Source organism: Mercenaria mercenaria, chromosome 16, assembly GCF_021730395.1.
Source record: "Mercenaria mercenaria strain notata chromosome 16, MADL_Memer_1, whole genome shotgun sequence".
Classification (NCBI taxonomy): Eukaryota; Metazoa; Mollusca; class Bivalvia; order Venerida; family Veneridae; genus Mercenaria; species Mercenaria mercenaria.
This window is the reverse complement of record NC_069376.1, coordinates 60,930,789-61,002,877: the sequence shown is the minus strand read 5'-3', so window position 1 is coordinate 61,002,877 and position 72,089 is coordinate 60,930,789. Positions and strand designations below refer to the sequence as shown.

At 34.5% G+C, this 72,089-nt stretch overlaps 4 protein-coding genes across 5 annotated transcripts; 2 read left to right on the top strand and 2 right to left on the bottom strand.

Moving 5' to 3' along the window:
• Positions 1 to 10,091: 10,091 nt before the first annotated feature.
• On the bottom strand, positions 10,092 to 20,202 carry LOC123541506 (heat shock 70 kDa protein 12A-like). Its single transcript, XM_053525978.1, has 7 exons — positions 20,089 to 20,202; positions 16,303 to 16,479; positions 15,091 to 15,266; positions 14,586 to 14,804; positions 14,118 to 14,171; positions 13,661 to 13,667; positions 10,092 to 12,577 (listed from the first exon to the last, which is right to left on the bottom strand). Exons 2-7 carry the CDS (start codon positions 16,448 to 16,450, stop codon positions 11,535 to 11,537), a joined length of 1,647 nt encoding a protein of 548 aa, XP_053381953.1. The 5' UTR covers positions 16,451 to 16,479; positions 20,089 to 20,202; the 3' UTR covers positions 10,092 to 11,534.
• Positions 20,203 to 25,433: 5,231 nt separating this feature from the next.
• On the top strand, positions 25,434 to 29,369 carry LOC128549361 (uncharacterized protein K02A2.6-like). Its single transcript, XM_053525977.1, has one exon. It carries the CDS (start codon positions 25,434 to 25,436, stop codon positions 29,367 to 29,369), a length of 3,936 nt encoding a protein of 1,311 aa, XP_053381952.1.
• Positions 29,370 to 39,715: 10,346 nt separating this feature from the next.
• On the top strand, positions 39,716 to 45,545 carry LOC123541123 (C-type lectin domain family 2 member L-like). The gene is made up of 4 exons (XM_045326528.2): positions 39,716 to 40,039; positions 40,291 to 40,370; positions 42,753 to 42,843; positions 44,586 to 45,545. The coding sequence occupies exons 1-4, from the start codon at positions 39,730 to 39,732 to the stop codon at positions 44,702 to 44,704; spliced, it is 600 nt and encodes a 199-aa protein (XP_045182463.2). The 5' UTR covers positions 39,716 to 39,729; the 3' UTR covers positions 44,705 to 45,545.
• Positions 45,546 to 59,878: 14,333 nt separating this feature from the next.
• On the bottom strand, positions 59,879 to 71,485 carry LOC123540807 (galectin-4-like). 2 transcript variants are annotated; one of them, XM_045326104.2, is made up of 5 exons: positions 71,358 to 71,485; positions 62,054 to 62,152; positions 61,416 to 61,501; positions 60,635 to 60,830; positions 59,879 to 60,219 (listed from the first exon to the last, which is right to left on the bottom strand). In XM_045326104.2, exons 1-5 carry the CDS (start codon positions 71,379 to 71,381, stop codon positions 60,109 to 60,111), a joined length of 516 nt encoding a protein of 171 aa, XP_045182039.2. In that variant the 5' UTR covers positions 71,382 to 71,485; the 3' UTR covers positions 59,879 to 60,108. The 2 variants fall into 2 exon arrangements, with proteins under 2 accessions (XP_045182039.2, XP_045182042.1); XM_045326107.2 differs by having other exon boundaries at positions 62,093 to 62,152; positions 71,358 to 71,472.
• Between the last annotated feature and the right edge of the window lie 604 nt (positions 71,486 to 72,089).

Genomic DNA, 72,089 nt, shown 5'->3' with positions numbered 1-72,089 from the left:
AGAATTAAGCATTTTCATTTTTTTAGTGTCAAAGACTGAAACACTGATACTTAACAATTTTTACAATAAAGTGTTCAATGTTTACCAGGCCCCAGTAGTTCAAAACTTTAACCGGCTGTTAAACTAACGGTCGGTTAAATTTTGATTAAAAATATGTCTTTGCGGGAAACACTAATATGATGTTTTGATTTAACTGAAAAGAGTTTTAAGTGGTCAACATTCTTACCTCCGCAATTTGTTTTAACTAAGATTTTTAAAATGTTGAAATATAACCCTAAAAGTTAATCGACCGTTAGCTTAATCACCTGTTAAACATTCGAACATTTTCATTACTAATTTTTCCGTTTTAAACAAAAACGTTTAGAACAACACCATGTAACAACACCATGTAACTGAATATCATATTTGAAACATTTTATTTCAAAATCTGCACACGTTAACACCAATTCTACATATAAATCATATAATCATAGGAACAAAGTCATATGGAAGTGTTTAGACATTAATGTCAAACATGTACATTATGTACATCACCATACAATTTACATTGGAAAAGCATTGTTTACAAACTGCAATGATATTGACATGTCGGTAGAAATTTTCTCTCATTTATTGTTACCCTCTGTACTGAATAAATGAACTTGTTTCTGTCCATCAGGGTTGTCAAACAGGCGCTATGAAACTGAAGAAAATACGAGGCGTTCAATATGTAATGTTACTCTGTATGTAGTTCCGTAACCGCGTGTTATTTTTAGATGCGATTTCAGCACATTATAGAGCAATTTATTGGGAACACAATGCTATAAAAATTATAAAAATCGATAGATTCAAAGTAAAAATACAATCATTTGAGTGAGGTGTATTCGGGTATACTGGACAATTTTATGTCCAAAATGTTGAGATTGTAATATTCAATTCCTTGATTCTGCTATTCAACAACTAGAACTATAGTTCAATTTTCAGTTTCAACAGATAAAACGAATCATGATCTTCACAAAAACATTTGAAAACTAAAATAAAAAAGTTTATAACGGTTTTAAATTGAGTGTGTATATTTTTACTCGAAAAATGATAAGTTGAGTACAATAAGCCTCTGCAATTTTGTCAGGCGCGATAATCATCATTTGAAAAATTCGTGTATCTTAAATTGATACTAGTATCTTAATTCTCGATTGCGAAACTAGTTCTTACAGGTTTGATTAATTGCTCTCAACACCCATTCCAGATGGAATCAACCTCGAATTTAGAATTTTTAGTTGTGTTGTAAAATTAAAAGCGTAATAAATAGTTTAAAACAAACGCAAACTCATCAGAAATTGCGTTACCTCGTAGAAAAATGATAGAATTTTGTGATTTTACAAGTTATTCTATTTTTCTGAGACTGTGGATGCCTAAGACAAACCTAAATTATGATAATGGTCCAGTATACCTGAGTGCATCTCACTTAAATGATTATAGTTTTACTTTGAACCTGTCGATTTTCATAATATATATAGCATTGTGTTCCCAATAAATTGCTCTATAATGTAGAGATGGTACCTACCCAAGTAAATCTAAGGGGAACAACTCTGAATTGACCAATGAACTGAACCAACATAAAACATTGGTCAAAAGTGAAAGAAAAATCAGATAGATCCTTTTTCCAACAACTGACCAAGCAGAAAAAATATGACGTACACTTGTTTAAATCCCTTTGTATTCAATATACAAAATGCACACTTTTCTCATGGCTTACACACTGAGGTATTTTGTAAGTTGTAGTGAGGCCCTGATAGAAAGTTTAGTAGTGCATGAAGATTATGTAAAATAATGCATAAATTCCTTTAAAGAAAATTTTACCGCATTAAGAAAGGTTATTAAGTTTTGATCTTTTAGTCAAAGTTATTTATTGTTCGCAATGGTGATACATTGGTCTACACAAAATTTATATATTAAAATGTAAAATTTATATATCCAACAACGAGAAATTACAAAAAAGTTAAATTGGTAAAACGTTCGTGCAACAAAGTAGCTGGATTGCGTATATTTATCACTTCAATGAATCAATTTGAAAGTGTTTCTTATGCTTTAGTCATTTTAATAATTTCTCTTACTATTCAGGAGTACTTTGCTTCAAATAATGTGACACAAAAATTCATTGTCATCAAATATAATTTAAGTTGTTTAACGAAGTGGTTGTAATTACAATATTTTAAGGTACCTTATAGGTAATGACTCTATGTAAAGTATTTTAAGCAATTCAATATTCTCTGGATGGAAATATCACAACTCAAAAAATAAATGAATGCTGAAAAAGCATATGGAGGTTACTTTGTTTGATGATTTTCGTTACAGGTCAACTACATTAAAAAGCTATAAGGTGTTTTATTTATTGTTGTATACAAAGTAAGCGGATAACTTCAGATATCAACATTAATTTACAACTTAAACTGTTTACACAACTTTAGAAAAGTGTTTTTGTTGGGGCCTCCCATTTACAACTATACCAACAATTATCACCCGATTTGAGTGCATTCATGAGTGGAAAATATTGATGGTAAAATGGTGTAGGGGTTTGTTTACATTATAAAATCTTTAATAACTTCTTTCAGGTAAATGTTTGGTATGGTTTTGGTAAGCTTATACTACAGAGCATGTCATTCTCTTTCAGTCAGAATAATTTCGAGCGTTTTAGACTCTTGGCTAGTCTTGGAATTTGACTTTATTAAAAGATAAAAGGAAGTTCAGTATAGGCTCTTTCAAAGTATTTAAAGTAGACTAAACTTACACTATACTCTATTGAATTTATTTAGCTGTGGAAACTTTTAATATAGACTATAATTGGGGAAATCCTATTATCATTGAAAAACGGTCAATACAAGAGTTTTGATATCTGTCTTCTGGCCTATTTCGTCGGGCCCTTAAGGGTGTTTCTCTTGTTGCTCTGTCTTCTGAAAAGGCATTGAGTACATGCGTTTTTGGTTCTAAAGGTTTGCTTTTTATATATTTATACACGAGCATTTTTGTGTTTTACATGCCATGCCTTTTTGTTTCCATTACGTGTGTTAGAGATTCACCTGGAGGGGATTACTTTTATTTACACTGTCCCGTGTCTTTGGGACATGGTGGGGGTAAGTGTGAGGTTGGGTGCGCACCATAAACCGGTTTAAGCGCCCCAGTGGTGTTTTTGCCACTGACCGCTCCAAGGCGGTGCCCCACTGTGTTCCTTTATTTGTTCGTTTTGTCCTGGTGTGTTGGCTTTGTGTGTGTGCGGGTGTGTGTGTATGTGTGTGTGTTTGTGGTGTGTGCGTCTGCGTGCTGTGGGTTTCGTTTTGGGGAGGCTGCGTTTTTGGTACGTGGCGTTCCCTGTTTGATATTTGTCTTTGTTTTTTTTGTCCATTTTGCTTAAGATATTTTGAGAAAGTCATTTTTTAAATATCAAATATTTATATTTTTACATGGAGAAGAGGAAAACCAAAAATATATCTAGTAAATTGGTGCACTTAGCTATCATTTTACTCTGAAAAAATCTGTAAAGATAAAATTGAACTTTTTAGGTACCATCTCTATATAATGTGCCAAAAACCGCATCTAAAAGTAACAAGCGGTTACGGAACTACATACGGAGTAACATTACATATTGAACGCCCCTCGTAGCTCAAACTTTCAGAAAACAATGGAAGTTAGAAATATTAGCACCGCAAATATATGGCGCAAACAGATTCAAGTAAAAGTAGTAAAATGCAATAGGAACCGGCAACCTTTTAGTTGTAATTCATATTTGAATTTTTGCCGTGCACTTTATATTAATAAAAAATAACCGTGCACTTTATCAAACTATCTCTATTGTCAAAAAGTCAGTAAATTCAACATCAAAATGCCGAAGAACTTGAGGACATGTAAAAACATAAACTGCATGTTTCCTTTCTTTTGTAATTTAAACTGATGTTGAATGTAAGTGTCATGTGATGGGCGAAAATAGTAAAAGGCCGTGCACTTTATTGCAATTGTTTTCCTTCGACAGAATCAGTTGGGCAAAGATTTTTAAAAATCAATAAGATTTCTGACAAAGTGACTCAACGTCGAGGAAAGTGCTTTCTTTCCCGGGGTTTATGCGCCTAATTTGAAGAAAATCTGCTCAGTAGTAAAAATGTTACAAGCAAAAAACCTACCTGAATCGAGTGACCTAGTTACTATATTTAGTAATATTTAGCCGTCGACTGTACCTACAAATCACATGGGTTTCCCACCGTGTAAAAGCATTGTCCATAATGACATAAAAATCTATAAGAAGATCCTTTGTAAGCTAACAATGCAACCAAGCATAATAGTAGCTCAGTCTGTTTATGACAGTGGAAAGTTCTACACCCCTCATCCCCACCCCAAGCTCCGGCTTAAGCGGAATTCTATTATATAAATGGACTCCATGATCCCAAAGGACAAGAAAATATAACAACACTGAACAAAATTTCATCAAATTTTCAGATTTAAAAGGTAAAATAATTTTCTTCATGATTATTTTGTTATCTCAATTTCAACTTTTTGTGTCACATATATATGACCCAAGCGAAGCTCTAACCCACACCGTTTAGGGGCAAGCGATCTGAAGTCGGCGACTTTAACCATTTGTCTACGGAGGCCCCACAGGAAAGCGCTTTCAGTGAAAATTAAAAGTTTAAAATAAATGATGTTTACTGTTGTTATTTCCTTGCGGTTGAATTTGATGATAATAATATGGACACATTAAGGAAGAACTAATCTTGTAAGTTTTTAACAATAATTTTTAGGTTGTAAAATTTAGATTTAGACTGGCTCGTAAATACGGTTTGTGAAAAATGTCACCAGTAACTTTGTTCAAAGTTTTCGTTTATACATCATAAGTATCAAATAAACTCATACCAGCGAAAGAATGGCTTGGGAAACAATTATTTGCATTTTGTCCTGTTTAGAAAACTTTAACATGGTAAAGGTTTGATTTGACCATTCGTTAATTATACAATGTATATCAAGTTAGCGTAGTTCCTAATGCAATCTATATACTTCATCATTTATATGAACTTTGCATGTTGTTAGTCTTATCGTCTCCTGCATATAAAAATTTAGTGACAGAAACGGAAGAAAAGACTTTCTGAAAAAAAAGTGCATAATGAACTAAAGTCTGTTCCACCTATTACGTTTACCTCGTTTCTGAATTATCAGTATCGGTAAAATCGTCCAAAAAAACATATTTATATCTCATACATCAATATCTCTAGACCTTTTTTTCATTTTTTAATAAAGTATATATTAAAGACATAATCTTGGATTTTTCTTTTTTCCCCATAGACCGTAATGCTATATGACGTTACATCGACTTTCCAATATGGCGGCACCCGTAGCGCAATAAACTAGGGGTTAACTCAAAATTAAAATGCCCGAGTTAATATTTGAAAAGACTGTGTTTGTTATTGTATTATGTTAATTCTTGGGGGAATTCGTGACAGGCCACCTCAAAATGAATGAATAAAATAAATAAATAAGAAAATAGAAAGAAACAAACACAAAAAACAAGGTGACTTCTAAAAAAAAAAACAAATGTGCGTGCGAACGTCTCGTTATTTTGAGAACACATGGGCATTATTCTTATATTAATTTTTCTGTCACTGAAACTCGAATGAAAAATATTATAAATACAGACATTTCAGAGTCTGTCATGGACGTACAGGCACAATATAAAAATTCGAGCTCGAAAGCATGCATTTTCATTTTGTTGTAGTGCATTTTGTTTACAATTACATGAAAGTTTCAACATAGTACTTAACGTTTCTGGTGACGCGAAAATATAACGCCAACACGTAATTTTCCATAAGCACACGGTCATTTCCGAAGGAGCATCATGGAAGGCAATGCAGTTTTCCCGCCAAAATACGAAGAAGAAACGTCTGCTTCCGGTTCTATGGAGAAATTCATTATGTTGTATACGATGGCCAGATATTTACGTATATTTAAGCTGGATTTTCATTATGTTACTATTCCCGTTTCCATCTTAACGTTGTGTTCAACATCTGCCGAACAATGTACGAAAATGTATATATCGATCTAGTACAGGTTCTACAGAAATATGGTTTCGGAAGAATCGTGTTGAGTCATTAAAACTAGTATCATTCCCTGACGCCGACAAGGCTTGTAATTTCTTTGGACATGATTTATGGAAATTTGTTTTTGTTTGTTTGGCTTTGGGTTTAACGTCGTTTTTCAAAAGTATTTCAGTCATGTAACGGCGGGCAGTTAGCTTAACCAGTGTTCCTGGATTCTGTACCAGTACTTGTTCTCCGCAAGTAACTGCCAACTTCCCCACATTAATTATCAGAGGTGGAGGACGAGTGATTTCAGACACAATGTTTTTTATCAAATCGTCACGGAGAACATACGCCCCGTCCGAGGATCCCGCGATCCGTAGACCAACGCTCTTCCTACTGAGCTAAGCCGGCGGGTTAAGGAAATTTAGACCGTTTTCAAAATAATTGCACGCAGTATATGTTTTACTAAATTTGTTTTAAAAGCACTGATCCCCAGAAAGTATGACAACAACAAAAAAATAGATATCAGAAAATTGTAAAAGTTTTAATAGTTAATGACAGATTATGTTACAGAAACACATAAGAATATCAAAATAACGGGATACTGGAGGTAAACTGCCTTAATCATAAAGCTTTATATTTATTTAAATATTCCTCCGTGGTGTATTAGTCACGACCCCAGGGAAATTTTTATCGCGGCGGCGGCCCGGGTTCGATTCCCGACTCGAGCATGTTTTTATCTCTTAATTTGGCATTCTGAAACAGATTAGCAACACAACCTCGTGTTCATATATTCAAAATCTGGCCAAACTTTAAGCAAAAATCTGGATGTCAGTGCCTTTAAATGGCTAAACGCTAAAGTAACAACTTGTGATTTTTTTGGCCACATACTGTTTAACTATGAAAGAAATAGTAAAGACAGGTAATGTTTCGGAAAAGATATGAAATATTTCGCACGTCAATTTTTTTTTACTTCAACGTAAAATAAGTTTTAAAAAGGTTTTCTTTTTACGATGCTGGCTTTTAGAAAGAAGAAATTGATGTTCGCGATTTGCATAAGCGATTAAACCGAACAATTCGAAAGAAAAATAGACAAACTGCGTGTGCAACAGTTTAAATAGTTCAGATACATGTTAGACCATGTATTAGTAAAGAAAAACATTTCAAATATGATTGTGTGCGACATTAGTGATTTCCCATAATTAATTATAGACGTGAATGAATATTGATGTGGGTTTTCTTAGCGACATAGCATTTTTTGTAAACAAATCCGAATCGGCTAGTGCTTCACAAATATATTGAAATACCTGTGTCAGGTATGTCCTTAATATAGATGATGACGATATGATATTTACGTCGGCAGCGGATAATGAAATCGGTACTATTTACTAACATACGATTTTGTGTGGAATTGCGCGTGGATTCTGTACGCCTGTTTTAAGTATCTATGCGTGCATGGAAAAATCGACTAATTTTGGGAACAGTGATCTTCATACTAAGATTTTTACTCAATTCACGCATGTTTTCCTTTCGGCCTGCCTCGATTTCATTTCTGAAACTATGTCAGTGGCATAACAAAAAAATATTTATACGCGTCACGTGCCAGACAGAATACACGAGTGTGAATGAAAGGCGGGAAAACTGAGGTATCAGTCAGTCTCCACGGATTTTATTGACTTCTGCACAAGTGCGAGTTACAGTACATAATCGGTGACATGATTCTATTACGTCAGGAAATGTTGACTGACATACTTTCAGCGATTAATTAAGGACGCTAAAAGCATGACCAAGACTTCAAATTCAAAGGGAACGAGACAGAAAAAGAAAAGAAATGCTTAATGAACAGAAATTTATCAAAAAAGATAATATTTCTTAGATCGGTAATGTCAAAATTGCGTTCATTAAAGTAGCAACTTATAGTTAAAAAGAAAGGAAAACGTCCGTAATTAATTAAAAGAGGTGATCAAACACCCAACCACCCATATTTTATACATTTTTACAATTAACTCATCACCCATAAAGACGGTTTTTGTGAGGACCACCACCATAATTATGATTTTTGGATGGACCCCACCACCCATAATTATGATTTTCCGATGGAACCCACCACCCGTCATTAAAAGATTCGGTTGCCGTCCGACACCGCCCCTCCCCCCATAAATTTAACTCTGGAATCGCCATTATAAATAACTTCAAATTCCGAGTAGGCTCTATGACTGCTCTCTGGATCGTTCATACAAGTTATTTAAGTCAAATATAAATCTGGCATAATAATAATGATAGATATGATAAAAATAAATAGAGAGAATGGGCTCGCGGTCCGATTTCGCTTTAAAAGAAATCTAAATTAGCAGCCCTCGGATCAAGAGTAAGTCACGAGCTTAAAAGAAAAAGGAGATGCTTCCATATAAACAGCAAAATTTAAAAAAGAAATGAAATAAAATAGATAGGTTGATAAAACGATAAACAATTAAGCATACCTGTCAAGTTTCCAAAATATGAAAGAGTGAGATTTGTGCGAGTCGCAGCGAGCGACAAATGGAGGTGGGTACAGGAGGGGTCTTTCCCTCCCTCTGGGGGGGGGGGGGGGGGGGGTTGGGGATCCCCCCACCCCACAAGAATTTTTTTTTAAAAGTATATATGAAAATATGCATTCTGGTGCTTTCTGAGATCATTAATATGAATTCCATGTCCACTCTTTTTTGCCTTGCTTTAACACAGTCTATATGGAAAACACATGTGACCTGATTTTTATTTTTTTTTATTTCATGATAGATCTACAAGAAACTTTATTTTTCTAAAAAACAAATAAAATTAATAATGCAAATTTTATAACTGATTTTGTCAGCAAAACTGTTTTGAGTTTTTATTACAGCCGTGATATTGATGGACCTAAATGTTTAATACAAACAAACGTCTCGCTGATCTACATATTCTACTTTCGATTTGAAATGTACTTTCGGTTTGAACCTGCACCGGAAAAACGGTTGTGCATACAATTTTCTTCCTGCATAGCTTGCAGAAAGCAAAACTAGGTCCATTGTTTGCTTTTCTAAGCCAAGGAAATTCCAGTTCCCGCGCGTTGGTTTATTTTGAAGTATAATTCTTTTTTTTTTTCTTTTTGGCATCGTCATGTTTTTTTAGTGTCGGTCAAGGTCAAGTGCGCGAATCATGGTTCTAATACTTTTCCGACAATGCAACGTCAACGAATAGCATAAATAGTAATCAGTCAGTCAATATCGATGATTTACGTAATTGGCTCGTAGTCATACGGAAATTAACGCATCAATTTGATTGGTACAATCTTTCTCGGGAAGCTTCGGTTAAAGCAAAAACTGGCCAGAACCAGTTTCGGCAGGTCTGTTACGTAATCAGTACATTGAAAACGACACTTGACCTGTGTTTTCTGTTTATTGTTGATGTATCTTATTGTTGTCTCATCCTGTCTTAAAATAACGATGCCAGATGGCAAATTAGAGAAAATAACTGGTCCACAATTTTTTTATCTGATTTTTTTTAGAAAGCGTGAGAAAATGCTCCAATTTCGTTAAATCGTGATCAAACCTTGAATTCGTTAGAATCACGATATAAGCGTCAGACTTGACAGGTATGAATTAAGCATTGTTTAAATATATATTTCAAGAAGTAGAGTATAATTCTAGCGTGACATAGATACGTCAAGATTTCTATCTTCTATCAGCTAATTGTGATTTTAAACCTAGAGGTAATATTTCCCTTGTGCGCCTCGTATAAATCTGCATATGGCCACAGCAAGATTACGTCATTTGTCTAATACGTCACAAGTTTTTTTCGGAGAAAAAGAATTATCTTGCATACACAGCCGGTGAATATTGTTTATCGAAGTTCAAAACTGACCATTGTGAAAGAAATTGGATATGTGGTGGACTGTAAATACTTCAGTAAGGATGCTAAAATACAGGTTATCTTTGAACCATGCGTTTGGAAATGATGTTATTTTGAACAAGTCATCGTTTCAAGGGCATGGTGCGATTGATGCCTGAATTTCACTGATGTTTAAAAGAGCTTAGTCAGTGTACCCGGTTTCGCACACATTTCCTAAGAATACTTTCCTATTTAGCGAAAAATGATTAAATTTGAATTTACCTCTACATGCTTTAATAAATACACTTATTTTGGTTTAAAACACGCTTACTTTCCTTTCCCACTTCAATGACGTCATACCTCTTGATGAACTTGATTCGGATAACATATTTTGACCAGTTTTTGCATTTAAGTGTACCCGGTTTCGCACACCATGCTATTTATAGAATTCAGTGATAGTAATGCATTTACCCATAAGAAAAATTTCAATTAACTTTTTAAGTATTTATTCTATTCAATTTAAACATGTATTTTCCAATAAAACATCTGAAAGTGAAATTAAAAAGCAGTTATGAAAGTGAAATATAGGAACCAAACCCTGTTTTTTCTGCTTAAAGCAGAAAAGGCTGAAACAGCTGAATACATGAAACAAAAATAAACAATAGAAGCTGCTGAATCACAAAAGATCCCAACAAGTCTTGTCATTCGATTAAGTTCTCTGTTTTAGTAAAAACGTAAAGCAAACAATCAAGTTGAAGTCATTTTGCAGGTTGGGAGAACTTCAATATCTGTTGAAATATTTTTCATTTCGGTAAAGTAATAGGTAAATATCTACATGTATGAAGGAAAAGTGATTTTTCAATTTATTTTACACCTTGTTGTTGTTTGCTTAGTCATTATTTTCATAAAATTTAATATTTTTCAGCTGACCTACTGGCATCCATTAGTATTGTTATTGTTTTCGTCTGCACTTACCAGAACGAGGCTCAAGCGGGGATGGACCCCTTGTGTCAATTTATGTAGGGAATAACTCAATTTTGTGAAATAATAACAAAGAATTGTTGAATTTTCTGCTTTATTCTCACAAAGCACATGAATTTGCTGGGTGTGCGAAACCGCGTACAGTGCGAAACCGGGTACACTGACTCTACAATTTACTCATCGAGGATTGGACAGAGCTACTGAAGACTTGGAAGAATTTTGGAGTGTATATAACTTTGTAAAAAGTGAGTCAATTTACATTTTTGTTAGATCTAAATAATGTGTTCATTGTATAGTTTTTTTAAATAGACTACAACATTTCATTTCACTCATGCATTCATAAACGAAATGAGTCTTGAATCGCTCCCGATAAAATTCACGTGAATTTTCCCGTAATACTCCAAATTTAGAGAGCAAACTCCAATGGCGACAAGAAATTACAATGGGAGACTGCCGTTGAAAATATAAATTTGTCATTTATTTGGATATTTGGCAAAGCAGAAAAAAATCGTTAAATTTCTCGAGGGTGACTTTTTTTAGTTTATCAAACCATGTTTACTTTGCCGGTAAGTGTCGTAGTTTTGTCATGTGACACCAAAGTTGGGGTAAACCTTTGGAATGGAACAGACTTTAAATCATTTGACAAATATATTATAGTTAGTTACAGCTTGCTTATTGCAAGCAGTCTATAATTGTTTTGAATTCTTTGCCTGTTTTGGTAACTCTAGCCTTAACTCTCAGCTCAGTGTCGCCAAATGCTACTGTAATTGTTGTACTTTTATCTTTCAGTGTGTCTCCCTCAGGATGGTCAACTATGATACTGCCAAGTTCTACACAACCAGGGTCTGTTGTAAATCTGGGATCATGATCGGCTGTACGGAAAATATGCGCAATCGAACATTTTGCGTTCCTTGGAATGCCAACAATTTTTACTTCGTGGTCAACCTTTAATGTTTCACCAGCACTCACTAATTTCTTGAAAACTGGAAGAGCTACGACGTCTTCTCCGTTAATGGTCAATCTGAGAGATTCAGAGTATTTTGTTTCGTCGAAATCTTTTACCATGTCAACACCATACGTATAATTCATAACTCTAGTTGATATAATAGTTGGTTCATGTCCAAACCTAACAGCTCCTTTGAGAACTGTTAGGCCTGGGTCATTTGGTATAATAAATCGCTTATAGTTAATAGCATGTATTACTTTCTCTTGAACATATTTACTTTCGGCAAACCCACCAACTAGTAAAATAGTGTTTACACTTCCCATACTGGGTTCAGACAGGATTCCTTTAATATGCCTAATTATATTATCAACCGGTCCGTCAAACCATTGTCTCACAACGGCTTGATCAATTTTCATCTTGTCTCTTTTGACGACAACATCTTTTCCAGCTAATCTTGCAGACAAGGTATCGCCCTTTTCTTCCTCCGATATTTCCTTTAATGTTGCCGAAATTCTAAAGATAAGAGGTTGCATAGCATCAAACCTTACAGATCTTTTATTGGTTTCGAGTTCTCTAAGTAGGTCAAAAAAACTTGCCATATCCTCTGCTTGAAAACGTTCAACTGCCCTTTGTCCAAATATTTTAGAGAGCCACGCAATGTAGTTATTGTCAACGTTGGTACCACCCCAAGGACCACCACTTGCTTTATGCAGCTGTTTCAGTGAACCGTCCGGATTCATTCCATGGACAGACACATCCGCTGTACCACCTAATTTTAGACAATAAAAAGAATGTATTTTATATTCAGAAATTATGATTGACATCAAGGACTATAACCACACAAGGCAATCTAGTTAAGTCCCGTTTGTTCATAGTCATAGATATTCAAAAAGTTTTAAATGAAAGGAAATACATAACCCTGAAAAGTTTATAATTATATTTTCATCCCTGGTTATTTATGCAATATCTTTATCAATTTGTAAACTATAACGTTTGTAAATAAATTTGTGCAATAAACAATAAGGGTGAAACAAGTCAAACAAAACAGGAAATAACTACAAATGTGTCTTAAGGACACGGATGCCCCTGCTACCGATGTTAGGACACAGCTGCGTGTGTACTTTGATTAATGTCACTTTGGCAATAGAACATTTACACAGAACCATTAGTAAAAACTTGACCTTTGAGCGTCGGGTCGTCTTGTTACAGTAAATTTTGACCGGACAAGAAAGTTCTTAAATATTTGACCTTTATATGTAGCCTATGTATTGTGCGTGATACATCGTCCTATTATACCGAATGTTTGTACATTTGTACGTTTGACCTGTAAGTGTGACATTGACTTTTGAACTAGAGGTCGGTGTCTTCTATTTGACACATTGTCTTATGGTGAATGTTTGTTCTAAGTAATTTGAATATCCATCCACGAACACAAAAGATATTCGAAGAGAAAAGAAAGAAGTGAAATCTCTGATCTCTACGTGTGGCTTTGACCTTTGAACTAACAACGACATTTCGCGAATGTGTATGCGGAGCACTTTGAATATTCATCCTTTCCATAACACGTTAAGCGGTCAAGAAAAAATACCTTAACCTTTTGACATTTAAGTGTGCCCTTGTCCTTTTAGCTAGAGGCCTTGATCTTGCAGGCAACACATTGTCTTGTTATGGTGAAGTGGTGTTACCAATGTATTTGAATATTCACCCGTGTATAAAAGTTATAGAGCAGACACGTTTTTGAACACAAACAAATATATACACGGACAGGCGCAAACACTGACAAGGGTAAAAATGAATGCTCCCAATTATAAATGGAGGCGGCATGACAAAGTGATCCCGGTGGGGTTTGAACTTATGGCCTGAAATAAATGAAAAAGAGCTTCAGCCCAGAGCTTTATAAATTGGGCTACAGAGTCAGCTGAAGAAAATTTGAAACGGAGGTTTTCAACAATGCATTTTTCTTAGGTTTTAAGTCACATATGGTAGGGGAGGAAGACCCCAGGTGCCTCATCGAGAAATATTTTAGACACGAGCTGGTACAAAACCACCGACCTACCATAAACAAGCTTGGTGGTTTCATTCCATTCAAGAACACTACAATCTAAGTGAGCTTCCGAACTCATGGCGGTGAGGGGCAAGTGATTCGAAATCAGTGGCAATAACCAGTCGGTCAAGTGAAGTATGTTAGGCCCTTGTCCTAAGTGAAGCATAATTTAATTATACGAACCTCCAAGGTCGACCACCATATACTGTGTTCCATATTCTGTAACAGCGGCCACATCACCATCTTTCAAGGTTTAAAACCAGACTGAAGCTGCCTCAGGCTCTAGTGCTAATCTCAAACGTGTTGTATCAATTCCTGCCTTTTGATCATATAATGAAAGTGGTGCTTTTAAAACACTTAAATTGTAGAACATAAACCGAATCTATTTGTCAAACAAGCAGTTGTGCTTTAGACTCACTGATTTTTAAGTTTCAATACTTGCGAAATAGGTACCTTTCTTCAGCTGTACATGGTAAACGTCCAAATTGAAAATGAAAGCGTATAAGTTTGAGACTTAACGGTGAAACTATAGATATAAAAGAACGGCAATGCATTCCTTTCATGAAGGTATTAGATGTATAAATTGTTTGTTCGATTAATTAAAAGACATATTCGTTCTTACGACTGCAAACTTATTCATTATTTTCAGATTGTTTGACTTGTTTATCTCGACGTATTCGGCTATTTTTGTTGAATGAAACATTGTTGATAAGTTCAAATATAACGTTGTTACCTCTACTGCAGCTTCTCGCATAAACTGCTTAGCACGATCATCCCAGATTGCCGGTACTGTTAGTACATATTGAATATCTGTCTCTTGCACACCTGTAACTTGTTTGTCTAGCTGTGACAGAAAATGCTCCTTTAAATAGCGGATCGACATGGCAAATATTGTCATAGCTGGCATAGGATTTCCATTTATGTCGTCTATTTGCGCTTCCCTTGTAAGTTTCTGAAAACGATTAGTCATCTTGAGCTTTTAATCAATAGCAGTTTAAAATTATGTCATGTGTGTTCAACAAAAAATAAATATATCACATTTTTCTACTGATCCACTATTAACACCATATGTATTGAGCTCAACGGCAAATTATTTCCACGTTGGTGTTTAAAGAAAAGAACAATGCATAAATGCCCTTCTGTTGAACTCAACAATGGTATCTGATTTTGACCTACACATATGATCATGATCACATTCAGTAAATGCTGTAATACCTTGTTTAATTTTATCGATATACCTTTTGTTCATACAGCAACATTTTAAACCGTCTGAACAGCAACCAGCCGGCATGATTTTCGTCAAAGGCAAGCTCAGAGTACTTATTCTCGGCTTCATATCCAAAAGAATCGAACTGTTTGTTTGGACTCAACAGCACACAGGTTGGTGTCTTTAGTGAGACAAGCTTCTCTGAACCTGTAGACCACAAAAGTATAATTATTTTCATTTATAGGAACACATGCATTCAGATTATCATAGCGCGCCCACTACACTCTGTATTGTCATTTTGTTGAAGCATATCTCGATTTTGCTGGTTCAGATCTGTGCTTATAAACAATATCTTCAAAATACATAAAACATACGTTATCATGACTATACTGATCAAAAAAGGTAAACCGTCATTGCAATATATGCATTATTTTTACCGAAAATGAGACATATTATACAGGAATGTGACAGATAGTATCGTACATCGTCTGGGAAAGTTTAGGTCCGAACATTTTAGTGCAGTTACGCAAAATAATGTCAGTATGACTTATTGGATCTCATTTTACTTGAATTCCCACAAAATGTTTAACAATTTTGGAATGACTAGTTCACAATCTGATATAAGTACACATTCTAAATGTGCGCAGCATTTTAAGATTTGATATTAATCAGATTGAACTAGTTCAGAAATCTTGATTAACATAAATGGATTTAAATGCAACAAAGATTTAAAACGATGGCTCCATCGCATGAGACGCATCAATGTTCGGAAGTGTTCAGTTTTCTACAAAATAAACAAGCCTTGTACTGAAAACTTTAAATGAGTAAGATGTAATCTGCTTATGTAATCAACGTGATGGTTGCGACATGAAACATACATTACCTCAACCTTACATACAATATAAACTATAAATGTATAGAAATATATTTCTTATACACTTAATGTGAAATGCGTATAAAAAAGGAAACAAGAACAGTCTTCATCATCTGAAATTTAACCTCCTCTGCAGAACTGCTTTATTAAATGTTTTGCATTCTGTTCCAAAATGCGAGTATATAAAATGAATACTTGCAGTTAATTTGTGTTTACAGCACAAATCCATCACTTAAAACCGTAAATGTGTACTAACGCTTTTGAGACAATAACTTTCATCTACTAACACCAATAACCATCTAATAACGAGGCGCACAACGTTATATAACACGCACTGGTTTGAGTGAGAGTTTTAATATAACCTGTTACCTGCGATCCAGTTCTGGTTTGTTTGTACTTTTAATGGCTCATTTCGGAAGGAAAACGCATAGCCACTGTAGGTAGTTCCAAAGTCAAAGGCAACAACAAGTAGATGCGGAGAAGTGGTGGAATGTCTGTACGCATCTGCCTTTTCCATTTTCTATGCTCTTTAAATACTACAACAAACTGCAATCAATCTAAAGGTATAGGGGATATTTGTTTGTTTTAGTGTAAGATCGAAATATATTTCACCGAGTGAACATTATAGTGCAATAATTTCACGAGTGGCGCAGTGGGTGTTCACGAGTGAAATATATTTCGATCTTACACTGAAACAAAGAAGTTTCCTTTTATTCTATTTATTTTCAATGGTTTTAAGCAAATATTATCCAGATTACTCGCGTAACGTCACGTGCATCACACCATGACGTCATAATGTCGTGGCGTCATGATATCTATATAGAAAAATTGTCAAATGACGTTTCATGATTTCATTTACATTTTATTACGATGGAATCTATATTTCAATAATCCTGTAAGTATTTTTATAAATCTATATCTTTACTGAAGTATGTTTTGCAAGGAATTTTCGATAATTTATAATTCATATTCTATCGCATGCAAGTGTAGTTCCGTACCAGTGAAAAATAAAAATGATATTTTCACTGTTTGAAACAGAGGAAATATCAATTTTAATTCGCTTATAAATTTCTGTATTTCATTGAAGAGCATAAAATTAATAAAAATAATATCTAGTGGAACGAACTGCCTATAAACAACATTACAGCCAGTGTTTGCATTTGTTTCAGAAATCTGGAGTAACTGAATATGGTAAAGTTTTTTTAGAATCATGTGTGTTCCTTTGTTGCAAGTTGAGACAGTACACATTACATCAGATTGTACAAAGTTCATTTAATGACAGATTCGCGACTATCTATAATATTAACCTAGATATCTCATTTATGATAGTTTTATTTGTCTAGTATAACACTAAAGAAAACTTTTTGAATACCAGATTACATATACCCCTTTTGAAACGCATGCACCTTATTGATATTAAAATGATTGTAGTAAAAAAACTGTCATGAGTGGGACGGTGTTTGCTAAAGTGCATTGTTATACAATTACAACTTCAGATAGATAATCATTCATTTTAGTCCAGTGGCTCAAAAGACACTAATTAAGGCACACGACAGCCTAAGCATAATCAGTGCACTTAGTCGCTACTTTGTTCGTAGATGAATATCATAAATAATCAAGGCATCGTGCTATAGATCTTATAGGGCCCGCCCGGCTTGGTCAAGATCTCAAATGCAACGAGCGTAGCCAATGCGTAAGTTTGCATGTTGGCTGACTGTAGAACATTTTATACAGTGACAAGTCCTTCTACTGTGGTTCATATGATGAAGTTGTTGATTCCTTTTAAATATTATGTAAAGACAACTAATAAATGAAGGCAAACTTGCAAGGCTAATTTAATTTAAATACCTTTTTTCAACTTTCTTGAATATCATTAAACCATTATTATTTATTATGCAAGATTTATATAGAACCCTTGTCACGATAAACACGTTCATATAAGCTAAACAAACAAAGGCAGCCTCTCAGGGCGCAAAATTCATCCTCTACTAATATAGACACAGAGCGATCTGGCCAGAGGGACAGAGCGAGAAAAGCCCCAGAGAGAGAGAGAGAGAGAGAGAGAGGGGGGGGGGGGAGAGGAACTATGGTAAACACTGTTTCTTGCAATTTAGGTAGAACCAGATATTTACTGTTCATATCAAATAAAAAATCGTTCTTTAATCAAGTTATTTCCAACAAAACTTAAATAACTTTATTAACCAAGTATTCTTGAAACCCTTGTTAACAGAAAATATTGCGTAAGTGCGGGATGACGGAATGGTGCGCGGCGTCAAAAAGTGGCTTCTGAACAATTACGGTACTTCAGGTCGATATATTATCACCAAACTGGTATCAAGCTTTTATGGCTCATATCATCCATTTTTTTCGTTGCCGTTTTATTTTAACCTGCCAATATATAATTTGTTCGATAATTTTGACATGTAATGCGCATACAACCAACAACGTATACAAGCTAAAGATCACTTACGGTATCAGTGGTCTAGAGTAATGTGCCATAAATACCTTTTTTGTTTTAGTTGGGTTTAACGTCGCGCCAACACAATTATAAGTCATATGGCGACATTCCAGCTTTAATGGTAAAAACAAGTCCGCATTAATTTTGAACATTTCCCCCAGAGATATTACAGCGAATGCACGTGTCCATGCCATGGTCTGGAAACATAGAGTGCTTGGCAAACCTTAGACAAAATTTGACTGTTAAGTACACCTTACTATATAGTCTAAATAATTCGAGTCTAAGTATATGTTAAAGTAAGGATAAGAGTTCATGGGCTCTCCGGAGAAAATTTGAATATCTATAAGATAAATGGTGTATTCTAAAGCGATTCAGACAAATATCGACAAATATCCGAGTAAATTAAAATTGACAAATACAACATCCGAGCTAGTGTAGCGAAATGAAAACTTATCAGCACTGACCGAGAATCGGACAGAGGACACGACTAGTGTTAATTTTTAAGACCTGAGAAGTTCATGCTGACAAACACGCTCTCTCTACTAACCCGAATAACTGCGTAGAGGTAGGAAAAGGTTTTCAGGGATAGTCCCCTAGATATTTTGAAATTTAACAAAATAAATTGTGCATTTTTAAAGCCATTAAGACGAAAACCTGACCAAAGCGGGTTGACAAGTACACCAAACCAGCATTGAATGTCAGAGGACAGGCTTTCGGGTTTTCTCCCAAAAACTTTTGAAAATCTACAAGACATTTAAAAAAAATGAGTAATTCATGTTGACAAGTACACGCTACTAAGTTAAACAATCAAATTTCCTGGGAAATTTCGATTCTGCGAGACATAATATCACATTTGAAAGCCATTTCACAAAACAAAATCAGTGCAAAGCAGAGGGACAAGATTAGTACACACTTGCCTGATGGACATTGGAGTACATGCACGGTTTGGGATTTTGTAATTATCCCTGAAAAAATGGAAATTCTAAAAGACAAAATGGTGCGTTTCAAGCCATTTCAGACAAAAATATCGAAGTCAATTAGGCTAAATTATACATTATACTAGTTTGTACTACTCTAGTAACTGGAGAACTGGTAAAGATCGATATTTCGGGGTCGTCATCGAAAAAGTTTAGAGTTCTACATATCAAAATGGTGCATTTTAGAACATTTTCGTACAAAACAATCTGAGTAAATCAGGTTGACAGGTAGACACTTATAGCCATGGTAATCATTGTGTTATACGTATTGCGTTTCAGGTATCATCCACAAGAACATTTGCAATTCTACAATACAAATTGTGCATTTCATGCCATTTTATAAACAAAATTGCGAGCAAAATTTGCTTTGAGTACACAATGCCTGTATGCTGAATTTACTGCGAAACACAAATATGTCTTTAAGATATTAGAAACACAGGTACACTCTTTGCTGGAAACAAAGTTAGATCGAGTCTTGCTTTTATTCTTTTTTATGCATTGTTCATTATCATGAATAGATTATAAAATAAAAATACAAGTAAGCAAAATAAGGTCTTCATGGTTTTACTATGATTGGAACTTAAATGAAAACGAAAGTAGTATCTGTATTCGGTCTTTAATTATTTCAAGAACATATACGGCAAATAAAATGAAAATTTGTGCCTAAATGTGCAATTGTTTTTTTTAATATTCATAAATGATAAAAATCACCATACTAACCTAGTAAAACTATGTACTTTCGATTTCGATACATGGAATGAATAACATATAAATCAAGAATGATATTATGTCCATAATTGTATCACATTCAATCATTAAAAGTATGTCATTCAATCATTAAAAGTATGTCAATAGTCTAATCCTTTGCAAACCAGATCAGGCCATTTTGATTCCAACAAATTCATGTAACATTAAAAAGAAGCGTAAACAAGTAGACCTTCACATTCAGTATTCATTTTACTTCCTTGTTTATAAACGAAAACTGAAAATAGTTTGAGAGCAGCATTACTGCACATCGTTCGACAACAACAAAAAAATTTTTTTTTTTAGATATCTGAAATAAATGCTATATTTCTTAAGAATGCTTTAAAACTTAATTACTGACAAACTTTATGTTACGGAAACACATGAGAATTTGCTGCTTTTACTACTTTTTACGATGAAAATCAAAAAGCCCTTGCCACGCTTTTTACTCCATGTAAACTGTCTCGATTATAAATATCAATATTTTGAAGTCATTATTCACTACTTCAGCTGTGGCGTTATTGGTTACGACGACCGGAAAATGCCGCGGCGATCCGAGGTTCGATTCCCGACGCGGCCATCTTTTTTTCTTGATTTGGAACTTTTAAAATATTTTAGAAACAAAAATTCATATTCTAATGTTTATAATATGACCAAACTTCAATTTGAAAGAAAGATTATTTTTTAGCCAAATCTGGAGGCATGCTGCTTTAACAGGTGGATATCCAATATCAAGATTGCGGAGTGTTTTGTCTTTATTGACAATGTGTTCATTGGCAGACAAACCATAAATAATGGTGGCTGATTTTTGCTAACGTGGTCTTTTCTTTTTTAAGTTTTGTCTTTTGTTGTGCCAAAACAGGCATTTTGGTAAGCCCAGATATTCAAGTATATTTTAAAAATATACATGACCACTATTCTATCGCAAATTTTTTCACTAAACTTCACAGAATGATCCTTGAGTGTCCCTCTATCCAAATTGCCCAGAGAATTGAAATCCATGCAGAACTCTGGTTGCCATGGCAACCGAAAGGAAAAACATAAAAAAATCTTCTTGTCCAAAACCAAAGTAGCTAGGGCTTTGGTATTTAGTATGTAGCATCATCTAATAGTCCTCTACCAGATTATTTCAAATTATCCCCCTAGGGTCAAAATGGCCCCGCCCTGGGGGTCATATGATTAACATAGACTTATATAGGAAAAACTTTGAAAATCTTCTTGTCCAAAACCACAGGGCTTAGGGCTTTGATATTTTGTACGTAACATACCATCTAGTTTTCCTCTACTAAGATTGTTCAAATTATCCCCCTAGGGTTAAATATGGCCCCGCCCCGGGGTTCACATGGTTTATATAGACTTATATAGGGAAAAACTTCGAAAATCTTGTCAAAAATCGCAGGGCCTAGGGCTTTGATATTTGGTATGTATCATCATCTATTGGTCCTTTGCCAAGTTTGCTCAATTTATCCGCCTAGGGTAAAATATTGCCCCGCTCAGGCCAGGGACATATGGTTTATATAGACTTGAATAGGAAAAAACTTTAAAAATCATCTTTTCTGAAACCACAAGCCCTATGACTTTGATGTTTTGTATGTAGCATTGCCTTATGGTCTTTTATCAAGATTATTAAAATCATTACCCATGGGTGAAAAGAGGCCCTTCCCTGGGGGTCCATAGTTTTACATATATAGGAAAAACTTCAAAAATCTTCTTGTCTGAAACCAGAAGGCCTAGGCTTTTGATATTTGCTATGTTGCATTGCCTAGTACTCTACCAAGATATTTAAATAATGCCTTTTAGTTGAAAAGAGGCCCCCACCCAGGGTGTCCCAAGTTTTACGTACTAGACTTATGTAGGAAAAAAAGTTAAAAAACTTGTCTGAAAGTTCAAGGCCTAGGCCTTTGATATTTGATATATATCATTGCCGGGTTGATTTCTAATAAGAGTGTTCGAACTATGCCCTTGGGGTGAAAAGAGGCCCCACTCTGACCTACTTTCTTGTTTTTAGCACACCTGTCACATAGTGACAGGGTGAGACAGGGATAGCTTTTTTGTGATCACCCTTTGTCTGTCGTCCGGCCACAATTTCCTTGTGAACACAATAAGAGACATCATTTTGTATTTGATTTTTGTCAAACTTACACACAACTTGTATGGGTATAGTATCTCGGTTCCTTTCGAAAACTGGCCAGATCCCGTCATCATGGGTTCCAGAGTTATGGCCCCTTAAAGGGCCTAAATTTGCTATTTTGGCTTTTGCAGCCATATAAAGACTTCATATTGCAATCAACTTTAATAAAACATGCACACAGCTTGTATTGGCATAATATCTATGTTCCTTTTTAAAAACTGGCCATGTCCCATCATGGGTTGCAGAGTTATGGCCCCTTAAAGGGCCAAAATTTGCCATTTTTTGTTTGTGGACATGGTGGAGACAACATTTTGCAATCGACTATAATCAAACTTGCACATAACTTTTATTGGCATAATATCTTTGTTCCTTTCAAAACCTGGCCAGATTCCATCATGAGTTCCAGAGTTATGGCCCTTTAGCTCGGCCCCTTAATGGGCCTAAATTTTCTATTTTGGGATTGCAGCCATATGGAGACTTCATTTACGGTTTAATTTGATACAAATTTACAAAATATCTTCAACAACAATAAATCTTGGATTCCATGATGAATCTTTCAGATGCAGTCATAGGTTCTGGAGTTACTGCCCCTGACTGACCCCTGAAAGAGCCAAAATTTGGTAATTTTTACCTTGAGAACATGATAGAAGTGACATTTTATATTTGGTTTTAACCACACTTACACACAACTTATGTCACAATAATATCTCAGTTCCTTTTCAAAACTGGCTAGATTTCATCATGGGTTCTAGAGTTACTGCCCCTGAAAGCGGCAAGTTTTTCTGTTTTGGTCCTTTCAGCCATATAGAGGTTTCATTTATGCTTTTGATTTGAAATTAACTTGCACAGAATGATTATCATGATGATCTCAAGGCCTAGATCGAAACTGGGTCATGTCGGGTCAAAAACTAGGTCATCAGGTCAAATCAAAGGAAAAGCTTGTTAACAACCTAGAGACCACATTTACGACCCTGCCTTCATGAAACTTGGTCAGAATATTTATCTTGATGATATCAAAGCTAAGTTTGAATCTGGATTATATGGGGTCAGAAACAAGGTCATAAGTTCAAATCAAAGGAAAAGCTTGTTAACATTCTTCAGGCCACATTTATGAATCCTGTCTTCTTGAAACTTGGTCAGAATGTTTATCTTGATGATTCTTAGGCCAAGTTTGAAACTGGGTCATATTGGGTCAAAAACTTGATCTCCCAGTCAAATCAAAGGAAAGGCTTGTTAACACTCTTGTTCATTTTATGTGCGTGAAACATGGTCAGAATGTTTGTCTGCATCATATGAATATTTATCTGGGTCATGTGGGGTCAAAAACTAGGTCACCAGGTCAAATCAAAGGATAAGCTTGTTTACACCCTTGGGGGTACATTTTTTATTCTATCTTCATAAAATTTGGTCGGAATATTTGTTATCATGAAGTCTTATACGATTTTAAATCTGGGTCAGGTGGGGCAAAAACTAGGGTGCTAGGTCAGATCATAGGAAAAGCTTGTATACAGTCTAGAAGCCACTTTTTTCTCCAATCTTTTCGAAACTTTGCCAGAATGTTTGTTTTCATGAAGTCTTGGACAAGTTCGAATCTGGGTCATGTGGTGTAAAAAACTAAGTACCTAGGTCAAATCAAAGAGAATGCTTATTTACGCTCATGGGGCCACGTTTATTTTGTCCAGTCTTAATGAAAATTTGTCAGAATATTTGTCTCCATGAAATCACTAGGTAAATCATGTTTACACTGTTATGGTGTGTTACACAGGTGAGCAACCTAGGGCCGTCTCGGCCTTCTTGTTAGAGTTAATCTTTTAGCTCCATTTTAATATTTATTCTCATTTGTATAGCCAACAGTTTTTTCTTTTATGTGTAAAACTCAGTGATTCTTAAGAGCATGGATGCAATATAATTATGTGAAAGGGGAGAAGAGCAATGATTGTATGCTTTTCCAAAATTCAACCCCTGTTAATTTGGACCCCAAAACTCCTTTTTTTCAAAGTTATATCTACTGTACAGGCAGAATATTGGAACCTGACATCAAAACAAAACATTTGTGAAAAATTCATATGAATGATTTTTTGTCACAATGTTTGAAAAATTCATGATTCGTTCAGATGTGTCATGATTAAACACTCAGGCCATCATGATAAGATTGAAGATTACCACAAATCTGAACTCAAAACTATTTTATTTGCCTACAAAGCATGCAAAACTAAAACTTATTTCACTTGTATATCAAATACATGTAAATGTAAATGAAAATTTTATTTACTGTCACTTCGTGAAACAATTAACATAAGCTCTGTAGAGCATTTGATTGACCCTATTTTTTTTAAGAACAGTTAAAACCAATTATACCTTACCCCCAGCAATTTGCTGGTACCCATTTACAACTGGTTTAACTGAGGCAATCGTGATAATGTGCCTTGGCCGATGGACACACCGCAATGGGATTAGCCAGTATTCAAACCAGAGGCCTTCACCTCCGTAGGAAAGCACCTTAGCCCTCTCAACCACTGCGTCCACCAAAGCAATTGTTTTTGGACAGTGTAGGATTCAGCCAGATTAAGAAATAAGTAACTATTAGACAGACTTATTGATTTTGCTGAATGCCAACCTATTTTCATTTTCTTTTCAATGATGGCAAAATTAATGTTGAAGAATTAATCCAGGAATCCATGACACTTTTCTCAGATCATCTTGCATCCCAGGGCATGAGTTTTTTAAGATCAGTAATAATCCTTTTTTTTCAGTTATGCTGTATGTGACCTAGACACGCCTTGCTGCAACCTTGACTCTCCTTGCTGCAACATTGACACCCCTTGCTGCGACCTTGACACTCTGGCAAAGTTGTTTTCCTGCATGTATCTGTACTGTAGTAGAGTTTATCTGTCAATCTAAAGCCAGACTCTCTAAGTTCCGCCTACATATTATATTTCATTGTAGTATGAGTAAGATCTTTATCAGAGTTTAACCAACATGCAATCGTAGCTGATCATTAAAATGTATATTATCATAGACAGTCTTTATTCATTTAATCTTCCCATACAATTATAACTCGGACACTTTACATTGGCGACGAGGATAGCAACAAAATATTGGATTAAATGTTTAATAAACAGCATTGGAATAACAGTGACATAATTGTAGAAATTCATTCATGAAACACTGATGTTTTACTACTATTAAAATGGCACAAGGATTACCAGTGTTCTCTAATTTTGTTGTTAACGAGCCTGCTGTGGACACTAGATGGAAAAAATGGTGTCAACGTCTAGAGAATCTACTAATTGGTTTGGACATAACTAATGAAAAGAGAAAGAGGGCCTTACTTCTACATTATGCCGGGGAAGAAGTAAATGATATTTTCGATACACTATCCGAGACAGGTGATGATTATAAGACTGCTCTTTTGAAACTTACGGAATACTTTGCACCGAAAAAATGCACAGAGTACGAGGTGTACAAATTTCGCCAAGCAAAACAAGAGTCAAGTGAGACAATTGACACGTATCATACAAGGCTACGACAGCTCTGTGAAAACTGTGAATTTGCCGAAAAAGACAAGAAAATAAAATCACAGATTATCCAAGGATGTCAGTCAACAAGGTTACGTCGCAAAGCGCTGAAACAAGATATAACTTTGGATGAATTGATTCAAGAAGCTCGTGCACTTGAATTATCTGACAAACATGCTTCCGAAATCGAACATGGTACGAGTGAAAGTGCAAACAAGGTTACAAAAAGGAAATTCACACCGAAGAAAATTACTGCAAACAAACCAAATGTTAAGCAAAAACAAAGAAAATGTCGAAACTGTGGATTTGAATACCCTCACAAGACAAAATGTCCAGCGCAAGGTAAAGAATGTTTATATTGTCACAAGAAAAACCATTTTGAAAGTGTGTGCCGCTCAAAAACAATGAAATCTAGGAAAACTCACAATCTAAATGACTATTCATCGAGTGATGATAGCGACCAAAGTGACAATTATGCATTTGGACTAACTGTAAATGCCATGTCCAGGAGACCATACGTAAGTGCTTTAGTTAATGGACACAATGTCAAGTTCCTAATTGACACTGGTTCTTCAGTTAATGTACTAGATCAAGAGACGTACAACAAAATGAATCCGAAACCAAAGCTTCAAAAACCAAACTTGAAAGTATTTGCATATGGCACTGATTCTCATGTCAAACTTCTTGGGAAATTTGTGACTACCGTTGAAACAAAACAGAAGTACACTACAGCTGAAATTTTGGTGACAGAAGGCAAAAGCGGTAATCTGTTATCGTATCTTACATCAGTAGAATTACAAGTGATTCCAGAAATTCAAACACTGCAACATAGTAAGGTCGATGAAATTTGCAAAAACTACAATTCAGTATTTACTGGTATTGGGAAATACAAGGATAAGCAGATTGACCTAATAATCGATTCGGATGTACAACCCGTGTCACAACCGCATAGACGAATACCTTTCCATCAACGGAAACAAGTCGAAAAGGAATTGAAGCGTCTAGAAGACTTGGACATCATTGAAAAGGTAGAAGGAGCTACAGACTGGGTTTCACCGATAGTGGTAACATCAAAACCAAAATCAAAAACAAATGAAATTAGATTATGTGTTGATATGAGGTTGCCCAATACAGCAATCAAACGAACAAAACACATCATTCCTACATTGGATGATATGATAGTTGATTTAAATGGAGCAAAAGTGTTTTCAAAACTAGATCTAAATCAAGGATATCATCAGCTGGAACTCTCAGAATCATCTCGAAATGTGACGACATTCACAACACATGTTGGAATCAGGCGATACAAACGTCTAAGTTTTGGAATAAATAGCGCTGCTGAAATTTTCCAAAATACACTACGCACTGCGCTAGAAGGACTTGATGGCGTAAGAAACATCAGCGATGACATCATCGTGTATGCTGAAAATCAAGCACAACATGACAAACGTTTAGAGGCTGTTTTGAAACGACTCCAAGATAAAGGCTTTACGCTTAACAAAAAGAAGTGTGAGTTCAACAAGCGCAAGATTGAATTCTTTGGATATGTATTTAGTGAAGATGGAATCTCTGCCGATCCAAAGAAATGTGAAGCTATCAAAAATGCTCAAGCTCCCACAAATGTGTCAGAAGTACGTAGTTTTCTGGCAATGACAAACTATGTCTCGAGATTCATTCCAAATTATTCGACAATAACTGAACCACTACGTCAATTGATCAAAAAAGGAGTAGACTGGAAATGGGACAAGAAACAACAGGATGCATTTGAAACTCTCAAAAACAATCTAAGCAGTAATACTGTAATGACCTACTTCAATCCAAAAGCCGAAACTGAATTAATAGTCGATGCCAGTCCAGTTGGAATTGCAGCAATTATGCTTCAGAATGGCAAAGTTGTCTGTTATGGTAGCAAGTCACTTACTGACGTAGAAAAACGTTATTCCCAAACAGAACGAGAAAATCTAGCCATTGTCTGGGCTATTGAACATTGGCATATCTATTTGTATGGACATTCATTCACTTTAATCAGTGATGCCAAAGCACTCGAACATATCTACGCGAATCCTAAGTCGAAACCACTTGCAAGACTTGAACGTTGGAGAATGAGACTACAAGCTTATGATTTTCGTGTGAAATACAGATCTGGAGAATCAAACATGTCCAATTATTTGAGTCGACATCCAGATGCTGCCAGTTCAAAACAGTCAAAACAATCAAAACATGCGGAAGAACACATCTCATTCATTGCTCACCATTGTGTTCCGAAGGCAGTAACAATGAAGGAAATTATAAGTGCAACGCGCGATGACAGTGATTTACAAACAGTCATATCAAATGTCAAAAGCTCGAAGTGGATAAAATCGCAAAACAGTGTAATTGATACATTTGCAAGATGCAAAAATGCTGTGACAGTAGTTTACCTTGAAGATGGTGAAGTATTACTTCATGAATCAAAGCTCGTGATACCAAAATCATTACAAGATAAGGTAATTAATATAGCTCATGAAGGACATCAGGGTATTGTGAAAACGAAACAGCTATTACGTGAAAAAGTATATTTTCCGGGAATAGATAAGCAAGTCGAAAAGAAATGCAAAAGTTGCATACCATGCCTTGTTGCAACGAAAACAAATTTGTCAGAACCATTGAATATGAGTGAAATGCCAGAATATATATTTCAACATGTTAGCTTGGATTTTGCAGGACCTTTTCCGGATGGGAAATACCTACTTGTTCTGATAGACGAATATTCACGGTTTCCAATAGTAGAAATTATTAACTCACCCTCTTCAAAGACTCCTGTATTAGACAAGATATTCTCAGAATTTGGAATTTGCGAAGTTCTAAAATCAGATAATGGTCCGCCAATGAATGGACACGAATTTGCACAATTTGCGAATTATATGGGATTCAAACATAGAAAAATTACTCCATTATGGCCGCAAGCGAATGGTGAATGTGAACGTTTCATGCGATCGATAGGTAAAGCAATACGCGCATCCCATGCTCAGGGTACATCTTGGAAACAAGACATGTATTCATATTTACGAAATTACCGTGCTACACCACATGCTTCCACACACATTTCACCAGCTGAATTGTTTTATGGACGTTCAATAAACATCAAAATACCGAGTGTTCAAATACCTTCAAAACAAGGAGAAAAACATAAGAAAGCAAAACAATCTGACAAAAAGGCTAAGCAAAAAATGAAGTCTTATGCTGATACTAGACGTCATGCAAAACCATCAAATCTGAAAATTGGTGACACAGTACTTGTCAAACAAAAGAAGGACAATAAACTAACACCACCATTTGACCCGCGTCCGTATGAAATCATTTCTAAAAAAGGAACAATGATTACAGCAAAACGCGAGGACAAGCAAATTACTAGAAATTCGTCAGAATTCAAAAACGTAGAAAATCCACCGCCGTTACCATCATCATCATCATCATCATCAACAGATAACGACAACATTATCAACATACCGACTAGAAATAATTCTGATTCGTCACTGACACGCGATTCAACCAACTCACAACCTGTACGAAGAAGTCAGCGTGAAAGAAAACCACCTGAATACCTCAAAGATTATGCAACGCATTAAAACAATTGGAAGTTAATTAATTAAAAGTGATATGTATGAAGTGCTGTGAAGCTGGCATAATAATCCGGCAGATAAAAAAATAGTGCAAGTTTATATTATCAGATTCGATCTAAAAGGATAACATCTGACTTGAAATTACTTGGTGTATATAGTGTATATAAATTTCATTTTATCTATAATGTTATCAGTTTTACGAATCAAGTGCATTTATTTCATTTTTTTTTTTAAAAAGAAGAGAGAAAGAAACAATGATATTTTGTTAACGCACTGCTCTTATTCTTCTCACAACAATTAACTCTGGAATTTCATTGATAAAAGATATCAATAGAGAATATAATTGACTCTAGTTTATTTGACATTTCATTTAATTACATTACAGATTTATTGTAGGCACATAGACTGGTGTATAATCAACAAATATTAGGATACGTGCAGAACACACAGGATGTAAACTTATCAATATTAACTGGTGATATTTTCAGTATTAAACTATTATGTTCTGGTATTTTAAAGTGACACTTTGACAGAATTTGTCTAGCACCAATATTATGTTGTTTATTTTAATTTCACATTACTATGCAAGTTTTAATTCAAGTGAAGAGGAGATGTACTGTAGTAGAGTTTATCTGTCAATCTAAAGCCAGACTCTCTAAGCTCCGCCTACATATTATATTTCATTGTAGTATGAGTAAGATCTTTATCAGAGTTTAACCAACATGCAATCGTAGCTGATCATTAAAATATATATTATCATAGACAGTCTTTATTCATTTAATCTTCCCATACAATTATAACTCGGACACTTTACAGTATCCACACACATGAAGGGCTGGCGGCTAACGAAGAACTATGGTCTCTCCATATTTTGTTTACAATACTTACCTCCTTATACGAGTTAAATGTATTTGGATATGTTCATCCAAAAGAATGTGATTCAGATGATTAAATAATTGGTCAGTAAGAATCCTATGTGAAAGAGTTTATTAGTGGATCTCCTTCACTTTATACTTTTTTCCCTCTATTTATATCGTATTGTTGAATTACAATACATTTTTGATATATGAGTGAGTGAGTTGAGTTTTACGGCAAATCGACACAATATATATAGAAATATCTATATCCAAACTCGGCGATATATGACCATTTTGTGTCGATTCGCCGTAAAACCCAACTCACTCACTCATATATCCAAAATGTATTGTAATATTTATATATGTTGTACGTGATGAATTAAATGGTTGTATAATATTAAATTGTCTAAGTACAATTTTTTTGTACACATTTTTGACATAGTTAACTTGTACAAAATACTTTACATAAAAGTTTTAAATGTTTTTCCAGTCGAAATTGTTTTTCCAGTAAAATAGAAATATACATCCTTTCATGTTAAAATGTGAAGCAAAATATATAATTCCATTCACCTGCTTTAAACATAGTCATTTTGAGGTCTTTATGTTGCAATAGACATTATGTTGATATAAAGAGGGTATTTTGTTTGTTTCAGTTTAAGATATAAATATCTTTCACGAGTGAATACCAGAGGCAGTATTTCCATGAATGGCATGGCTGCGTGTGAAAATGTAAGAGATAATGTTCATGTGTGAAAGATATTTAGATTTTACATGTAAAACAATTTTTCTGTTTATGTTTTGACAAAATTTACCCATTTTATAGTTTCTTACCAGTCAAAAATACAAATAGTTTTACTGTGAAAATACCAGATATATTTCAATAATTCACTAAAAATTATGTAATTAATTTTGATCTAACACTTAAACACACAAAAGTCCTGTTTTTGTTTGGCTACAAGACACCTATTTAGAGGAAAAAAAAGATATTTTGTTAATTGTTAGCTGTCTTTCAAATATGGAATATTAGTGTGTGGTTTGTTTGCAAACAGCTAAAAATTGCTGTATTCAGAAATTGCCCTCTAAAGATTCGTGATCATTTTGTGAAATTGAAAGTTTTCAGATATTTTAATAAATTCTTATTGTGATACAAAATTTATTCTACAAGTGTCTTGCAACTTTCAGTTACAGTCAAACTTTGTGTTCTACAAGTGTCTTGCAACTTACAGTTACAGTCAAACTTTGTGTTCTACAAGTGTCTTGAGTAGTATAAGAAATACCGCAGCGAGCCCGATTTTGACCCCCCTGACCCCTTGACCCTATTCTAAAAAATCCAATGCCGGACAATTTAAAACCAAAAAATAAACAACTTTTCATAGTACTTTATGAAAACCTATAGTAAAATATGATTAAAGATAATTTTAAACACTTCCACCAAATATTTGCCAAAATCCTGCCAAGTGGCAACAATGTGGCAGTCGCTGCCAACTTGACAAACTTTTGGCAGAACGTTGGCAAACACAAATTCAACCAATCAAAAGCCTGCCATTTTTCTGCCAAGTGGCAGCAATGTGACAATGTCTGCCAACTTGGCAAACTTTTGGCAAACTTTTGGCAGATTATTTTTATTGATAAAATGTAAAGGTATTTGATCTTATTTTCAATTAGTAAGTATATTATTAGGGTACACATAGTAATTAAACCTTTAATCCAAAAGTCTGCTTCTATCAGAGGATACAGGTTCGTCCGATATGTAGAATTTGATGTAACTGCCCATCAAAAGCATAAATGTTAATTCTGTAGATGCCGAATCCTCATACGGGTGAATATCAAACATTGTTCCTTGTTTTAGATAAATTTTAATTTTTTTCTTATACATAGATATTAACTTATCAGTATCAAAGTCCTCAGCTGCCTCAGCTGTTATATTTACATTATCAAATATACCAAAAAGTAAAACATCATCCTGGGGTCTATTATTTCGCCACCTAAATATAAAATGTGATATTGGACTTTTAGTCGGTTTATACGGTTCACCCGGGAGCTTGGTGATAGGTGAGCTAAAAAGGCACCGTCTTATTCATTAGAGCATAAAATGAATTGAAGTACTTCTTTGTCTGAAATATTACTGAAATAAACTGCGAAATTCATGTTTATATTTGCCAAAATACATGGACCAATTAATCACTGTAATTCTCATTTATGCATGTCTATAGAACACTTCTCAAAAAGATTCATAAAATATATAATGTGATGAAAATTTTCAGCTAATATGTGTTGTTTCTTTAATCTAATAAATGAATTATGAATTAACATTAGTATAAATTGACGACCTCTTTTATTTCGCTACAATAACAAATAATGAGCAACCAGCAGAGCATAATAGGTCCTTCATTTCACAGCCCATTGGAGTAAATAAAATAAACAATCTTATGACAAAAATGACTGAGTTTACATGCATAGTCGTAACAACAAACGTCTTACAAACACCAGTTTCAGAAAGCATTTGTGCCAGAAACTTTTGAACAATAATGTTCCAGATGACCAAGCAGCCCAAGTAACTGGTTACAAAAATGCACATTCTCCAAACTAACTACAGGAAGATCACTAACAGGCATCAGCCAAACATGTCCAGAATCTTGGCATCAACAAGCCACGACTTGAAAGAATGTCCAGACAAAGCTAAGTAACACTTTAAACTAGCTCGAGGATCTCCATCATTCAGCTGTAACATGAAGCTCCCATATACACATATCACAGTCGCAACCTCGAAGAACAACCTCTTCAACATTCACAGCAACATTTTACCAAGTTCCGTTTTTGGAAATTCAAACATCTATGGAGGCACGTTCAATATCACTCTGCACATTGACCAACCAAAGAGGTCACGCATTTACCTTTGACAATTTCCTGCTTCGTTTATGTTGTTTTAGCTGTAGATCTACATGTATATGTATATAGCTCTGCTCCTGAAACTGATATATAATACATGCACGTAAAAGATTATTTCTGTTCATCTACTTAAAAATGATTTTGTTATTATAAATTCTAGACAAATGTGTTGCATCATCTCATGAACATTTACATATATTCAGCGAAAGAGGGAAAGTTAGAGCTTACTTCAACTGTCGTAAAACACCTAGAATGACTCGTGGGGAAAATAAAGTTCCCCTAAATTTTAACTTCCCCCTGTCATTTTTGATTTCCAGTTGAGAGTTGGAATATATTAAATATTACATTTCAAATATATTTTTTCAGGTAAAGAGAAGATATCTCTTCATCTGTTAATGGAAAAGGTATAAGCTCATATCTAAGATATTGAAAAGAAACTTCATTGGCAGTTCATTTCTAGAGATATTGCTTTAGCTATGAAAAATCTAAACTGGGGTTTTCTTGTAAAAACACTTACTCGTCTCTACCAGCTGAAACAAATGTCCTGTATAAAGTGGCAGATATGATAACTCGTATTATTGAAAATACTTTATTTTGGCCACAGCAAATAATAATAAAGGTTCTACCTCCCGCCTGCCCTTAATGAATGTATATACACTTTTTGAAAAGATTTTATCGTGATTAAAATATTTTAATTTTCTGAGTTCTATTCCTTACTGACTTATTCGACTTTAGAAAAAGGCAGAAGGAACCAGTTCCTTATAAATTCCTTATTCGGGTTTTCGATTTTACTTACTATTGTTATGATCTAACATGTTCATTTTATGCTGTGGAACGTTTTCAACCGCTATTAAGTATAATTATCTCACTGCTTGTACCAAGTCGTCTCCGAATAGTCCAGAACCTTATTCGAATTTGGTTCCTCAATTTTGAGTCATACTGTCTGAAATCCGTTGGAAATACCACTTTTTTCATTAAAACAGTTTATGACGACAATGTATATACACGTTTTGAAAATATATTATTGGGATTAAAGTATTATGTTCTGTGTTCTATTCATGATTCGACTTTAAAAAAGGAATAGGGAACTGGTTCCTTATTCCTTATTCGGTTATTCAATCTTCCTTACTAGTGCTATGATCTAGCTATTTCCTTGTTCCTTATTTGAAAAAGGAATAAAGAACAAGCATACTCGTCATGCTAAAAATTTCTTCAAATGAATAGTAACAACTATATCAATTATACGAACCATGTTTTTGCAAAGAATGCAAATTCTAATTCATCATAAATGTACGGAAGGAATAATTTACATTCTCCGTATCATCAATGAAAGGGACACAACATGTTCTGCTACAATTACATATAAATGGCTATTATGTCCCCTACATTGATGCAAGCTAAAAAGGCAGCCTCACAATGCATCAGATACATTGTAATTATGAAAAATTTGAAAAGGTTTTGGAAGTTAAAATACTCAAAAACAAAGACCTATAATTGGACATGTTAGCATGAATATTATAAGAAACATTATAGTAATTATTTGCCAAAAAAACTTTTGGGTTGTTGTGTATCTCTGAAACAAAGATTGGTGGAACATTTAGTGATAATATCATCGCTGTTGACGGTTACCAAACACACAGGAAGGGCCAGGATGATCGTGGAGGAGGTAATATGACTTTTGTTAGGTCAGACTTGCCTCAGACTGGGAGACTCTAGATTTAGGATTGAAAGTTTTGTCTTGATTAAAGGAAATGGGGACTACTGTTTGTGCACAGACCCCTATCACAATCAGACAAAATATTTTATTCAGACCTAACAAAATGTTTGGATAAATGCTTTTGAATTATGACAATAATTGCAGCCGGTGATATGAATTACTATCTATTAAAACCAGAAAAATCCATAAATTTGTTACATATAATGGATCTTTTTTATTTAGAACATTTAGTTAAAAATTTGAAAATTTAAAAAATAGTGACAAATCGTACGTAACTTGACGGTTAACAAATTCTGCGACACTTTGTAACAGCCACATTATGATTTTTACAACTGAAAGAACAAAATTTATTGGGAGAGTTTCCCAGTCAGAGGCAAGCCTGACCTAACCAAAGTTATATTACCTCCTCCACGATCATCTCGATCCTTCCTGATCAAAAACGAAGAGATTATTACTAAATGTTCCATCAATCTTTGTTTCAGGAAATAAAAGGAGAAAAAAGATCGAGAAAATCGCTCATTTTTGGGAAGTTTCCGGTATTTGGAAGGTCCGGTATTCAGAAGTTCCACTGCATTTTAATTTTAGTATCCTAGAAAAATTATAAGAAAATCTCTATATTAGGGAGAAACTATCATATCTGCTTTTGATAAATATGAAGTACTGAATGTCAACCTGTCACAGCTACTCCTCAACAAATCCTCTGTTCAAATGACTTTGAATAAAAGAGTTGTATATTGAGTCTAAAATTTACAACCTACCAAAGGTGGTAATTGAATTAAAGATCTTTGCTGCTTGATTTTACCTTTTGTCGTAGAGTAGAGAAAAACAAGAGATTCTCAGATTTGCCTCAAGATCCAGTTTTATAATCAGGCTGGCGTATCAGGCATAATAACGTAATTTCCCTGGTATGATTATGTTTTATACAAAGGACAATAAAGACTGCATTGCATCGTGAATCTCTCGGAACTGTAAATTAGCAGAAGATTTGTGCAGTTTGTATATACAATAAATAGATATAATATCTTCGAAGAACCATTCTTAACTGTGATTGTAAACATGGGCTATATATTACCCAAACAAGTCAATGAGAATTCGTTTCTCTTGCGTATGGTCAGACATGTACACATGACAGGCATAAAAATGTGTAACTTTCGAGTCATCTCTGACAAAGGGTTAGTTCCATTGTCATTTGAATGCTCATGTCAGTCTACATTCTTAATATACAATTACTGTATTAAAATATGCGTTTCACAGATAAGGTACGATTTGTCACGTAAACATTATAGAATGACAGATAAGATTTATTGAACGTGAGTAAATTAATATGATTCCATTAATCTTACAGCCCAATTCATAAATTATATATTATTTGTACCATTTTAGATTTATTTTACCGCGTCACTGATGATTTGAGACGCTGTGACTCTGCTTCGAAATAAAAAGAAACAGCAATTTAATTTAGTTTCTGAAATACGTGTTCAATCATTCAGTTCAGCTTGACGCTAGAAATTTATTTTACAGAACGGTTTTTAAATCTCATCTTGAAATATTAATTGTAAACAGATACAAGTTTACAAACAAACAAAAACAAATATTCATTAAATTTGATACTCCTCGTTTAAATGGGTCAACAGTGTTGTTGTACTTATATTATGGCCCGGTTTATCAGGGCTACGGATATGTATTGTGTTTTGCCATCATAATATTTCTATAAAATGTTTCTTCCCCTTCAGTTTGTTTATTTTAAGAGGAGTAGATTGTCGTTTATCTGTTTCATATTGTATGTTTGTGTTGGTGTGGAGGAGACTATTTCACGATAAATGTATATGGAACAGACAAAAGAAAGAAGTCAAAATGAGACACTGCCTTAGAACGGCCAGTAAGAACACAGTTAAACTGCTATATGACGTGTATCATTTCTTCCTCACCTTGACTTTAGAAATATATCTAAGGTCTATGGCAACGTTCTACGTTAATTTCTTCCTTGAGTATGTAAAAACTAAATATTTTATTTACATCATGTCAAGTTTCTTAAAATATTTTAAGTTTTTAATTCATAAGGTATATTGCGTCTATTTCTGTCCATGGCAAAAAAGTATTTGATAGGATCATCTCCGATCACACATGGAATTTGAAAACGTTGCTTTCTACATAAATTTGATTTTACATTATATCTTTTTGTTGTTGTTTTTGTTGTTTTTAAGGTTATTCTAAATCTTTTATAAAGGTCTGAACAAATGCATTTTGCACTTTTGATTAAATACCATTAAAACCGAATAGAAAAATTCAGCAAAATAAATTTGTAACTATATGCTTACTTATAATGTTTGTATTTATCTTAAACACTAAGATTGCGTTGATTCCGTACTTCAGTACATGCGCCTATTGTTCTATGTCATAATAAATCATGAGATCAACAATTTATATTTAACTAATGTTCCCTGTCTAATCTATATCTGATTTATGAATATCTAATGCAATAAAATATTGATTATCTCTCAGAAATATATTTATAGATCATTTAGTAGATTAATTTGATTTCTACTTTGCTATGTATAATTATTATTTTTGAATCGTCTAGTTTCGTTGGTAGTCACTTACTTGAACCATGAACGTCGCAAAACTGACTAAGTGGTCACAGTAAAAAGTTAGTAGTCACTTATTTGAACCATAAACGTCACGAAACTGAATAAGTGGTCACAGTAAAAACAAAAGGGTATACATACACAAGCTTTCAACTTTCATTTTGTTTAATGCATAAATCCGTTTGAAATGGCTTCAGTATGATTCAATTTCATTTTGAAAGAAACATTAAAAGACCATTCGACGGAAAATAAAGTAATACCACCGTCACACATACGGCGCAGATAGCTACGTTCAGCTACGGATAGAAACGTAGTAATCCGTATCGATCCGTATCTGAGACATACGGACTGGTACGGATTGATACGGGTTACTACTTCAAGGTACGGCTAAGGTACGGATCGATACGGATTACTACGTTTCTATCCGTGGCTAGACGTAGCTATCCGCGCCGTATGTGTGACTGGGGTATTAAGGACGAAATTCTTGAAACAAGTTCCATATCAATTATGGCTATTAAGTATTTGACAGCTTTTCTGGTTTCTATGAAACACATGACAACGTAATACGATAAGAATATGGTATTTTTCTTGGAATATGATTTCTTTAGAACCACCAAAATATATACAAATGCTAAGTTTTGGATATGAATGATAAATTTGCCTAAATGTAACCTTTTCCAGTCCAGGCTTACTTTATTTATAGTTATGAAAACGCGTACACTTGTTTAACAACTATCGATGGTTCCTGCAAAAATGATAGATTTATACAGAACAGTTATATTTTCATGTGGTCGTCCTATTATAAAATAAAGCTGCGCACCATTCAAACAGTCTAGGCCTAGGTTGATCGCCTTCTATTTCCTCTATATGTTACTTTTATGGCATTGAACTGCCCCAAGCTAACAGATATGACGCAATTTCTTTTAACTATATTTAAACTGTTCTTCGAGATGTTGCCGTGGCTGTGGAGTTACAGCTTTTTTATTTGAATATATTTTGTTCTTAATTGCTAACTTTTATCGACACCGCTTCTTTATCACCAGAAATAGGGAGCAGTATACTGTTATAAATATACAGACACTAAATAGGCGAATAGCGCGACCCATAATCACGACTTCAAATAGTTCTCATTTTCCTCTGTAGAGCTATATTTCCTAACTTTCATTGCAATTGTTTGCTGAAATGGGTTGACCCATCTATGCTTGACATTTAGGCAGCATTATTATCTCTGCGTAAAATGCGTTCCACAGACAAATGCTTAAGTTTTGAGACATCCGAGCTTTCAAAGCAATCAGTTTAGCGATGAGGGCCCGAGTGGTTATGGTTGCTTACTCCAATATAGGTTCGAGCCTTGCTTTGGGCATAGAAATTATTCATATTAGGAGGCCATTCAAATGGCTTCAGGAAGGTCGGTGGCCCAATCCCTATCCTATGAATATATAGGACGTCATGGTCACCAAAAACAATCGTAGTTGACAAGCACAATTTGGTATCTTATGACAGAATATATTTTTATTTTGTATATTTTTCTTGGTAGAAATAATCCATTTTGAACATTTTGTTTCTATGGTTTTGAAGTTTCTGCTTTTAAAAATAGCCATGGTATGCAATTTATTTCAAAATACTATACATTAATCAGGTAATGCTTCTGTATTGAATTATTTTTATACTAGTGGTAGTACTTGGCATATCACGTTGCTGAGACCGTGCATTTTGGTCACAAATGCTAGCAATATGAACCGAAATAGTACATTGACAGCAGATTGAGATAAAAAGTGGAAAACCACAGGTCGCTCAACACGACATAAACGAAAATGCTGCAGGCTCGGTTAGATGGACGGTAGCGGAAGTGCAAGCTACCGTCCACGCCCTCTAGCCCCGGGTTGAACAGAACTCAACAATTACACATGATACGGCGGCGCACATGGAACCTTCAATGGTGCTTAAAACGAACATAACGAACGGTAAGACGACGTCTTGAAATTGGGGGAGAGGGCGGGGCACAAGTTAAGATCACATTATCAAATTATGCAGGAAATATTAGTAATGTAATTTTTAACCAAAATGTAAAATTAATTAATTCCATGGAAGAGTATTGATTGACTATTGACTTGTGCTTTTCGCGTTTTCATAAAAAGATTTTTTCGAAATAAACAAATTCTTTCTGGTTTGTCAATTACATTTAATTCACGATTAAGATATTTGTTTGCGACGTACAGTTTTCACGTGGTTGTAAGAAATAAAGTATTCTGACGTTACTCTTGTAGCAAGACAAACACTTGTTGGCGCAGTCGTAGGAAAGTCTTGAAGCTGTCAATATGTATTTTGTCCGCAGTATGTTCAAAATAATTTCGCTTTATATGTTAGCGATTTTCGCTGAATTTTCTAAGGAAAGTAGTGTGTTGTATGTAAGAAATACACAATATGATGGATATATGTGTGAACATGGCGATGTTGCAGCATCATTTGGTAATACGAAAAACAAAAGAATGTGTCTCTCAGCGTGCGCAGCTTATAGATGTGCACGTGTCTTCTACTATCCCGAGTCAGAATTGTGTCTGGGCTGTTTCTCCCTACTGATCAGAGATTCCCTTCTTGTCAGCGAGGGATCTGTACATTATGAAGCAAGTAAGTCATTTGAACAAAAGCATAATAGCGGTGGGGTACTACTGAAGTATTGTTTAAACTGTTGGGCAAATATTTGGAAGAAATTGGCAAAGAAATTTCTTAGGTTGTTGTTATGATTTAGTATGTACATTACAAATGTATATTGTTTAGTAATACTGTTTGAGTTTACTTTTTACAGAATTTGAATAAATTTGTAGTAAACCTAATTTCCTATTTTTTGTTTGTCTTTACGAAATATATATTATCTACAGAATGTCCAAGTACATATGGCCAGTTCAACACTTCTTGTTACACATACACGGATACTCAGATGACATGGGATGCTGCAAAGGTGCGTATGATTGCGGAGTAAATGTTCTCTTAAATTAAGATGAAATAATGAGAAAATTGTTAAAAATACTTGCATATACCTTTTGCAATACATTAAATTCAAGCGGAATTTCATGTGTATATAATAATCATTGCAAAGACCGTATATTCGTAATAATGTATAATTCCAAAGTTTATCAAAGAGTTCAAACGGTTTTCGTCTAGTTTAGGAAAACTGAAATTCCCTGTCACATCTATCACAATTTTGCCACTGACCATTCCAAGGCGGTGACCAAGTCAAGTCAAGTCCAAAACCTTTTATTTCACTCATTTCATGAATACATCAATAAATGAGGTGAGATGTTTTAACAATATATTGGAGGCTCATAAGAAAATAATAGTACAATTCAATTCTAACAAAATATGATGAGTCCAACAGTGTTTATTTGATCTTATTTCTTTGTTGTCCGTATGGTTTACTTTGTCTATGGCATTATGTATGTTTTTACAATGTACACATCAATACATACGCTGCTATAGGGTTTTGGTATTAGAATACTAATTCCTTTGACGTTATCTTGACTACTATATTTTTAAACAGGTTCTAGATATATTGCTATTCAAATACTGGATCAAATATATGATAACGCATTCTTTAAAAGGACTGTCTTTAGACATAAATTGATATCAGATATAGAAAATGATAAACCAGTATTTTTTATAAAACTGATTTTCACCATTTGTTATTCAAAGTGCAGTTAAATTGTTAAATGATATATTATTTCAAATTTGAATAGCGTGACTAATACTTTTGACAGTTTGCTAAACATTTTATTGTCTATAAAAAGTTTTGAAGGTAGAATTACCTAAACCTAACGAAATCTCTTCCCATTAAAAAATACAAACTAATGAAACCTTAATTACTAACAAACTGACATAAATCTGCAGGTGTGCAGATTTTAAACCTTGCTACAGAAAAAAAACTTCACTATGTTGTGTTAGAGAATACGGTAGCTGAAAAAAAAATTTATTTAGAAAACACTTAATAACAAAATACATGTACATGTAGCATATAATCATTATAAACGACCCGTGGAATAATTTAACAATTGCATAACCAGAGGGAATTATGGCATATGACTGTCGCAAGTTGTTTATTAAACTGTTTTCCCTAATGTATTTAGTATAGGGTTACTCAAACTGGCGTTGCCGTTCCATTAACCTTTAGCCCGCTGGCGGCAAGTGATTCTGCATTTGCGGCCACTGCAGACCAAAATCAGCGTGCAGGTTGATCTTGGTCTGCACTGTTCGTTATTCAGTCAGTAAATTTTCAGTGAACACCCCTTTAATAAATGGTTTGGCCCAAATTGAATGATGGACTAGTTCATTTTAGAAATTTAGCAGGCTAAGAGTTAACGGCAAGCTTCTCAATTTCACCATATAATTATCTCATTAATATTATCGTAAGACTTCGCATAATGATTTGTCTTCCTACGGGACACATATCGTCGGATTATAGGTTTGATACCTTTAGGTCAGTGTCACATTTCAAAACGCAATGAAGAATACACTAAAGCATGGGCAAGTTCCAACAGGAAAAGCTTCAGAATATCAAAATCATTTCAAAGATCATATCGTGAAAATTTTATCAAGCATTAGTAAGACATAATGACGCATTCAAGACCTACTGAAATAGAAGATCTTTAACTTTTACCCTGCTAATTTCCTATAATTAACTTGTCGATATTTCAATAAGGACAGTACTATTAAGTTAAAAGGGGTGCTTACCAAGAGGATACTGACTGAATGGCGAACAGTGCAGATCTGGATCAGACTTCACGGATGTACAGGCTGGTCACGATCTACACTGGTCGCAAAGGCAGAAGCAATCGTGTCCAGCATGATAAGGGATAAAACGCACACGCACACATGCACACACACGTGTACACAATTCCGAATGCCAAGCTTGGACATTTTATTTAGTTTATGGGCCTTGTTTTCCTTCCAAACTACTTTTTTGCTTTTTATTACAGTTTCACCAGCATCCTCTCCCAAGACATGACGATACGAAAATCTGTACGGTTCTCACAAGAAAAAATGAGTTTTATCTTTCACCTATACCAGATACAGGCAGCACCCGCTTACTGCAATTAAAGCGCCCAAACCTTCGAATTACGAGATACCGAATTCAGACCGTGTTTGGTTTTAGTAAAAGAAAATCTTTTTCTCGAGAGCACCATATAGCACCACTTTTGAAAATATTGTGAATGTTGTTCTCTTAAAATTAATTTCTATCTTACGCCTAAACAGAACAACGTCATCTTATATTTCGTACTAAGCTTCTCGTGAAATATTATCATTCTTGTCAGTATAATGAAGTGATGCACTATCCCTTATTTTACAGAATTACTGTGAGAAATTAAATGGATATTTAGCGACCATTGAAAGCTCTGATGAGAACAGTTATGTAGCAAATTGGTTGAATGATAATGGCGGTAAGTATTGTAACAAGTGGGCCTTATTAGTCGCGGTAACTATTGTTATAAACTGGCTAGTACTGCGTGTAAGTATTTTTGTAAACTGACTACATAGCAATGGCAGTAAATATTCTGACAAGTCTACTACATAGTAGATACGGTAAGTATTGTTTACAAATTGGCTATATAATAGTAGCGGAAAATATCGTTACAAACTAGCTATATAGTAGTAGGGATAAGTATTGTTACAAACTGGCTACATAGTAGTGGCGGAAAGTAACATTACAAACTGGCTATATAGTAGTAGTGATAAGTATTGTTGCAAACTGGCTATATAGTAGTGGCGGAAAGTATCGTTACAAACTGGCTCCAAAGTAGTGGGGTTACGTATTGTTACAAACTGCCTACATAGTAGTGGGTGTAAGTATTGCTACTAACTGGCTACATAGTAGTGGCGGAAAGTATCGTTACAAACTGGCTACATAGTAGTAGGGATAAGTATTGTTGCAAACTGGCTACATAGTAGTGGGTGTAAGTATTGCTACTAACTGGCTACATAGTAGTGGCGGAAAGTATTGTTACAAACTGGCTACATAGTAGTAGGGATAAGTATTGTTGCAAACTGGCTACATAGTAGTGGGTGTAAGTATTGCTACTAACTGGCTACAAAGTAGTGGCGGAAAATATCGGAGCAAACTAGCAGTATAGTAGTTGCGGAAAGTAGCGTTACAAACTGGCTACATAGTAGTAGGGATAAGTATTGATGCAAACTGGCTACATAGTAGTAGGTGTAAGTATTGCAACTAACTGCCTACATAGTAGTGGCGGAAAATATAGTTGCAAACTAGCAATATAGTAGAGGCAGAAAGTATCGTTACAAACTGGCTACATAGTAGTAGCGATAAGTACTGTTGCAAACTGGCTACATATTAGTGGATGGAAATATTGCTACTAACTGGCTACATAGTAGTGGCGGAAAGATGCGTTACAAACAAGCTACATAGTAGTAGGGATAAGTATTGTTTCAAACTGGCTACATAGTAGTGGATGTAAGTTTTGTTACAAACTGGCTACATAGTAGTGGCGGAAAGTATCGTTACAAACTGGCTACATAGTAGAAGGGATAAGTATTGTTGCGACCTGGCTACATAGTAGTGGCGGAGAGTATCGTTACAAACTAGCTATTTAGTATTAGGGATAAGTATTGCTGCAAACTAGCTACATAGTAGTGGGTGTAAGTATAGCTTCTAACTGGCTATATATTAGTGTCGGCAAGTATCGTTACAAACTAGCTACATAGTAGTAGGGATAAGTAGTGTTGCAAACTAGCTACATAGTAGTGGCGGAAAGTATCGTTACAACTGGCTACATAGTAGTGGGGATAAGTATTGTTGCAAACTGGCTACATGTATAGTAGTGGGTGTAAGTATTGTTGCAAACTAGTTACATAGTAGTGGCGGAAAATATCGTTACAAACTAGCTATGTAGCAGTGGCGGAATGTATTGTTACAAACTGAAAACATAGTAGTAGGGATAAGTATTGTTACAAACTGGCTACATTGTAATAGGTATAAGTATATTAGAACTACAAGTTTCATGTTTTTCTTTCCAATAAGGAAGCACTAGTTATTACAACGACACAGACGGACTTGTATATTCTCGGTTTTAATTCTAAATATGAAATTTGTTTGAGGACTACCTTTATAGCAATTTATTTTATATTTCTTGCTAAATGCTCAGTCTTTCGTATTTTATTAAAGTGGCATCGACTGACTTGAAGGTATGGATTGGGGTAACAGATTCACAAACAGAAGATGCCTGGCAACCCGACAAAATAACTGGTGTGGCAAATGAAGACTGTGTGGCCATTGAAATTTAAACGTTGGCATTATCTGCCATGCTCGATGTCTAATCCTGCCGTGTGTGAAATTGCTTTGATATAATGCAATACGAATACTTCTTTCTTTTATTAATTTAAGAGAAAGGAAAGGAATCATATACTATGGAATTTTTGAAAACTGCAATGGCCAGTGGTCGAACATGTTCAAAAAGTGTTTGCATTTCAAACTGATATGGAAAACAATGAAGAGGTGTATGTGTATGTGTATGTGTATGTGTACAGTTTGTTTTATGTTTATTTAGTTTAATAGAGTAATCATACTATGTACCTACACTGATATGGCAACATTGTAAGAATCGTATTCACTTGTCTGAGGTTTATTCTGGATCGAACTTTTTATTATATGATTTAATGTTTAAAAATTGGAAACTGAAGATATTGTAGATGAGTCATATTTAAACTTCTTAAAATTATTTTGATTACATTTTAATCAATGTTGTAATGATCAACAAGTGAACAAACAAGGTCAAGTTTAATCTATACATTATTCACTTGTTGAGTCGCTTATTGGCGGATTCAAATAGTTTATTTTTATTTGTTACTTTGTTTCAAATCACTTCTTGTTGCCATTCAAATAATCTTTTATGTGTAGAAAGTTATAAATATTTTTATGTACAATACATTTCTGAGGTAAAATAGATATGGCATTTCATGGACGATTTTAAATACTGAAAGTTGTTAGATTGCCTTGTTATCCTAAATATGACTATACGCAATAGAAATGCAACCAAGCAAAATATTAGTACATTTAATACCCTATGGCTAATCCTAGATATACTATGAGAACCATGGTATCTAACGGGAAAATATACCAGCCCATTACACCGCCTATTCCTGACCTGAAACGTGTAGTTTGGCAAATGAGTACATGTGATATACATATTGAATAAATAATAATTTATCTTCCATCGTCCGCCAGTCACACTTCCTCAGTTTTCTTAGAGATACTGCGTGTATTTTATGCTTTTATCAACGTTATAGATTATTACTGATTAAATGTGTATATAGTCCTCTAGGTATTTATTTCTACATCTGCATATTTAGTAGCTAATGTTAATGAGAATTTACTCTATCTATGTCTCGTCAATCAAATTAAATTTACAATAAGTGTGAAGTTGGCATGCCACTGAGGCGTTTATGTCCCCATTTCCTTTCACAAAGGTTACAAAGTACTATATATGTTACTCTAGATCCGACTTCAGCGGAAACTTATCATAGTAACATGGAATGGACACTTTTATCTCAAAGGGCCAGAAAACAGACCAACACTAAGTCTAAGCACGGGTAGGCTTTTCTAAAGCCGCCACACGGCACTTACGGATTGTAATTGTGCATTAAATGAAATATTTTAGATCATTCTGAAGCAAAGAACGCAACCAAGCAAAAATCGCTCTGACTGACTGAGTTACCGTGAGGTTATGAAATGTTTTACACTCATCACCTCTTCTAGCACCGGTTTAAGCAGTATATTATTATCTTAATAAAATTGAATGGCCTCCATGATCTCAAAGATCCAGAAATGTAGATGCTTCTGCAATATAAATGGTATGTGCCACATTATAAATAGTGTTGTCATCTGACTTTATCTTAAAATAATCTAATTACACAAACGTGATACCCTTAGTTTAAAGAAAAGAAGAAATGTTCTTTTAACCAATACGGTTATTTTTGTGCACTAATAATTTACAAACATGTACTTTGAAAAGATATATTCTACTGTGTCATTTAGTAATAAATTTTTGATGTTATTCGACAATAAAAGGTCTGATCACTCTATGATTTGTGATAAGTCACGATCATCATTATTAGAATTTCCTATTCAATGTCTTCACGTGTAAATTAAAATTGCTAACATTTTTAAATCTAAAATATCTTAATGTATATTACAACAGCTTGAGAAGGACAGGGCTGTTATTGAACCCACAAAGAATATATTACTGACCCTGAATCACGACCCAACGCGTTTATACAATGCAGACAACTCGGCTTTTCCAATGTATATAATTGCTCATCGTCAGATTATACGCAGATAACCGTATTTGCGTGTATCAGTAGCACTGGTCATTTCTCCCCACACATATAGTTTATACCGAACAGAGATTTGCAAACAATCCAATGGAGGGTTTTCATAAAACAGTCCTAGTACGATTAGAAAATGGTTCGATTGACAGCAAGTTACCCTACACGCGGCTGTAAGATGTTTTCACCCCCTATACAGAACGGTTCTGTGTTCGAAGGCCTGTATTGCTGTAGGGATAATACACGCCTGCTGAAGCCCTTGGGATATGTTTGTGCACAAACAATCCCGCGGGCTTCTGCAGACGTTAATACACAAAACAAACGTGTATTGTTGTCACAAACTGACATACGGGCCTCATTGTATTTGTAGTTTAAATGCAGGTACTGCATCATCTTTTTGTAAATTTTTGAGTTATTGAGGTAAATGTCTGATTTTACGCATAAAATGCCTCTAATGTTTTTCTGTATTTCATAACTTAAATTTTCATGTAGATTTTATTAAATTCGGTTCAGTAATAAGAAAGTTGATATTTTATAAACTTCAGTAATTCACGTTTTTATCCCCAAAACCACTATAACGGGCCTTAAATTGTTCTATTCAAATCCGCGCCAAAGTAGTCAGATTTCCCGGCTATATCGTGATTCCCGTGGAAAAACAAATAGTCAGAGTACACGCATAAGCCGTGAGTCCTATGAAATTTGGTATTTGGCGGGACATTACCCTACAAATAGACTGGTCTAGACATGCCTAGCGCACACCACATTTCGACATTAGATGAACCTATGTCAAATTATTTTTTCTTGGTAGAAATTTAGATCGAGGTAAGAAGTTTATTTGTTAGATTTTTGTATAAATTTTGAAATACGATTTTTATTTTGGTAAAATTTTGTTCATTCTACAGAATTTTGCAACATTTACTTTTCGGCATGTGATTTTGGCTAGTTTCGGTATGTCAGGATAATTTATTAAATTTTTCAGACTTTTGTAAATTATTTCGAAAGAGGAGTCTAAAATGTTTCGTTTCTATATGCTGTAAGATTTGTACTGAAATTTGTGTAACATGATAATTGTAAAGTACTATTTTTCAAAAACATATGTCAAACCTTTCGTTGTTATGGAACGCCGATACTGCATTGCATTGTAATGTTAAATCTATGTGGCAAGTCTAGTACTGTATATGTAATATATTATTGTAATTTGAAATTGTGTGCCAGTCTATAGCATATACATACGTTTTGTTGTATGGCAATTAGATATTATATTTATGCTAGCTTTTGAATAACGTTTATTTCGCATTGCATTGTGCTAATTTGTAGTTGTAAATAATAGCTGCAGTTTATCATTTCCATATCTATATTTTTCGTCATAAACTTTTCATATCTTTTCCATACTTTTACTTTAGACTTTTAAGTAATTAATTTTAGTAATAATGGAAGTAATAAGTGACGTATTTTAATCACGTGACGTCTGAACTTAGTAGCACATATATTTTTGTATAAGTAGCACGTATTATTTATGGGAGCCTACGGAGGTGTGGTGTACCCAAAGGAGCAGTTTTATGCTCTGACTTATTTGTTTTGCTATGGTGCTTACCATATGTTATATATTTTTTAGCTTCTTCCACCAGACGACTTTTATCTGTTGATACTGTCACGACCCGGAAGTACAATGCCCGATGTTCATTTGTCTTCACTCGCCTGGATGTGATTTTCCTAGCGCAGAGCTTTCGTCCCATGGTTGTGCCGTAAACGGCAAAGACGATGATTTTTTTTTATCCTCTGAAGTCAGCTCAGATTTTTTTGCTTCATTCTTTCTTACAATAAGTTTTTTTTCCCACTTTTTCATTTATTCATTTTACATAATCATTTCTGTAAATAAATTTGTAAATATTGTAATGGGTGTGATTTGTTCTGATGGTTGTTGTCCCCGGTACGTCCACCCTGTCACAATTGTCGCTATTCTTGCATAAATAACATTACACGACGACTGAATGCATTGTTTTTCATATGTGATGACATTACGATTCCGGTACATTTTAGTTACCATTCGGTTGTTCTTGGAAACGGTAAACATGTTTTAAATATCCATAACCGAGGCACACATAACAACAACACTACTAAAAGCGTCATTTGAATGTTTTTGAGCATCTTATTTTTATTTTTAGTTATTACAAACGTTACATTACACATAATTTTGCATATATATATCTTAAAAATCTGTTTAACAGGTACACAATTTTAAGAACAACAACTTTACATTCGAATTGTTTTGAGTACGAACACACTTAGAATACGGATGAGTACGAAGCTAGTGACTAGCTTCCGAGGTTTATTATATGAATTCTGCCAAAAAATCAGGTAAAACCAAAGCGATTTGATACTAACAAAAATCATTAATATAATACCTAAAATCAGGCAATAGCACAAGTTACACGCGATGCTTATTTATTCACAGTTATTTACAATAACTGAACAGACGCTTTGTAATGGGAGTAAACTCTAAGAGAAGCTAGTGCGTACATTGATGGGGCAGTACGTTTTGGGTTGGAAACTGATATCTAAACATACTGTGGATTACATTGTATCTATAATGCTACAAGAAGAGGTTATTATGGAAGAAACAAGATGCAGATGCCAAGTATCAGTCTGCGCAAAAATACATACATACGTCCCTGGCAAAGCATTTAAAAAATAAAAATCATGTATTAACAGCACGTGAATTGCCTTGTTTGCACACGAGTTTTCTCCCGTTTGTACATGGGCGGATCCAGTGAAAAAAGTAGTTTTTATGCAAGAATATTTGTGTACGGCCACTATACTCATTTGAATTTTGCGGTCAGTGAGCTCTTTAAACAACACAATATCTATCTTCATCATATATTCTTCAGCACGTTTTCCTTTTATTCAACCTTGTGGCCCAAGGAGAAGCATGGTGACAAGCAGTTCGGGGTATTAAATGGAACATGTAGGTGAATTAATGAGCAAGCGGTAGTTTTTCAAGTGTATTCCGTCATGCATGGGAAAAGATTTCATCGATTGCAAAGCCATCGAGTAACAAGAAATATCAAAACTGTGAAAGTGTTTAGGTTTCTAATACTTTTATCAAGAATATGTGCATGACCTCCGTGTAGTAGTTTCGAGATTTACTTGTCTTACCTATCTACTTTGAACTTCTAGGTAAAATATTTGTTATTGGGAATAAAGTTTATAATTACGGAACCTGTTTTTTCCAGTAAATTTCAATACAAATGTCGCAAAATATATCTGATAACAGTTTTGTTAACATAAGTGTGAATCTTACATATCTACGCGTTTCCTGCGTAGACGTTCACATACCGATATTACATTTTCGATGTATACAGAATTCTTGAACATCCCCTCTAGAAGTCTAAGACGAATCAGTACAACGATGCCGTCCCCCATTTTTTTGCTAGGAATTTGGTTTGAATTCTCTTGTTTTCATATCGGAAGATGCAGAAGCGCTTATTGACAGACAAAACAGATTTCAAGAAGAAGATCTGTGAATACCGGAAGCTCTTTCGAAAAAGCCCCTGCTTTGGACTTCAATTCCCGCTTGAGGCGCTTTAAAAGAGCATTGCAAGCATCCATGTGATTATGACTAAAGACTACATTTTCTTCTAGCAAGGGCAAAATAACATTGATTCACGATACTGCCATGATTTCTTCATGTTATCAATTATAGATAATGCGTAGGTTGTTTTCCGTTCTTTGTTTTTGCACACGTCTAGCCATAATGCGACAGTAGCTCTGCTACAAAAGATGAAATCATTAAAGATTAATACCATGCTCCTTTTTGTATCAATTTCATCGTACACACTACTGAGTTGAACCGACACGCATCGAAATCTAAATCATAAAAGTGCAAGTATTATTAAATTTTGCTACTGATGTAAATATTTGATAGTTCAATATGGAAATAAAAGTTAAAATTGTGTGAACGTGTACAATTGTTTCCTTTTAGTTTGGAAAAAAATATGCGTAAGCCTTTTCACTTACCTAATTACTTAATATAGCATTTTTGGTGTTCAACCTTTAACTGGTATCCGATATACAAACAAATATATGAATTCATCGGGGCACTGCAGTGGAACAGTCAGTGGCGCAATTAACCGATTGTCAAGCTCCCAGTGGATGGTGTTGTTTGATGGTGGCCGTTCCAGAGCTATTCTCAACTTTGTCCTTAATTGTTTACTATTTATTTTAAGGAGGTGGGTTACCTTAATATTTGTATGTGTGCATGCCCAACCGGAAGCTAACTTTAGGATTTACGACAACGTTTACGACAAATTAAATGTGTTTGTATATCTATTTTGCAGAAAAAAAAATCATTAATCCGTGTCTGATCTTATGCTTTAACAAGGCGGAATAAATGAATAAATTACCACAGAAACGCTACAAGACATTGTTGCATTAAAATGACGTCACCGATGCCATGACGTTTACGCGTCAGTAACCGTGCAAAAATAATAGCTTTTATCTTGAAAGTACGTGATTCTGAGCATTTTTTATTTGAGCTATTTTTAAACAGTCACTTGTATTTTTCTGAATAATGATCAATATTTTGCGGTTTTTATGAAGTTATATTGAAATGTTATGCGGAATGTAAGAGAATGGATGATGGTAACTGATGTTATTGAGATTATAGCTAGGTGAAAGGTTACTTAATACGGCCATTTATAAAAATACATTTGATTTGTAGTACATTTTTCCGTTTCCATTGATAATTCGCTACTTACATACATAAACTCTGCTGTAAAATAAAATTGTTCTTAGGTCTCTAAGGACAAGTCTTTCTAGCAATGATGCATTTGGAGCCATTTTCTTTCTTTCAAGTCATTTTTAGAGCATAGTTTAAGTATATAAGTACCGAATAATCAACGGGGACGGATAAATCTGGTAACTCTTGTATAATATCAATAATAAAGTCAACTCTAAATATTTGAAATTGCTGGAAGGATGTTCAATTATCAATCAATCATTAACTACTTGTCTCAAGATGCAGAGATACGCTTTACGTCAAACTTTATTTTATGTCCGTTTTACACTTCTTAAACGCTAGAACGACTTTCATAGAGCTCGATCCTTTTGTTTCACACATCAATATGACATTTTTCTCACACAGTGACATTTGGCGCCCAACAGAGAACCGAGGCAAGCTTGTTGGTCAGTCTTACGACGCAAGCAATAATATGTACCTCCGGAATTCGAGGACGAAGTTTTGGGCATGTATGTCACGGTACGAACATGGTCATGTTAGGGAAGAAGATGTGTCAGGCAGCCGGTTAACTCAGTTGGTACAGCACTCGCCTTGTAAGCGAGGGTCCCGGGTTCGAGCCTCGGACTGACTGCACTTTTTTTCACCCTGTGACATCAACTATGAAAATAAGAAAATCGAAACAAAGATACTCCGTATACTCGTTTTACAAACTTGTCATCAAATATTATAACCTCATAGGAAAGCAATTCGAAATTCTGCAAGTACCGATTGACATATACTTTTCGAACTGATATTACTTAAGAAATTTCCTTTTTTTTTCCTTTTTACAGTCGTCAATAACGAAAGGTCGTATCTGCTACTTATGACCCATTTACACTATCCAAAATTACATAATATGCAATCTAAAAATGTCGTACCTTTTTCCTCAGTATATATTTTTAATAACTTGTCGAAGGTGGTTGTTAGTAACAGATACGAACTTCTTTTATTACAAAATTTTTGGCTCAATAAACAGGGTCACATATTTTTATTTTCAAGATTCAAGATGTGGTCTTTTCAATGCATTTTCCGAAAATGTATAGGTCATAAAAGATTGACAGTTACAGTTGCGACCAGAGACAAAACTGTCGACCTTTTATGACCTATACAATAAATACTATAAATATTCCGCAATATTCCAGGGACGTAGATATCATATCGGTTTGCGGAGTATTTAACGCCTTCGGGTAATAACGAATAATTCATTTGTGATTCCGGTTTTTTTTTTCGGGGTGGTTCGGGTTCTGCTGCATTTTCATAGTTATATCATATCAAATATGATATTGAACTGAACATAAGAGATATTTAAAAAAAAGGGTTTTCTTTCCAGTAAACAGTAAGCTAATTATTAGTACATTTTACATGTAGATATTTCAATTGTTTTCTAAAGTAACCATATTCCATGGAAAATAGGAGTTATATATTAGCATAAAGTAATATAGCAGACAAAAAACATGTTTAACTTTGATTATGGACGTGTAGATTTCTTATGTGACATATACTATTCTTTGTTATATTCATTTAAAATATATATCGTTCGTTTAACTCACACGAAGCATCGCATATAATACATGAAATATTATAATAGCTAAAGGTATTTACATTCAACGAAATTAGTTAATGCATCACGGCGTTAAATGCACAACATGCATGTTACTTTGTGTATCTGTTTCCCTCATGAATCCGGCAACTATGGAGATATTAGTTTGTGTGACAACATTGATGCGGCCCTAAAAATAAAGTCGGCAAATATGTACAGGGCCTACGCAAAATATGGGAAAAGGTGCCAAGGTCCCGCAGGTATTTTCCAAGCTTCCTATCGTTGTGTTAATCTTCAAATGATAAACTTGCCACATTCTTGCACACCTTGCTGGAGTACATTCTGTTGCTGTTATGACTTATATTTACGCTTATGTTGAATTCTGTAAAAATCATATACCTTGATATTTGCACTTGCTTTTTGTTAATATGATTTATTTGCCTTTTCAGGAAACAATATTTACGAAATAAAACACATAAAGTTACGCTATAAAACCAGTATGTTTTTGTTTTGTCTTTGAAATGTTATTACGTCATTTTACGAACATTTATTTACCGTGATTTGTTTTAATACGCTAATATAAGAAAGGGTGTTATAAAGAAAAGAATTATGCTTTATTAATTCCATAATTTGTAAAATGCGGAATGCAAGAAAGGTAATCTACAACTGAGTGTAGGTTCAAACGGGAATATCCAACTTCCATGTATTTTATATGGTAACCCGGCCCAGCTCGACACTCCCAAAACAGTTACCCTGGAGCCGGATATTATCTTTGCATCTACAACTAGTGACAGATCTGTGGCGACTATAAACGCTGTAAACCATATAGGCTGTGGCGAACTGTAATCCTGTAGATGTTTTTGAAACGTTATGCTTCTATAAGGCTCACGTGCCAATTATTATGAATTCCATTGGTAAAATTGTTTTTCGGCCATCAGTATGGCAGCCATCTTGAATTTCAAAAAGGCTGCTGTATTGCAATAGGTACGCCTTTATATAGAAACAAACAACAGAAAAAAAGTTCATTATTTATGGTCATCTTCACAGTAAGGTCCTTCATCTGTGAAAACTTTCAAGGATATCCTTTCAATAGTATTTGAGGAGTTGGACAAACACAATTTATACTCTATATCCTATATAGCAAAAATATCAAATGGTCGTAACTGCGGTAAGAATAGTCACAGCACAAATTCCTTAATAGTCATCTGCACATCAAGCTTGCTTTGAAGCAAATCAGCCTTATACTGTTGGAGGAGTTGGACACACAAGATTTTTCTCAATATTCTATATAGCATCACTATCAAAGGACCATGTCTGCGATTAAAAAGTCACAGCAAAAGTTCCTTCAGTTATGGTCATCTGCACAACAAGCTTGTTTATTAGTGAAAGTTTGAAGCAAATCAGGCTACTGTGGGAAGAGTTTGACATATAAATTTTTGGGACGTACGGACAGCAGCAACGCTATTTGCCCCACATAAATGTGGGGGCATAGCAATATACTTTTTTAACTGTGTTAAAAATCATTAAAACGTTGTAATTCGAAAGGTATTCGGAAAAAAACCTAGGTATTGCTCCAGAAGAATTGGTAGGTGCAGTTGCATGCAACATCGCAGTACAATTAAAATCTCTCATATGTCCCTACAAGTATTCTTAAAGGGAAATACTTTTCTTCCTAGTTTTATCTATCTTTCCTTGCCGTATTTTCCTGTTTTAAGTTATTGGAACATGTCTTACCTACGAAGAACATATACATGTTTCAGTTTACTGACTTCACAAAATGAAAGGAAATCATATAAAACAATTATGGGCAGCATGTTTATTAGAAAGTTCAGAAAGATGTAGTTAATTTACAATCAAGGGAATTTAAATCTGCTTTAAACTCTCCTCTTCTACGGTCCATTTTGACAGGATCACATTCCCTTGGATACGCGGTACGGGCTTCAAACTTAAAGATCGACAGTTGACAAGCCTTTTTTTTTTTCAGGAAACTCAGCTCAAGAATCGACATCAAGGACGTTCATAATTAGTATGATATCTAAATTTGATTTACTTTATACACTTAAACTGACATCGGGGTCAATACAATACATATTTAACAGGTGACTTACGTTTGCATAATCATAAGCATCAAACAATGATTTAGTAAGGTGATTACGAAGACATCTGTAGCAGAAATAAATTATATATTATTTTAACACGACCCGTTTTCTGACGTCACAATTATTACGCCAAAACGGCATAGCGGCGCGCTGGAAAATAAACCAACAGAAAACAGGCAAATATTTTATGGATGTCGTCAAGCATGTAACTTAAAATCGTTGGTAACGTTTTAGAATCCAAATAATATATCTCATTTGGTGATTTCCTCTTGAATAAAATCATTGTTTGTCTTTCAGATGCATATTATTATATCACTCGGGCTGCTAATTCTTTCGCATCTGAACTCCAAACAATGAGTTCATTAAACGACAAATTACTGTTTCAGATATATTATTTCTTAAATAACAAATGTCAAAAACGTAGCATGACTGAAATCACCTTACATGAATCAGAGAAGAAAAGCGAAATTCAACGTGTTTCGTCAGATATGCATTGAAACCAGTAAGCCTCACTATGATCATCTGATAAATGCTAAAGGAAGATATGCATACTTGTATTTACTGTTTCTATACTATCTGTAGTACAATGTGTACATGATTCATAGAAATAATAGCAAAGCATTTCATGATAATTATAATCGTTCAAGTGTATATATGATATGTGATACATTGATAACACCCAGATAAAGTCTATATACCTATATTATAATGAAAAAAAAAAGATATACACTCATACAGTGTAGTCAGATTTAATTTCTTGAACTAGTTCAACATTCAGCATCTGTAACAAATAATGATTTCTAAAACGTTTGTAAACTATATAAAACAAATATGTGCTTTAGATAACCTCTGGATATAGGCAACTACTATAAAAGCTGTTTTATAAAGATCACTATTTTATATTCTCTTTAACTATGAATACTAGAATTTAATAGGCAAATTTACTTGTGTTGAGAGACTTTTTGTCAACAAAGACAACAGGCGGATTTTACTGACATGTGAAGTGAGACTAGAAATTAAGCTTTATCTTAGTCTGTATCTAAACTCGGATTTTAAATCATTAAAATATTTTGTTTGATTTCCATATGAAAAACCATAGAAATCATCACAAGTAGTGTAATTTTCCTGTTTATCTGACAGTATAAAACTTAAACTTAATAACTGCATAATATAGAATTCGATCGGTAATTGATAGCTTAGAGCTTTGATAAACATGCTATATATCAAGCTTCGTATAAAAAAAAATAGATTTTCTGGAAATTGTAATATAATTATACAAAATTTTATTCACATTTCAGCTGCCATTTACTGGCTCTCTGTAAAAAGACAGCTAAGTTTTGATATTCCATACTTTCTAAAAAAATATGACCATGCAACCAACAAATAATATTCAGTTACCAGCATTATGAAGCATTCAAACAAAATGTACCCGGTATATGAAACAGAACTTTGTTTTAGGGCACCTACAGGTCTAACTGATCAATGTTGGCTGTTATATTATTGTTCAAGTTTCTACATGTATGTTCATGAAGGTTTCAATGTTCAATGTTTTCAGACTGTGAACGTGTACATATATGCCTTTCTATGTAAGATAAATACTTGCCATCTCATAGACTAAAATTCTGTTAAATTTCAAATACACAGAATGAAAATATTGTTATACAAAAATACTTTTATAAAGAAAGAGGGAGGGAGAGGGAAAATCATAAGAAAACATGTTCATTTCTTTAATCTTAAGAAAAACGTTCAATACTTGTAAAAGCCGAAATCGTTATGCATATATATTATGGGTAATGAAAAGGTTAGTGAATATTATGTGTTAGATACCTTCTGATTTTCAAAACTCTTGTAAATGACGAATGTATCTCTTAAAAGTCAAGGCGAAACGTTCCGGTGAAATACGTATTATTCCTACAAGCATGTATCCGCAAAACAACTTACATGAAACGATGATGACCACAAAAGCAACTTGACGAGGAGTGGGAGAGGGGGGCGTGTGTAACAGGACTGGACTAAATATATCATTTAATTATCTCCAAAGATTGATTTCCGACACCTTACCGAAAGAAGGGAATACATGTGCCAAACTCAAGCGACAGTATTTGACTGACGCTAGCGAGAGAGAAAAAAACAGAGGAAAAATATTTCAGTGTCATTGCAGCCACTTATAGTTAGTGTTTTGAAAATAATCTACGCGTAGCTGGAAATGTTTGTTGGACAACAATTCAGACTGAGACAAGAATTTCAAATACTGTTAAACCTTTCACTTCCTGAGCTGACAAAATGCTTCGTATGAAACCGGGAAAATATTGTGCAGAAAGCCATTTTCATGTTTTAAGATCAACCATTTGTGTAAATGAAAACGATATAGCGTGTACATGGAGACCTGTTCACACGATGGCAAAAAATATTGCCTGAGCTATAAATGTTATTCTTAAGGAAGTGCCCAAATTGTAATAACGCATAAATACGTATAGGTGTCTACGGATATAGAAAAGATAATAGGTGAGGGTAGACCTAGTTTGGACCCCACATAACCCAGATTCGAACTTGACGTAGAAGTTATCAAGACAAACATTCTGATCAAATCTCTTGAGTTTCAAATTTAAACTGCGGACTTTAGAGTGTTAACAAGATTACCTTTTGATCTGGCGTACTGACCTTTTTTTACTTTACATAACTCAGTATCAAACTTGACCTAGAGATCATCAAGACAAACATTCTAAACAAAAGATAATAGGTAAGGGTAGATTTCTCGGAAGCACGGAGCACTAAAACACAGCCTCAGAGCCACGCATTTGCAAAGTAGGCCCACAACAAAAAGAAGCTGTAACGGAAAAGTATTACAGATGTGTTGCTTCAAATATCTATCAAGTACATATAAATTTATGCCAAATATAGACAGAGGGGTGGCGGGGGGGGGGGGGGGGGAAGTGGTAAGGGGTAGAAAGGAGGTGGGGGAGAAGGTTGAAGTGGAAAGTAGAACAAGGATGAATATACAAAAGGAATGCCACGTTCCTTAATCACAGTTACATTACAACGTAAACCACAATAGCACAGACATTCATGTATCAAAGATAAACGCACAGCCGCTCTCAGCTAACTAACATAGAAAAACAGACAAGTAGGATATAAGAACACTGCAGGGCACCGCTTTGGACACACCAAACACACCTACAAGCAGGAAAAAAACAATCGGACAATTACATGAAATATATGAAGCCTTAGAATAATGTACACATTTTATGAAGATTTAGAATAATGTACATATTTTATGAAGATTTAGAATAATGTACATATTTTCATGAAGATTTAGAATAATGTACACATTTTATGAAGATTTAGAATAATGTACATATTTTCCAACTACAAGAGCAATCATTTAGACATTAAATCATCTCCGCAATGTTTTATCCAAAGTAATTACTATTATTCTTTACATAACTGTGACTTATCTTCTGTTAATTACCATACTCAATTAGATCCTTTCTTATAGCATTTGCATTGCACCTGGTCCACATACAAGTTTCAAAGTTTACCAGGTTCCAGTTGATGCGGGATTCCCCCGAAACCTTCCAAATTATTTCGTGGTAAACATACAAAAAGCATTAAAAAATAAAAATACATGTCCGTTTCAAAATTTATGGCCTAATACTTTATATACATATGTATATGTAAAATCCATTGTTGGTAATAAAATGGAAACTAATTAAAAATATCTATTGTTTCATTTAAACATCATTCGAAATGATAAAAAGGATACAGTGGTAAAAGGATATTATTATTTCCCGGATTAAAAGTTTATACGTAAAAGAAAATAATCTTATATTTATTATTTACTTCATAAAACAATTTGCGTTCTTTTAAAACAGGCTCGTATGAAGCTAATGTACAATTGTGTAAAGCAATTATTGATATTCAAAAACATTATATGCGTTCGAAGATTTGCATTGTATGATACGAAGTAATATTGCTAACGTTTGAACTCTTATGACTTTAAACTTGAACGGACTGTAAACGTAGCAAATCATTATTGACGTAAGTTTTGATCTGTTTTTAAAATATTACGTCAGTTATTATTCTTTCAGTCCGTTCGTTATAAAGAATATGGATAATTACATAATTAACGTACCCTTGAATTATCTAAGAATATCCGTTGGGAGGAAAGAACACAAGCTGATTCGTTTACACGGTTAGACTGTCTGTCCATGGGATGTAATGAGTTAAATGCAACACCCGTTCACCCCCTATTACCACCTTCAGCAGAACTTGGACAAATCAATCCCCCTTTTCTATTATTTTGTTTCTTCTTATAAGATTAATGTGTTTTCCACTGGCAAATCCGGCTACATGCATACACATATACTAGTAGACAGGCGACACTCTGTATACTTAACATAGAGTAAATGATTAGAACAAAACAAGTCTGGGAGCATTTGTAAACACATTCAAAAACTTATTAGATAAATTGATAGCCATTCTTTGTGGTGAACAAGGTAGTAATGATTATTGTTTCAGGTCTGGTATGTTAGATCAATTACATTTATCTCTCCATGTGAGGAAGCCATCAGGCTGGCTTACGGATTGCCGGTGGTTCTATACAGGTGCTCGCCCGTGATAAATTGGGCACGGAGGTTCCTCCATCATCAAAGCTAAAAAGTTAAAATATGACCTACAATTGTGTCGATGCGACTTCTAATCCAAAAGAAACTAAAAACAACAAAAAATACATTTATTGTACTCTTATTTTCAGCAATAAAGGTACGTTTTTTTCTACATTGAAATGTAACTATATGAAAGTAAACATTTGCTACATGAAACGATATACTATTTTTAAGTCAAATAATATGAACATGAAAACCAATTAAGTAAACGATTAAAGATCAATTAAAAAATTCTTATGCAAAAATATCGTCTTTTGTTTATGATTCTGTAAAAATTCTGATATTTAAACTTGGACCTTACAAAGACGAACATCTCCATTTATACGCAAAGTGTCGATGCGATGGAAAGGTATTCTGTGTGCAAAGTCGAACGAAGGTTGATTGTTTATTGCTACCTGCAAACAGAAAATTCAAACGTCGGTCTTTCGAATTTTGAAATTGAAGCATTCCGTTTATGTGTTTATGTCAGAGAAAACCAAACCTTAAGAAAAGAAAGAAGAGGTTAAATTCATATTCATTTTTATTTTCATGGTTTTTATTATACAAGTATCTATAGATTCCTTGTGCATGAAACATTTTTGCTCTTTTCCATATACATGTAGTAAAAACGAACAAAATCAATAATGACCGATCATCATAAAAGCATTGAGACACGTTTCAAAATTATTATATCCTTCTTGCATCAGTTACTAGTGTCTAATTTATAGGAAACTGTGTTTAAATGAGATTGAGTACATTTTATATTTAATTCGATGGAGGTCTTATTACTAGTTTTGTGTCTAGGTCTCAGTTAGTTTAATAAAGAGTTACCTTAAAGCCGGACGACTGAACAAGAATGTTCATATCAAAGAATTCATCTGCTTGAAAAGGAAACACTCCATTCAGTGCATTTTCCTCTTTTTTCCATCCACCGTTGCGGAATGTGTTCCTGGCAATTACACCGTTGTCCAGCCTGGCGGCAATACGAAAAATTTTGTCTTGTCCATTCCCAAAAATGACTCTAAATCTATAATGATATCAAAATACAGCTGCGATAAACACTGTGTCATATTCATTGACGTTGGAAGTATGAATAAAATTCATACCTTGATTAAAAATGTAATTCTTGAATTTTCTGTAATAGTTTTATGATAACATATAGCATACTTCAATGAAGTTTTACACGAATATGGTTCTTGTAACTATCAAAACTCCTTGCAAAATGAGATAATGCAATATTGTACAATTTTACCTTTTAGTGTGGTTGATATGAGGATTTATCAACCTGTAAAAAGTGATATCGACCGAGGGTGTAGCCTTAACTTAGCTTGATATCACCTTTTAGGTCAACAAATCCTTATATTGACCTGAATAATAGGCAACACTTGTTTTATTAATTAATACAGTATTTTGAAGGTTAATTAATTTAAAAAGCGGTTGGTCATTTTTTGCAATAAATACGACCTCACATTGTACTGACGTTAAAATGCCATGGCGTCACAACTGGATCTCAATATGTAATGCTTGGCTCCACCTACGAGTCAGTACGACTTTTCCTTTTTAATCATTGAACAATGTTAGACCAATGATATAGAATAAACATGACAATTACCGTCCCGCATTCTTGGAAGGTATTCCGCTGATATAAAACATGTTTCCTGTTTCAACAGACGATAACTTATGTACGAAAGGTACTGCCTACAATGTACAATAACAATCAATTAAGAAATAATTTATAGCAAAAGAGTGTTTTAACACTTATTTATGCACGATGGGCGGTTATACGTCGGGCGGAATAACTTCAAGAGGGCGTTGCCCGATTGCAATTATTTGTACGACGTATTACCGCCCGAGTGTATTGTGTTAAAATACGGTTTTGGTATAAATTATTTCGATTCTAATATGCCCTTAATTTAAAACAGGAGATAAAATATAGTAGCGCTCTTCTGGTCGCAACAAAACTTCATTCTAGCGTAAGAGTGTTTTAACAGAGAAAAGCATATTAGAATATAAAATAAACAGTCAATGTAAAACAAACAATTGATATAAATAAACAATCAATCCAATTTCGGTGGAAAATGTTTCAATTTAACACTGTCCTCCAATGCCGAGCTGTAGCTTTATTAGCATTTTACCAAAATTATAAAATAGAAAAGTAATGGAAATCTGATAACTTTAAATCTATTTATTTATAAACTTATAATGACAAAAAATGATATTTAATTTTCCTATCGAAACAAAATAGATTACCATGCCCTGTCCATGTATAATAGAATATATAAAACGTACAGGATTGTAAATTGCTGTGCTAACGAAGTGTTGACCACCAGACGCTTTTGATAGTTGATTCTATAAAGAATGTAAAAATATATACTTCAAATATACTTAGCCAATAGTAAGATTGGGTTGAGGCTAGACAGGTCTTACAGCCAACTGGGACTGCGCATAACGGTTTATTGTTTATGGTTCTTATGGTGGCATATTTTCAGGATATGTGTGCACACCTTAGGACCCACTGGACTCCTGAGGCTGACGCGTGTAACGTAGTGTTTCTCAAAAACAGCACGTGTATGTTCCTCAATGAAAGCGTGTTTACATTCCTTCAAGTGAACACTATGTTGACCACGTTTTGGATACATTTTTGTGTTTTCCTTGGACTTTACTACTTGTCATGGAGATCAAATAGCAGTTACACGGTGGTAAATGTTATTTTCTATAACACAAACGGCTCTTGTTGTTACACTTTATGTTTTAGTGCAGTTTATGTCATGGAAGTACGCGCTTTTGCTTTCTTGAATAATTTCATATGCATACTAACTGTACAAAGAAAAAAATAATGATAGGGATATCTTGAATAAATGTCGTGACTTAGAAAGAACAAACGTTTTGTTTTCCTTTGTTTCTGATAGAAATAACATACAAAAGAATTTTTCACAGTTTATTCTGTGCGCGTATCGCACAGACAGTATGTATGTTTTCCAACGAAGTCAAATTTTTTGTGCGTATTTATCAACGAAGTCTTGTACAGATTCAGGAAATGAACATTTTGTATGTCCATACTGCCGCCTTTCATTTGGTGGAGAAAATGATGCGTTATATCACAGTGCAGCGGTCCATCCAGAGGAAAATTGTCATACATGTTCAAGACACTCACTGCGTCGAAAGTACAATATAAACAAAGGACGTTTAAATGACTTGGCCGTGATATGACATCAACAATTAATGAATGATTTAAACTGGAAAGCTATCAGTTCCAACTTCAGCGGCAGTGAAAAGTCTGTTCAAGCTTCATTTTGTTGAGGGCCTACTTTGCAAATGCGGTGGCTCTTTAGCTGTGTTTGTGGTGCTCTGTGCTTCCGAGAAATCTACCCTTACCTTTTATCTTCTGTTAATAAATTGCAAAACTTAATCAGTCCATTGCAAGTTATATACACACGATAAAAACCAAGCAGTTAATTAACTGAGGCATGATTTAAAATGGAGAACGAAAAGAGATAAATGTTCTTTGTGGAACACCGCGCCTGTATTATGTCGGGAAATTTCATGCTATCATCATGTCAGAATGCAATGTTAACTTGTCCAAACAGTGTCTTAATATGTCACAAAGCTATGTTATTTTGTTAAAGTGTCATTTGATCTTGACTAGGTTTTTAAACATAGTAACAAGATCATATTGTACTTTGATATATTAACATGGCTTTTGACATATTAAGACACTATTTGGACAAGTTGACATCTCATTTTAACATGATATCATAGTTTTTAACGTAATAAGACACTGTTTTGACAGGTTAACAACACACTCTGAGAAGATAACATGACTAGGTAACATAATAAGACACTGTTTTGACAAATTAACACCATACTTTGACATGATAACATATTTTCTAACATAATAAAACACTGTTTTGGCAAGTAAAGACCACAATCTGATATGGTAATATATGATATGAAATGTCCCGACAGTAGACAGTTGCAGCGTTCCATAGTTTTTACGAGTAAATGCAGACGACGCCGATCGACTAGACACCGGTCAACACGCGATAATTGGAATTGACATTATTAAATTGTCTTCAGTAAAAAATGCACACATTCTCTGTTAGAAACACAAACACTTTTATCGATTTAGTTTAGAAACTTACTCAGTGTTTTTCCTTAATCCAGGCATTGCAACCAAGTCTTTTAAAACCATTCGTTAATCAATGATAATTTATGTTTTGGATCTTATTAGTGGAAAACAATAGCATTACAATTACATTTCATGTGTATATTTATAGGTTTAGGTCTTGATTATCAAATTATCAAAACAATGCATCATTTCATGAAAATTGAAACACATAAAACAACTATGCATTTGCATAATCTTTATTCTAAGTTTAAAACTATATAAAATTTCCTACATTTACGCAGTGTATTCCGTGTTAATTATACTCACCGGTCAGTTGGAGGCAAGAATGTAAACACGCTTTCATTGAGGAACATAAAAAGTTTGACGGAAAAGTGTGAAATTTGGCTCAGTTATAGATCAAACTCTGTTACAATAAACGGGGTAACTACAGCTTTAAACTTGTTCGACTTATATATGATATATTTTTCAACTAAACACCAGCCTTTTTTTAGCCACTGTGTTTGCTTTAGGACAATTTCTTTCCGGTTAAATGTTAAACCACTGTTTTCCCGTAATATTATGACTTCATTTTTAACGTTACACGCGTCTGCCCCCAGTGGGACCGGAATAAAAAGTTTGACGGAAAAGTGTGAAATTTGGCTCAGTTATAGATCAAACTCTATATTTTCAGAATATTTGTATTTTTTTTTTTTTTTGGATCTGACGCTTTTGCGTTCACGTTTAAGGCACCACCTGGTGATCCCCTAATTTTCACGTCCATTGCTCGTTTTTCTTTTTTTTTTTTGTCATGATTTTACTAATATTTTGGCGTTCGATAGTGCATTGAAATGTCTGTTACAATATATGTGACAAAATCTAAGTGTATTTAGTGCATTATAAGACCGCCGATTTTATGACGCCGAATTCTTTATAACATTTGTAAGTGGAAATTTATGCATTTTGTCCTATAACTTTTTTTCCTTGCAGTCAAAGTGCTTCATTTCTTTTTTTTTGTTTTTGTTAAATAAACTTTGAAAACTTTGACAATCGTAGTTAAAAAGCGCGATGTTTTTGAGGACATTGTATCACGCCGTTTCATGAAAGACCGTTACAAGACACGACATTACAATATATTTAGCAAGCGTAGACTGTAACAATAAACGGGGTAACTACAGCTTTAAACTTGTTCGACTTATATATGATATATTCTTCAACTAAACACCAGCCTTTTTTTAGCCACTGTGTTTGCTTTATACCCCAGTCACACATACGGCGCGAATAGCTACGTCTAGCTACGGATAGAAACGTAGTAATCCGTACCGATCCGTACCTGAGCCGTACGGATTGGTACGAATTGAAACGGATTACTACTTTAAGGTACGGCTCAGGTACGGACCGATACGGATCGATACGGATTACTACGTTTCTATCCGTGGCTAGACATAGCTATCCGCGCCGTATGTGTGGCTGGGGTATTAGGACAATTTCTTTCCGGTTAAAAGTAAAACCACTGTTTTCCCCTAATATGATGACTTCATTTTTAAAAAAAATCATTAGGACTAATGTGATAAAGTTTTCCAGTTGCATATTTTTAGACATGAGACATAATCATTATATAATATGAACTTAGGTGCTACCTAGAAGGCAGAGCTCCCTTGAAAAATCACCAGTGCCCTTTGAAAATTAAAGGAGTGCTGCTGGAATCATCTGGAATTATGGACCCGTTTTAGGAAGTTTATGTTCTTTAAGATCTATTAAAATTTTAAGACTGACCTATAAATTTTGATCCAAAAACCTCTTTTTTTAAAAAAAGTTTTATCTACTGACTTGCTACTGTACAGACAGGTCTACAATGGAACCTGACATCACCAACAAAACACATGAATGACTATTTTTTACAATACTTTCAAAACCCATAATAAATATAAAAAAAGGAGAAAGAAAAAAAAAATGAAATAAAAAAGAAATTAAAAAAAGATGCTTTTGGTGAGAATCGAACTCCCGACCTTTGCACTTCAACGCAACCTCGCTAGCCACTGCACCAATGTGGAAGTACGACGTCAACAACACAAATATAAGTATATATAATAAATTTCAGTTATGGCAGCGTGACGAAAATCGTTTCGCATTGAAAATATTGTATTTTACCTTTCTTTCTTTGTAAAAAATGTATTTAGCAATAAATTCTTATTATCAGGCGCTCATTTACATTTTTATTCAACGTTCAAAAGCAGTAAGCGAAACGCTTTTGTCAACCGTAAACAGCAAGCGTCTAGTGACGTCTTACTGATTAATTACTATGAGCATTGCATACTGGAAGAAACCCGAACAACACCGATTCCAAAAACTTACCACGGATTTTCAACTCATAGTAATTCTATACACAGTTTTATTCATTTTGTTTTTCACACGTCTAACCGTAATGCGACGCTGTCGGCGCCGCTTCGCGGCGACGGTAGCTCTGCTATTATACATATAAACGGGTAACAACAACAACTTATAATATACAAATATCATATGGTAGAGTCTGTGACATTGATATTGTCAGCCCGAGGGCAGAATGTCACCCGAGGCGACATTCTGTTTCGAGAGATGACAATATCAATGTCACACACGCTGCCATATGATATTTATTTTATTATACCGAACAGAATTTAGTACATAAAATGTGTTTAATTCATTAAATTCGTCAGTTTCATCTTTAGCGCGGTAATCGCCTATGTACATATTGGAAAGTGACGTCGATACCATATGTGTACAAGGGAGGCAATCATTTGGCTAAAATATTGAAGCAGTTAATTGCCCTTATATGACATTAAAAATATCAGCGCGGTCACATGACCTGACAGTCACTTTTCGCTTGGTCACGTGACAAAGAGGTTGTAAATGTTTTTGGTAGTCAAAATATCTCTTTCTCGGGTAATGGGATTTTATCATTGTGACATTGATATTGTCATCCTGGAGATAGAATGTCACCCGAGGAGGAAGGCGAGTGGTGACATTCTGTTTCGAGGGTTGAAAATATCAATGTCACACACGCTGTTATATGATATTGATTCTATTATACCAAACAAAATTTAGTACATGAAAATGTTAAAGAATGTTTTTAATTCATTCAATTTAACAGTTTCATCTTTAGCGCGGAAATCACCTGTGTACACATTGAGTAGTGACGTCACTACTATTTGTGTACAGGGGGTGGGGGTGGGAGGGGGGGGGTGGGGGGGGGGGGAGGGGGGGTGGAGTGGGGGTGGCAATCATATAGCTAAGAAATTGAAGCAGTTAAATGCCCTTATATGACATTCAAAATATCAGCGCAATCACATGACCTGACAGTCACTTTCGCTTGGTCACGTGTCAAAAAGGTTGAAAATGTTTCTAATATTCAAAATATCTTTTTCTTGGGTAATTGATTTTTTCATTGTAGGCAAAAGAAAGGTGTAATACAAAGGTTATCAAAATTTATTTATTTAAAACATCTACTATTTCGGCAGTTTCTTAGAGTTTATTCTTTTATTTCAATTTAAAATGGGATGAAAATTCACACATTAAACATATTAAAATAATATTACTACTTAATGTAGAGTCTGCATACAGATAATAATATTGACATTCACAACTACAATTTACCAAACGATCTAGACATGTACATTTAATCGTTAAATTAATCCTAGAACACAATTGAATCATCCAGTAAGTATATAATTCTTGCACACCGGACTGACCCTTTCTCTATGCCGGCAAAACCCGTCTGCCCCTCACAATACCCCCCCCCCCCCCCCCCCCCCCCCACCCCCAAAACCCTTTGCCAGATGACTCTCGTGCTATTAATGACAACTGACGATTCATGCACTCATTATATATTGTTTTTGTAAAATACGAAAAAAAATCTAATATCTTGTTAGTTTCTAGTCTTTCGTTGATTCAAAATACGTTATTTAAGAAATAATCTATAGCAAAAGAGTGTTTTAACACTATGCACGATGGACGGTTATATGTCGGGCGTAATAATCTAACGAGGGCGCAGCCCGGGTGAAATTATTTATACGACGTATAACCGCCCAAGTGTATTGTGTTAAAACATGGTTTTGCAATAAATCATCTTGGTCGCAACAAAAACATTGAGGTCACCGCACGTTAACGAGACGTCATTGTAGCGTAATAGTGTTTTAACAAAGAAAAGCATATTAGAATTTACGGTAAGAACATTCGTTACGCTATAAACGATAAAACTAAAGTGGAAATTGTGCGTCACTGAAACGTTATGACGTCATTTTTGCTTACAGACGTTAATTTCCCACTCTTTATGTACATACTCTGCTACAGAAAGAGTGCTACAACGGAGGTATTTCTACTTTTTTTTATTCTATTATATGAAAAGATATCCTTCAGAATAAAAAAGCTTTTATGCGCAGGTTCCCTCGGGATCAGATTCGTAAACTCATGACATATATTATTAATCTGGGGCAGTCTTTGAGTGATATATGGATTGATGGAGAAAAAGAAGGATGGACAGCCGAACAGATAGTTTGGATGAACAGATGGAAAGACGGAGAAAGGGGCTGACGGACTGGTATGGATGAATACACATACAGAATTCCAGTGTAACAGGTTTCCATTCTAATCGGCACTTGCTTCAGTCATGAACACACCTACATGACATAGCTAACCGCATTACTCATAACAAGTTATTTTCATCTTGCACTTTTCAATTAAGGACATAATTTGAAGTTTACAGTTAGCAGTGCTGTATTTATTGTATATTAACTTCCACATATTAAATGCACAAGGAAATACATGTAAATGGATAATGTAATTTAACACGCGGCACAAGTATGTAAGAGATCAAGCAAATTAGTGGTGTTTTATACATTTACTGGGACGATGTCAAAGAGGTATATATGTTTTCCGTTATGGCCTATAGCTTACCAGCACGCGAACTGTCTGTGAATTTAATCAGCACGTGAACTGTTTGTAATTCCATGTGCCTTTTACAACTTTTTACCATGAAAAAAAAACAGAAACAAAGACGTAAATTTTTTTTTTTATAAAAAATGTCTTAGCCGCAACGTCGCATGGGATGTAGATCATAATTATGTATTATGAAATATTACACACTTCTACCCTTGCTGGCCATAACTGTCGCGAGTGGATGTACAACAGAATGTGTACCGTTGCTGGCAATCATGCTCACAAAGTTTCAGATCCTTACTCCAAGAAAATGTGCAAGTCCATTGTTTATGTAGTTTACCACACACTATTTTGCTATGAGGGGCCGTAAATCAGCAAAGCTTCGCAATATTTGAGCCAAGACACCAACCGTCAAATTGACTCCTAAATAACCGTCCCACAACTTTGTCGGAGGTAGGGGAGAGGTGCGGTCAAATACTCAGTAAAGCTCATCTTGATCATGACACCATCTCTGTGAGGAGATTCAGCTTCCATTATTGATACAAGTAATCAGGTCTCGACGAAATATGAGCCGCACCATGAGAAAACCAACATAGTGCATTTGCGACCAGCATGGATCCAGACCAGCCATACCGTTCGCTAACCGGTTTTTCTAATTGCAATAGGGTTTGAAAGCGAACAGTTTGGATCCTGACCGGACTGCGCGGATACGCAGGCTGGTCTGGATCCATGCTAGTCGCAGTTACACTATGTTGGTTTTCTAATAGTGCGGCTCAATTATAAAGAATCAGCAACCTGTTTAACTGAGCTATGAATATTTAAAACATACTAAGCTGCTTCTTAACACAATTCATAAACTCATAAACTTAACTATGTCTGACGACTGTCATATAAAATATACATATCTGCACATTCCAGAGCGAGGCAGACATTTACATCTTTTAAAGACCCATTTTCATTAAGTAAAAATGGTGGTTTGTTAAACAGGAGCGTCTGACATAACTGTCGTTATTCGGAATCATGTTCCTGCAAATCACAAATCCTTTTCTTCCAGTCCTTCCGTGTATTACTGTTTCGTGTGCATTATTACACATAGATGCGAAGCTTCTCGTTTTAATAAGCAGTGTGGCTACTTTAAGTAAAATATACTAAATCAGTTTTCTGTCACACCGTTTAGAATAATTATAAGAACACTACCGAGATGTAGGAAAGTTACTCTGTTACACGTAATTAACACTGTAACGTCACGGTTTCTGCAATCTAACACGTCGCGCTTTTCGGCATTTAACTACGATTTTCAAAGTTTTTTAGCAAAAAAAAAAAAAAAAAAAAAAACAACAGCAAACAAACAAACAAAAAAACTAACGAGCACATACCTTTTTCATTTAATCATTTTAAAAGGCATACCCTGCAGCAGGCGCTTTCAAAAATGAAACACTTTGACCGCATGGAAAAAATGTTATAGGACACAAACAGGAAACAAATTTGGCAAGTCTAAAACGAAAACATCCAAAGAGACTCAGTTATGTGAACCGGTGTACCCTTTTTTATCCAAACCGTTTCATTCGTGTTTCTACTACACTCAAAGTGCTGTGTCCTATTGAATATTTAGCTGTTATGTACCTTACCTATACCGTAGATTATCATCAAGTATATTCTAAACGATTAAATCAAAATAGTTTTATTTACAATAAAAACAAAATTTTAGAATGCTTGGCATGAAATTGAACTATTTATATGAGTTTAGAAGACAAGTTTAAACTCAATACCATTCAGATCGCGATTCCAGTGCAGAGATTACTTCTTTAGGCATTTGCAGGGTTATTGAACAGAGTTTAGTAACAAAATTAAAAAAAAAAACACACATAATTGTTATTGCTGTTATTTTTGTCTGTGTGTTTTATTTGAGCGGACATATTTGACAGATTCAAACACAAAGCTACCGTCGTAGTTACCATACAGTGTCCCATAAGGCTTTAAATATTAAAACCAAATGAAATAGCTGTCCCAACAGATGCTATACGCATGTACATTGTCAAAAAGGAACTGCTTTTAATACTGTACATGAACGTTACAGCCATAAAGGGAGGTAGCCAAAACAATAAACTCAAATAAACTTCTACTGTATTCATCAATATTCAACTATTTGATCAATAATAGACAAAACAATTACTGAAAATAGGATTAAACAACAAATTAACAGTTTTTGTATTCGTGACGGAAAGTGTGGCAGCCATATTGCAAGTAACGGCATTATGAATCTTTAATAGTAAAACAAATCAGTGAGAAAAGATCTATTCAATGCATTATAATGCGGACGTATTAGGGTACTAAATAGAAGGATCCGGGAGTATTTAACGTATTAACGTACGAACGTTTAACCTGTTTTAGACACATTTGCGATAGTTTTTAACAAAAATATGCCTGTTTCATATTGTATATTATTTTATAATTATATTTAAAAAGATGCATATTAAACGAATGAAATTAGATATAAATCATTACAAATGGAAAATAATAAGATGAATATATTACCGGATTGCCTGCAGAGTAAGCCATGTTTCGTTTTCTGTGAAAACACAAATCCTAGTTTAATCTTAAATACGGCTATTAATCAACAAGGTTGAAAAATAAACTTTTCTTCCGCTGTATCAGTCACTTATCTGTCGAAATCTTAAACCTTCTTCGTTTTATTTTTCCGCGTAAACACAAATCATGAAACATATGTTATGAAAGTAATAGATAAATAAAAGGTAAAACTACCATATAATTAAGACATTGTTTATTAAAAACAACACTCCTGTGACCATTATAGGTCTGACCATTGGCGTGGCCCCTGATAAATCAGATGCTCATGGTCTTTGCTTAGCACAGAAGAAAAAGAATTGAGAGCGACAAGGTGTAGTTTTCCGTGACAATGTGATACGACGTGCCTCAAATCATCCGTTCTCCCTGTGTTTTGCATAGCAGCTGTCTGTTACTTGCGAAGAGTGCTTGTATAAAATCCAGACACACTGTTTGTTGGTTAACTGACCGCAGTAACATAACTGAAATACTGCAACGGTATACCATATGTTAAATCAAAGTACTGAGAGGACTGATGGGGGCAATGTTTTGCAGTTTCAAGACTTGATGTAACCCATTCATGTCAGGGAAGTACATACAGGCATTATGTAATGCACTTGCGTGTGGCAAGAAATGGAGTGATCACAAGTTAACAGTGCACAGCAATAAAAATTATTAACTTTGTGTTCAATACACTTTTAT

Coding starts and splice junctions, on each gene's coding strand:
- LOC128549361 (XM_053525977.1), top strand. CDS start 25,434: ATGGCACAAGGATTACCAGTGTTCTCTAATTTTGTTGTTAACGAGCCT.
- LOC123540807 (XM_045326104.2), bottom strand. CDS start 71,381: ATGGCTTACTCTGCAGGCAATCCG. Junction 61,502..62,053: donor TTATACATGGACAGGGCATG/GTAATCTATTTT, acceptor TGTACATTGTAG/GCAGTACCTTTCGTACATAA. Junction 60,220..60,634: donor TTCAGTCGTCCGGCTTTAAG/GTAACTCTTTAT, acceptor TTCTGTTTGCAG/GTAGCAATAAACAATCAACC.
- LOC123541123 (XM_045326528.2), top strand. CDS start 39,730: ATGTATTTTGTCCGCAGTATGTTCAAAATAATTTCGCTTTATATGTTA. Junction 40,040..40,290: donor ATCTGTACATTATGAAGCAA/GTAAGTCATTTG, acceptor TATTATCTACAG/AATGTCCAAGTACATATGGC. Junction 40,371..42,752: donor TGACATGGGATGCTGCAAAG/GTGCGTATGATT, acceptor CTTATTTTACAG/AATTACTGTGAGAAATTAAA.
- LOC123541506 (XM_053525978.1), bottom strand. CDS start 16,450: ATGGAAAAGGCAGATGCGTACAGACATTCCACCACTTCTCCGCATCTA. Junction 14,805..15,090: donor TGTTGCTGTATGAACAAAAG/GTATATCGATAA, acceptor AATCGTTTTCAG/AAACTTACAAGGGAAGCGCA. Junction 14,172..14,585: donor TGCGAGAAGCTGCAGTAGAG/GTAACAACGTTA, acceptor TATGATCAAAAG/GCAGGAATTGATACAACACG.